At 40.5% G+C, this 62,895-nt stretch overlaps 5 protein-coding genes and 1 long non-coding RNA gene across 12 annotated transcripts in view; 3 read left to right on the top strand and 3 right to left on the bottom strand.

Moving 5' to 3' along the window:
* The window catches only part of LOC121708793 (fMet-Leu-Phe receptor-like), a 7,662-nt gene extending 1,211 nt beyond the window's left edge, over positions 1–6,451 (bottom strand). Inside the window, exons 1-3 of one of the 4 annotated variants that reach the window (XM_042091696.1) lie at positions 6,230–6,451; positions 1,628–1,746; positions 1–463 (exon numbers count right to left, since the gene is read on the bottom strand). The exon at positions 1–463 is cut by the window's left edge and continues 81 nt beyond it. In XM_042091696.1, coding sequence (XP_041947630.1) covers positions 1–462 — 462 coding nt within the window. In that variant the 5' untranslated portion in view covers position 463; positions 1,628–1,746; positions 6,230–6,451. The other 3 variants (XM_042091695.1, XM_042091698.1, XM_042091697.1) reach the window with 3 other exon arrangements.
* A 4,780-nt stretch (positions 6,452–11,231) lies between these two features.
* abhd11 (abhydrolase domain containing 11) lies at positions 11,232–18,139 on the top strand. 3 transcript variants are annotated; one of them, XR_006031759.1, is made up of 7 exons: positions 11,232–11,484; positions 12,059–12,194; positions 12,659–12,832; positions 14,516–14,686; positions 15,132–15,313; positions 16,508–16,703; positions 16,849–18,139. XR_006031759.1 is itself a non-coding variant. In XM_042091700.1 (6 exons), exons 1-6 carry the CDS (start codon positions 11,327–11,329, stop codon positions 16,638–16,640), a joined length of 954 nt encoding a protein of 317 aa, XP_041947634.1. In that variant the 5' UTR covers positions 11,232–11,326; the 3' UTR covers positions 16,641–18,139. The 3 variants fall into 3 exon arrangements, 2 of the variants coding, with proteins under 2 accessions (XP_041947634.1, XP_041947635.1); XM_042091700.1 differs by having other exon boundaries at positions 16,508–18,139; XM_042091701.1 differs by having other exon boundaries at positions 11,233–11,484; positions 12,655–12,832; positions 16,508–18,139.
* A 681-nt stretch (positions 18,140–18,820) lies between these two features.
* bicdl2l (bicaudal-D-related protein 2-like) lies at positions 18,821–26,210 on the bottom strand. Of its 2 annotated transcripts, XM_042091683.1 has the most exons (7): positions 25,947–26,210; positions 25,382–25,857; positions 24,146–24,262; positions 21,787–21,939; positions 21,121–21,191; positions 20,435–20,555; positions 18,821–19,711 (listed from the first exon to the last, which is right to left on the bottom strand). In XM_042091683.1, exons 2-7 carry the CDS (start codon positions 25,847–25,849, stop codon positions 19,340–19,342), a joined length of 1,302 nt encoding a protein of 433 aa, XP_041947617.1. In that variant the 5' UTR covers positions 25,850–25,857; positions 25,947–26,210; the 3' UTR covers positions 18,821–19,339. The 2 variants fall into 2 exon arrangements, with proteins under 2 accessions (XP_041947617.1, XP_041947616.1); XM_042091682.1 differs by lacking the exon at positions 25,947–26,210 and having other exon boundaries at positions 25,382–25,929.
* A 478-nt stretch (positions 26,211–26,688) lies between these two features.
* On the top strand, positions 26,689–27,876 carry LOC121708817. The gene is made up of 2 exons (XR_006031769.1): positions 26,689–26,944; positions 27,654–27,876. It is a non-coding gene; the product is annotated as an uncharacterized LOC121708817 (long non-coding RNA).
* Positions 27,877–31,086: 3,210 nt separating this feature from the next.
* On the bottom strand, positions 31,087–38,691 carry LOC121708796 (protein NipSnap homolog 2-like). The gene is made up of 10 exons (XM_042091703.1): positions 38,535–38,691; positions 37,412–37,551; positions 37,188–37,233; positions 36,670–36,764; positions 36,372–36,442; positions 35,861–36,001; positions 35,282–35,313; positions 33,923–34,017; positions 33,386–33,469; positions 31,087–32,594 (listed from the first exon to the last, which is right to left on the bottom strand). Exons 1-10 carry the CDS (start codon positions 38,624–38,626, stop codon positions 32,530–32,532), a joined length of 861 nt encoding a protein of 286 aa, XP_041947637.1. The 5' UTR covers positions 38,627–38,691; the 3' UTR covers positions 31,087–32,529.
* A 5,064-nt stretch (positions 38,692–43,755) lies between these two features.
* On the top strand, positions 43,756–60,294 carry nexmifa (neurite extension and migration factor a). Its single transcript, XM_042091672.1, has 3 exons — positions 43,756–44,040; positions 52,940–53,028; positions 53,881–60,294. Exons 2-3 carry the CDS (start codon positions 52,986–52,988, stop codon positions 57,777–57,779), a joined length of 3,942 nt encoding a protein of 1,313 aa, XP_041947606.1. The 5' UTR covers positions 43,756–44,040; positions 52,940–52,985; the 3' UTR covers positions 57,780–60,294.
* The last annotated feature ends 2,601 nt before the right edge of the window (positions 60,295–62,895 follow it).

The following is a 62,895-nucleotide window of genomic DNA, read 5'->3' on the forward strand; positions in this document are numbered from 1 at the left end:
TACCCACACCACAACACTGACCAGCCGCGCAGCACAGACGGTACGGTGCTGTTTAATGAAGACGGGCTGCAACACGCACAGCGCCCGGTCCAAACTAATGACTGCCAGCAGGAAGACGCTGCAGAACATGTTGGTGTACTTGAAGAAGCCGTTGAACTTGCAGAGGAAGACGCCGAATGACCATTTGCCTTGGTACTTCTGGGCCAGTGAGAAGGCGCGGGTCAGGCAGAAGATGAAGTCGGCAGTGGCCAGATTCACTAGCCAGACATAAGTGACTTTGGCCCGTAGGCTGATGCCAGCCACCCAAATGACCAGGGCGTTGCCAACGGTTCCCAGGATGACAGTGATGAAGCAGAACAGGATTTCGATGTTAACTATAAAGTCATAGATATCCACTGTTGTCTGATCATTTTCAAAGGAGGAATTGATCTGAGGCTGTAGGAGTGAAATGTTGGGGGCCATTCTGCAGGGATAAATAATATTATTAATGGTAATAATAATAGTAATACAATTATTTTCTTGAGTCTTGTTTTGCTTTCAAGGTCGTGAGTGCTAGATTAGACTTCAGTGGTTTGTGTGTGCATGTAAATTTCCCCTTTCTAGTGAAAAGCAAATTTCTTTATCCGACTCATCTCCGTCTTAGTTTATGCAAGCTATGGCCAGATGAGTTGAGATAAGGCTCTAAAATAGAGTAGTCTCATTTCCTGTAGCTCCAGCAGAGCTGCCAAACACACTGAGCAGGACATGCCTGTGCTGTTGATACAGATCTCACACCAAATGCTACTCTTCTCAGGCTTTCACCTCTTCCCCGTCTCATTATCAAATCTATGATTTTTATAGTAGAATTGAGTTGACGCTTTTAAAGTTAACGCTTTTTTACTTTAAAGAACTTTGGTAAAGCTATGTGTTTCATGGTGTGCCTTCATTGTACGTGTTTTTTGGGTGTTTGACATGCATTTTTTTCTCTGTTCATGCCTGGACTGGGGAATTTGCTTCCACTGTTCTCCTTGTTGTGTTTTGATGATGGACCCAATGCACTTTAAAGGGGAAATCCGGTGTAAAATGGATTTTGGATATGCTTAGCATGATAATGAGTTCGAACATTCGTTGGGGAGCAAAAAAAACCGCTAATCCGATGCATTCTCTAGACATACACGTTGAAAAGATTTCACATGCATGTCTCAGTGTCTGAACAATGCACTGGCCAATGTATCTAAACATCAGCTAGTTAAAAACCTTAAATAATTGCCTGGGGCACAGCAGTTCAATAGTGGTAAAAGGGGTCTAGTGACACGCATGCTTAACATCCATCTTCACCGATCTTGTATATTCTTGCCAACCTCATTTCCCCTGCTTTTATACCTTTACTTTCTTACTTTCAAAAAGCTTCCTCAATTGCATTTTCAAAGGCAATCCTTTACTAAAGTAGACTGCACACTTTCACACTCAGAATACAATGATGATAATGAGGGTTTACCTAGTAAATGAAATAGTGGTACAATATATGACTAAAACATTTGTGATACATTAATTATTTCAGCGGTTCTCTCCAACACGTCATGTTGCAAGAGACACTCTGAGGTTGCAATCGCTCATTGTTGTGTATGTTATGTAAAATGATGCTTACCTGCTTGTTATCTGCTGTAGGCTACTCCTGTGTGCTGCTGATTCAATTTTTTTTCAGTATGTTCATTTGTGGTGTTTAACTGACAACAGCACAGGGGTGCCCCCTCCCTCTCTCTCTCTCTCTGTGTTGCATACATAAAGAAGAGGTAGTGAGGAGAGGGCTAGAAGACAACTTACAGTGTACACTCTCACACTCACACACAAAAAAAACACACACAAGAGTGTGAAAAAAACCTTTAAAAGACATTTATATTTTCAGCCTATTGTTTAATATGTGAACAGGCAATAATGAGACACAAGATCAGATCAGATTGCTTTCATGAAAATCAAACTACCCTGTAAGTTGAAAACTGTGAGTGAGAATGTAGGCTAACATATGAATTCATGTTCCTATGACCTTTTAACTTGTCCTTTTTCTGTCTTTCACATAGGCCTAGACAACATCCCCAACAACTGCATGATAGAGATCACATCAATACCGAATACATTTCTTCCATGAATGGTCTGCAAAATAATGCAAATATAGTCTCACAAAATAGACCTGGAGTTTCCTCAATTTGACCATAGTGGCAAGTACAAGCCTTCATGCTCGATATGGCTTATCTCGACATGAGAATAGTTACTGTGGTTAAACATCTCGGTTGGGTGGTTTGATGCTTCGGCTATATCACATGGTTGGCATTTTCTGTGTGAAAATGAGACTGAGGTGAGAAGCTGAGTATACCAGATGTAGTGATGCTACATTAGGTTACAGCGCGTCACATTTAATTTCAGCTGCTTAATGATTCTGATGGTAGAAAAAGAAAGGGGAACACTTCCCAGGGTCAAAATTTTTAATAAAACTACAGGGTGCTCATCAAAATGGGCCTATAAACTGTTTATATCCATGACACACTGTACTTTGCATTGGCCTATTGGATGAATAGAATTCGTAGAATTGAGAATACATCTGGTTAGGGATGTACCGGTATGAAAATTTAACCTCAAGGTTACAGTGCCCAAAATGATCACGGTTTTCGGTATTATCGCGGTATAAGTGTGTTCAATACATTCAGAAGGCACTGATAGGCCTACACAAGCTGAAATGGTTTCAAGAAAGTGTGACAGTGTTTACTATATTACAAAAATCTAGACAAAACCTTATCAAAAGTGCAACATTTAACCAGGGACGATGAAACTCATTTTTACGTGGTGCTCATAGATCGAGGGGGTGCTGAGGGAAGGGGAAAAAAATGTCACTGAGTAGATGTGATTCCTTTATTCTGGAAGCTGGGAAGGATTAAACACGCGGTTTCCACACCATGGTAATCAACCGTGATAATTATGTTGTTATCGTCAACATTTTTATCGCGGTTTACCATTTTACCAGTAATCGTTACATCCCTACATCTGGTCATGATGGACGTTGAAGCACTTTATACAACTGCTGATCATGATGAATACCAGGAGGCTCTAAGGCAAGCCCTGGAGAAAAGACCTGCGAGGTGTAATACGAATCTCGATTAGTGGGTTAGCGAGGTATATTGCGCGCAAAGCCATGCTATGCTGTGACGCGAAAGTGGATCTGTTTTAGTGTCGCTATATCACCATGGTATCTTATGCTGTCAACCAAACCTGGTCGGGAGGAGGTTATGTGCTAAGTTATAGCTCAAATCGTGTAATCTACCGCACACTGACCATTCAATTGTCTTAAAAACTAAGTTCTCACACGTGTAGGATTTTGTCATATATCTTACAGGTGGAGCTCCGCCTCTACTAACATTTTGGGTCTCGAATGCGCTTTAATAGTGCTGTGCATGCAAATATCCAACTATGGACATGCATACCATACAACAACTGATGACAATTGATTTATTTGATGTTATAGGTTAGACACAAAAAATGACCGCAGTGTAGATTAAGCTATCGCTCATGAATGCGGAAGTAATTGTTTTTAAATAGAGGCAGTCTTGTGCGTCTCCATGTTACACGATTGGCCAAAGTCATCCCAACACCGAGAACGTGCACAGATCTGAGCTGAAAGACTAGTTTGACAAATATACCACATAACTGCAATCGTAGTATCACTTAACGTATACCCCTGAGTCAAGGCTTTGTCAAGCCTCGATACCCATACAAAAATGTGATATATGGCAATATATGTAAATCACATATATTATGTATATGTCAATGTATGCTTCACACATATAAGTCACATATATACACATACATGTCAAATATATTTCAAAATATAGCAAAATTGGCCGTTTTTATATATGTCACATATATTTTCCCAGATATACAAATATATTACAAATATATGTTAGTTGCATATATGTTAATATATGATAAGTTATGTATTTGTACGCATACTAGGGATACCAATATATTGCAAATATATGTCTATGGACATATATTTGCACTCATATAAGGTAAATATATTGCAAAATGTATGTAATGTTCTGCTATGTCACATTTATAGAAATATGTCACAATATCTGTATCAGAAATATAACATTGTTGATGTTCCAAAGAAAACACACAAAATATTTGTTTAACCTTTTATTAAAGTTTAGTTTTTCCACACAAACAGTGAGTACACTCTCCAGGTAGAAACTTTTTTCCCCTTTATGGAAGTGGCACACATTGATTTGGCATATGCAGAATGTACTCTGTGTTCTCAGGGCAGCAGTCCTCACAAATCACCACCTGCAAACAGGGAACAGAGAAGATTAATATGCTGTAAAACACACATAACATGAAAAGACCATCACTGAAGCACTACTACCTTCACATGCATCTTTAATAAACACACACCTTGGCACAAGTAAGCTTAAATAAGGGCTATGAGATGAAGAACATGTAGCCTAGTGATCCATACATCAGAATACTTTGACAAGATTTGGGAAAGATTCTTGAAAGATTGGAGTCTTTTAACTAATGCCCCCCATTCAAGCTTTATTCAAAAGACTATCTTTCAAGAATCTTTCCCAAATCTTCAAAGTCTTCTGTTTTAAGGATGGCTTAACACTACCCTTCACAAACTAAAGATCCGTTTAGGCCTACTAACATTCACGTTAGCCTGCATGGTTTTTAGCAGCCACTTTAAATATAAGTTAGCTGCTATAGCTAGGTTAGCTAACTTACTCACACCTGATATTTCATTCAAACTAAAACTTATATTCATAACGACATCTCAGACAGGCTTGTTGTTGGATATGATGTTAACTACCATTTTAGATATTCCACATAATGGTAAAGTTAGTTAATGGAAAAGTTAACATTAACAGCTAACATCGCTAACGTTAGCAATATTAGCTCGCTAACATTATCGATAGCTAATTGATAACATTAACATTAGCTAATTGTAACATGATGGTTAGACTGTTAACAAACGGATTTGGTTAACATTACATTATAAAAACAATATTTTATAACTGATTCCCGTTTACTAAAGGCTTTCTTACCTTGGATATGATGACAGCAGAGTTTGTACAGCTTAGGCTACACAGTCGGATGCATGACAAAAAGTGCAAATAAGCATCCGTTATATTTAAAGTAGCTTTGGCCTCACACATTTTTCATGCACATAGTGCAACCCAAAGCGCTCCACACAAAACATTGACACATAAGGCAGCATAGTCGACACCTTATCTGTGACGCCAAGACATAAACAAATATATTCACACTGTTCTCCATTTGGAAAATAAGTAATGTAATCTAGTGTATGGATATGTATGCCACCATATATGGAGACTACAAATATGTCTGCCACATATTCACACATAAAGTTCTCCATATATTTAGAAAATAAGTAGTGGAATCTAGTGTATGGATATGAATGCCACCATACATAGAGACTACATATAAGTCTGTCACATATTCACACATAAACTTCTCCATATATTTGGAAAACAAATAATTGGATCTAGTATATGAAGATATATAGCATCTTATATGGGAAATTAAAATATTTTGTATGCATGTATGGACATATAGCTTTGAATATATGTTTGACATAAATATTTGAATCACATATATGTCCATACAAGTAAAATTATAAGTCCCTGTTATTTGACATATATGTTCATATATTGCCATATATCACATTTTTGTATGGGTATGTCTACATAGCCTAGATATGTCTAACGTCCTTCGTAGTATACCCCAGAGCACAGGGTCTGGGTGTGTTTGTGTGTGCTCCTAGTGTGGGTGTGCTCCTAGTGAGCTCACTGCTCTGAGTGTGTGTGAATGTGTAAGTAGGCCTACACTACCCCGGGATGGGTAAAATGCAGAGAACAAATTTTCTACAGGACTATACAGTAGGCCTATAACTTTACTTAACATGTGATCAAATCCAGAGCCAGCCTACTTTTGTCGCAATATGTATGGGCCGTTACAGATATGAAAGCGGTCAAATTGCAAACACCTAAACATCAGTCAGTGAGAGAATGTGTGACCTGTAAATCCAGAGGCAACTGACATCTGGTAACTTGTTAATGAGAAAGACATGCTATTTATGCCTGCAACCACAGCAGAGAAATGTCTTTTCTCTCCTAACTCTCTGGGTAGCTTTCAGACTGGCTTCACAGAGGACATCGAAGTCTGAAAGCATCTATTTCACCTAGTATTTCTTAGATATGCAATTGTAGCAGGGAGACCTCTGCCTGCTATTTCCAATAGCACCTGCCAGTGCTAATGAAGGGGGGCATAGGCATTTAATCAATCTGGCACCAGTGGAATGCTACTTAAGAGGGGCAGCAGCCAGTAGCAATGTAGGCTCTACTGGTGTAGCCCCTGTCTGTGCTACCGTCAGGTATGCGGTCTCCCCATAGACATTTGTGGTTTTCTGTTATATATATTGTGGTGTTTTCATTGTTTAATCTTCTGTGTTCTGTTCTTTTAGGCAGCACAGTCATGATGGTGGGGTATCATGGGTTGTGCTGCTGCAATACACAAAACCACACCACACGTATGCTTAGACTAGCCCCCCTCAGAGCCACCTCCCTACTAAATAAACATAAGTTACACAAACAAAAGGACAAGACAGGCAACAGAAAAAAACAAACATAAAATAACCAAAGACAAGACAGCAGCACGACCCATGTTACCCCACCAGCATGACTGTGCTGCCTAAAAGAACAGAACACAGAAGATTAAACAATGAAAACACCACAATACATAACAAAACAAAAAAACTAATGCTCTACAAAATTAAATTCTCCCATACAGCCCAGTATCAGATAAAAACTTAAAGAAGTGGCGCTTTCCTTTTACACTTGTGCCCACATCAAGCACACTTTTTAGGGACACTTCCTTCAGCCCACACCGCTTTAGGCATCTGAACAAGTCTTGCCTATGTGATTCATACTTCCTGCAAAATAGCAATACGTGTTCAACAGTCTCCCTCTGCTGGCAAGAACAGTCTGTCCTGATGCTTTCCTAAAATACACAGTGTGCTATTCAGACATGTATGGCCTATTCTCAGTCTTGCAATGATAACATCCTCCTTACGCTTACCACTAGTGCAGGCCGTATAACTGAGTCAGAAACACTACCAATAATGGAATAGAGATGTCTGCCCTTTGTGTCTTGATCCCAAAGCTGTTGCCATTTAATACTCTTTCCTGCCACACAATACTCTTTCCTTCAGACGACAGTGTCAGAGGAACATCTACGGCTTCTTTTTGAGTCGCCTCCTTGGCCAACGCATCCACCTTCTCATTCCATCTGATTCGCACATGTGCAGGTACCCATAAAAATGACACCTTCACTTCCTTTTTGCCTACATTGAGTGCCAATAGTAGGCCGCTCATAAACAATATCCTGCCGCCCCTTTGACATTCCCTTCCCAAGGCTTTTGACTGCAGACACGGAGTCATTGCATATTAACACCTTTCTATCTCGCAGAGGTGGAAAGTAACAAAATACATTTACTCACGTTACTGTATTGAGTAGTTTTTCTGTGTATTTTGTATTTTTTAAGTAGTTTATAAAATCGGTATTTTAAATTGTACTTGATTACATTTTGAGTGAAGTATTGTACTTCGCTACATCAAAAATCCCATCAGTTACTTGAGTAAAAAAAAAAGTTAAGACTAACGAAAACGGAAAGGGAGAGAAAAAAATCGCGCCCTAAACCACTAGCCTAGTGATAATGATCAGCATGTAGCCTACAACAGGACATGAATCAAGCTGGCGCCATGCAGTCTTCCTGAAAGTGATGGAGACTGGATCACGAAATGTATCAGATTAGCCTAACCTATGAAAGTGTATTTTCCGCTATTCCAATTTCCGGTTGTCTCAGTTTGTTTTAGCACTAATGATTGCGGAGATATTTAAGCAAACACCATGGGATTTCGTGTTTTGACGTTTGTGCTCACCGTTCTTTGGAAAGAAGTTTATTAGCAGTTGTTTCCCCATATTTTGATGTCTCTTTTTTTCCTGTTTTGGCCTTTGTTTTTAGTAACCTGACTTGGCTTTCTTGGAGAAAGACATTGCACCAGCAGCGAAACAATTAGCGGTCCACTACTAGCGATGCTCAACTAAATAACCAAAAGATAGGCCTAGACTACCTTATGAATCGTGCAGGCGGACTAAACCATTAGCTCTTAAGCAAGGGAGAGTGAGAGTGACCTTACACAGTTTTCACTATGATTTGTATACAAAATCCAGTCAGTCAAACTTTAAATTTCGTCTGACATTCATTTTGACATTTAATTTGGAAGTTAAAATATTCAGGTAAAATAAATATATGGTGAAAATAAGCATTGAACGCTTTTTTTTTCAGTAATTAGCCTAAACTTCCAGTGAGTCCATTCGAAATTTTCACCACACATTATATTAACACACATATAAAAAATCCAAACAGAAGAGTTTTGTGTATTAAAGTGGAATGACACAGGAAAAAAGTATTGAACGTGCCTACTGAAATTTCTTCAAGACATTTCCTGTATGACAAAACTTATTGGTCGCCGTATCAGGTCTGATTTTGGCCCATTGTTCTAAACAGATTCCAGGGGTCCCTCTTGTGAATCCTGATCTTTAGTTACTTCCAGAACTATTTAATTGAATTGGCTGCCTTCAAGTCTTTCTGGAGCTTTCTCCGAGTGGTCCTTGGCTCTTGGAATTGACTATCCTTCTGACTCCCTGGTCAGAAATATTACGAGGAGATCCTGTGCATGGCTGGTTGATGATGCAGTGATGTTTCTTCCACTTGCAGATAATGGCTCCCATGCTGCTTACTGGAAGATTCTGATGTTTTGAAATGCATCTGTAACCAGTTTCATTGATATGTTTTGCAACAATAAGGTTGCAAAGGTCTTGGGAGAGATTTTTGCTTTTATCCATCATGAAATGTTTCTTGTGTGACACCTTGGTAATGAAAAACCTTTTTATAGCCCATCAATATGTAGGCTACTAACCAAGCTTATATTAATTTGCACAGATAGAAAGGATAACTACTCTCTATACAGATTCCAGCTCGTTCCTTCCCTTTCCTTGCCTTAGTGCTTTTTCTTAGCGTGTTCAAATACTTTTCCCCTGTGTTATTCCACTTCATTACATGACTCTACTTATGGAGTTGTTTGGATTTTTTATGTGTGGATTACCTGAGTTATTACTAATGCCTGGTGAAAATGTTGTGCCCCTTGTATTCCACTTTTCACGGGCCCTCTCCTCCATTGGGGCCCTATACTTCCCCCTTTCCCCCCCAGTACGATGCCCTTTAATCTGCTGAACCTTCTGCTCGTTTCCAAATATAAAAAAAACTCTCTGCAACTCAATATTGGCCTGCCTGCCTCAGCTGCCTGTGAGGGGCTTTTCAGTTGTGCTGGATTACAGTTCACTGCAAAGCAACCCAAGGATGAGTGCAACTAACTTTGAAAATCAACTACTGCTCAAACTTAAAGGAGAACTCCGGTGATTTTTCACATAGATCTCCATTTCTCAACGTCCTTTTCTGGCAAGTACCTCCACTCGGCGGCCATATTGCAACAATTTTGGGCACTTATCGTGCATCTATTTCAGCAGAAATGCGTGTGCGTAAGGCTTCACGACACCAATCTTGCTCCAGCAGCGAGATCACAACAGATGATTGGCACGATGTCTTCACAGCACACCACATGATTGGCTCAATGTATTTTACAACACACCACATGATTGGCTCAATGTATTCACATGTCGACGTTTTGCCGCGGAAGGGTTGTGATATGTGTAGACATATGATGTGTAGACAACTGCCATATTGGCGTTACAAACTAACCCCATGCATTACTATGGAGGATTTTTTGAGTGCTGTATCTCCTCATTAGAAAGTCTTTGGTAAAACTGGCTGTTCTGGTACCCCCCCCCCCCCAAAAAAAAAGTAACTAAGTAACTTTTACTTAAAGTACATTTTAAATGAACTACTTTTTACTTTTACTTGAGTACATTTTCAGATCGGTATTTTAACTTGTACTTGAGTAATATTTCATCAAGGTATTGGTACTTTTACTTGAGTACAATATTTTGGTACTTTTTCCACCTCTGCTATCTCGTAGTTGATCCGCCCACTGCACAGCCATCAAGATGGCATATAGCTAAACTGTGAACACATGTAATGAATCAGACGTTCTCTTTGAGCCATGAACCTTCATTTTCGGAACAAAAAAGGCTGCTCCAGTAACCCCGGACTCCTGATCCTTCGACCCATCAGTGAATATTAAAACACAGTCATGGTATCTTTCTTCTATATGACAGTGAAAACTATACACTAACTCCATTTCAGGATCTTTTTCCTTAAGTTCAAGTAGTGTCAGGTCAATTTCTGGAACATGTAGCTGCCACACAGGAATCACAGGCCATATTACTGTTGAGCAAAAGGAACAATGTAGAACATTCATTTCTCGCGCCACAGATTCTCCAGTCCACCTAAAACTCGGCAAATCTGCCACCACACTCTCCCAGCTTGGCTCAATAACATTTCTCACAGGATGATCGGGTCTCTGACCCATCAGATTCACCCAATAGTTGGCCTGCAACTGTATTCTCCTCACCCCCAGAGGCATTTCAGTCTATATTGCTACTGGCTGCTGCCGCTCTTAAGTAGCACTCCACTGGTGCCAGATTGATTAATTGCCTAAGCCCATGCCCCGCCCCCTTCATTAGCACTGGCAGGTGCTATTGGAAATAGCAGGCAGAGAAGGTCTACCTGCTACACATGCATGGTATCAGTGTGAACTTCCATAGTTGCCACCCTCAGATCTCCACTTCCCAACCTTTGTGTCTTAATAAATCTTTAGCTTTGCTGGAATTCATGTCTCCGCCGTGTAATTTTCGAACCTGTGAGCACTGTCTCAGTTTAGAGGTACAATCTCAAGATTCCCTGATGCATTAGGCCTCAGGGTGGCGTAGTCTGGCTACTGTGATTGGCCCCTTGGCCCTTCATGTATCACCCTGTTACACTAGTAAGCCAGGATAATCAATTAGGTGATTTTAAAGACAGTCTTCTCCATAATTTACTATCTACTGAGCTCTGTAAAGATGAAGCACGAAACGCTTATTGCTTATCTGTGAACACGTCAAAGCACTGGACTTCTTGATTGGTAGAGAGCAGACTAGTCAGACGAACGTCGCCGCCCCCTTTTTCCTCGACTAGTCGCTAGCTCCATGAGTTAGCCTTGTCGAGAGTGTGCCAGGTGTTGTGCTGTTTGGCCCTCTTGTAGAAATATTCTATGTTATCATGAGTGTCGCTTGTCGCTTTCTTTCAAGTGGTCTCTTGCATAAAGCAACATCACATATTTCTATTACTGGATGTCGTAATTCCTGCTTTAATAATGCACGGATGCACTGGATTCGTCAAATCGGAACTAAAGCCAACTCTACTGCTGATTCTGCAAGGTACATTTGCTTGCTTGCTAGCTAGTTAGCGAATTAAATGACTCATATTAGTTAAACAAATGTCAGTCTGTTTGTATATGCATCTAACATCATCCCAAACATGACTATGATGGGGGGGGGAAAAAACTAAAATGACAATTGACGCTGTATTTGTCCTTCTGAAATGAAGTATACCCTGTCGTGATTTGAATGGCTGGCTAGCTATTAATGCAGCTAGTGTTAGCCAGCTAGCGGTAAATATGTCACAAGAGCCACAATAAACGCAATATGACTGGGGATTAATGTTAACATTACTCCTTTGGTAGTAATGTATATTGGTTGAATTGATATTCGAACTTCTTTTGCGGATATGTTGGCAAACTGTCTTTCGAATAAACCTCTTCCAAGACCACTCCGGCAGCCCTGCAGAAAGTCATTCAAGGTGGCAAAAGCAAGTCCTTTCCATGGGTGCTGTCCCATCTAGCTAGCAAGTTATGGTAACCGTAGTTAACGTGACCGCTTTCATCGTTTGTAATGTGATTGATGTTTAATATTCTCATAAGCGACTAATGCTCAGTCTTCTATCCCTGATTAGACCCGTGACTTTAACATATGATGTCTTCGACGGAAAAGGGGACAGTACGCCGCTGGTTTTTCTCCATGGTCTTTTCGGCAGTAAATCCAACTTCCACTCCATAGCGAGGTCTTTAGTTCAGCGGACCGGCAGAAAGGTATTGCACAACATGCTATGTGGTGTAGTGCTAGATCCACAAATCACCCTCAGTGATTAAAGATGGAACATCTTAATTTAGTTGTTACTTATTAATATTATATCATTGCCCCAACAAAACTCTAGCGCTCTCCAGTGTCATTCTGCTTTGGGAATTCAAATCTTATTTAGGCCTGTAAACCATTCTTGCCTAAATGTTTTGACTGTCGTTGTTAATCCTTTGAAGCCATGTAGACACACGAGTGCTTTATCTTATTGTTTTCATGTTGTCATTCTTATAGTATGATCATTCTCATATAGTGTAGTCATAAATTATGGAAGGAAAATATATAAGCTCCTGGTGTGACTTTTTTAAATTTTATTATGAGTGACTTATTTAGACAAACTGATGTTGCCTGATATTTTTTTTACTGACATTTAAACTTGTGTCCTAGTTAGTGTCTTAACTGTCCTTTGTCCAGTCAGGTGGTGACAGTAGATGCACGTAACCATGGCACAAGCACACACAGCCCCATAATCACCTACGAGGCAATGACCAATGACCTCACGCAACTACTCTCTCAGCTGCGAATCGGGAAGTGCATTCTGATTGGCCACAGCATGGGAGGCAAGGTGGCCATGACAACGGCACTCACGCAGGTAATGGACACAGGAATTTTGTTTTCTGGAATAACATATCTGTTTGGGAATATACACTGTCCATTTGAGTAGCTACGTCAGATAAATATAATGTGGAAGATATAGCCTAATAGGAGAGCATCTTAAACAACAAAACAACCTCTAGTGAATGTCGACTTCATGGGAGCAGTGTTCATTTCATTTTGTTGACTTTAGTTTAAAGTAACTGCAAGTAATACAAGTAGACATTTTCATTAGTATGTGTACTCTGTGAGTACCAAAAGAATGGTCTTGTTTAGGGTTGGGGTGATGGTTACAGACATCACGATGGGTAGCAACCCCCCCACATGCCAGGCACCAATTCCTGCTGTAACATAGGCTAAAACATACCTTTCCCAGGAGATTAAATTGAGCCTAGAACTGATGCATATTCAGGCCATTTTAAAGGCTGTCAGCCAAAGAATGCAAAAATAAAAGACTTATTTGTCTATCCCTGATTGTGACATGTGAATGTGTTATTGTCTTTTTTTATATATGTCTCGCACTATAGCCTACATTGAAAATAGTCTTAATGAACTATTATCATTGTTACGACAAGGACATTCTTGCTAATTGTCATATATAGCTCTAATATTTTTCCAAGGCTACAGCACTGAAGCACCAAATGTGCTCTTCTCCACCGTTTATTCCGTTATAGTTATAGGATCAGAAGACCTCCGTCTTTCACTGTAAGGCTTGTATATTGTGCATTCATCCAATTAAGGGGACACCGCCCAACCCTAGTATTGGTTGAGGATATAAGAAAACATTAATACACATTTCATATCTTGTTGCTATCTTTTACGATACTGTGTCTTGTCAAAATGGGTATTTTTAACGTGGTAGTGTTTTTATTTAGTATAAAACTCGACCGCTAGATTGTGGTGACCCATTTTTGGCAATGTTTTTGTCCCTGTCCAACGTAACAACATATACTGAGACAGGAAGTAGCAAAGGGGCTCACCATCATGACAGTTTCCTAAAATTAAATAAAAAAAATCACAACTTATTGCCTTGCTTACAGTAATAGATCATATATATGTATTAAATCGTAACCCCTATATCATGATGCATATTGTATCGCCAGATTCTTGTCAATATACAGCCATAATCTTGGTGTCCTCTATAATATATAACAGCTGAGATGTATGAATGCTGTGTTGGCAAAATCCTTGCGATGATCTACTTTAACCTCTACTTTGATATTTGCCTTTCCCCCCTTCCCTCCTCCCTCCTGTCTTCTCTCCTTCCTCCATTCCTCCTTTCTCCTCCTCCATTCTCCCCGTCCTCCTGTACTTTGATATTTGCCTTTCCCTCCTTTTCCCTCCGTCCTCTTCCTCCTTCATTCCCCCTTCCCCTCCCTCTTTCTCCCTCCTTCCCTCCTTTCCCTTTCTACCTCCTTCCTTCCTTCCTCCCTTTCTCCCTCCTTCTCCTTCCTCCCTCCTTCCTTCCTCCCTTTCTCTTTCCTTTCTCATTCCCTCCTTTCTCTTCCTCCCTCCATCCTTCCCTCTCTCCTTCCTTCCCTCTCTCCCTTCCCTCTCTCCATCCTTCCCTCTCTCCATCCTTCCCTCTCTCCTTCCTTCCCTCTCTCCTTCCTTCCCTCTCTCCATCCTTCCCTCTCTCCTTCCTTCCCTCTCTCCTTCCTTCCTTGTGTTTTCCTTCCAGCCGACTCTAGTGGAGCGCCTGGTGGTGGTGGACATAAGCCCCGCCCAGTCTGGGTCAGTCACAAATTTCCCCATCTACATCCAGGCGATGAAGGACGTGAGCGTGCCCAGAGATGTGCCCCGCTCCACGGCACGCAGGCTGGCGGAGGACCAGCTCCGCAAGCATGTCAAAGTGAGTCCATCAAGCAAAAGGCAGTTGTCCAGTATTATATAATTTGTTGTGTGGCGCCATACATTCAGTTTAAGGAGGCTACAGCGTGCAGTATTTTCACCATTTTTTTAAGGTGTTTTTGATTTTGAAGATAATGAAGTTTTTGTGCCATATTCAAATTCCTTTTTGATGGTATATGAGCATAGTGAAGGACTGATAACCACATCTGCCATTATCGCTACCTGCCTCAGCCTATCATTATGTGGGTCGAACTTCCCGCTTAAATGAAAAGGTTATGGCTAGGCTAGCTTTCATCACTGACACTCGTGATACATTTGGAGTTTGCAAGGCCAGTCCTCTGGTTTTGGCTAGTTAGCTCACTAGTTTTGGACAAAAATGTTGTAAAATGTACTGTGCTCTTAACACCCACTGATTTTCATGCTCTTTCCCATGCTGGTTTTCATAGGAGCGCTCACTGCGGCAGTTCCTCCTGACAAACCTGGTTGAGGAGGATGGTCAGTATTCTTGGAGGATCAATTTGGAGGCCATCTCCAATCACCTGGATGACATCATGAATTTCCCAGAATTCAACACCAGCTATGAGGGACCAACCCTCTTCCTTGGTGGGACCAACTCTGCCTATATCAGGTGAAAAGAAAGTGGGACGTGGGAGGCATAATTGGCAGCAGTCATACCACATTCAGCTCTAAGTGGCCACAGGGGCTTGGATTCGATTCCAACCCGTGGTCACTTCCTGATCCTACTCCCATATCTCCCACTCACTTCCTGTACATTTCTACTGTCCAATCACAATTAAAGGCAACAAGCCCCAAAATAGAAAACAAAGAATTAGTTTATACTATACTGTTTTCATTAGGAAGTTATGCACAAGCAAACAATATTTCCATTCAAAATATAGTGCATTGCACTATAATAAGTATGATTTTACTCCTGTTATAATCCTTGGTGTATAATGCGATGGGGAAAGTAGGGGTTCGGCCCCTTCAGTTGAAAACTGCGCAGTGAGCAAATACAATGGGGAACACTGCACAACACAAAGCACATCACAGAACTGGCAGGCAGCCGAATCCACTTTTGCACAGTCCTGTTCACAATGCAATGGCAGAGCTAAACTTTTACCTATTGACACCGGCACTACAGTAAATGACATTGTAACACATTACACCAGGATAATTAGTCATATCTGGCTTTTGTACTGTCCTGTGATGATATTAGTTTTAAAACCTGTCTGTTCTCATTAGTGTCATCGCTGCTGTTTTGTATGTTCCAATCTGAGCAGCAGTGCTAGATTCATACGAGAATGTTCGCCATCAGTCTTTTTTCTTAAAGACACAGAACTGACCAGAAAATTTGGGACACGTCCAGTTTAACTCCATAAATGAATATGGTGATACAGTTTAAATCTCACGTCATATAGCTCATTGTGCTCAAAATCGTTTGTAATAAGTTTCTCCATCGCTACAATCTCCACTTCTGCTGGTTATAAATTACTCATTACTCGGCTTGTAATTGGACGCTGTCAGCTTTGTTGAGGTTTGTATGTTTATAGTTATTGTGGCGGGTTGTAAATGTTTATAGTTATTGTCATTATTCTGTTAAATTCTATGTAGTCGAATTATAATATTGGTACTCTTTAGGCTATTTAATTTTTACTATAAACTGTTCATTTTAATGTTCATGTAGTGTTTATTGATTTCATTGTAAGTAGCTTTGTCTGCTACATACCATAAACCTAAATATAATTATGTACGTTATTGAAAAACTTTCATGTTTACATTGGTGAGGTGTCAACCTAACCCATGTGTGTATCTGCCACCCCAGCTCTGAAGACTACCCAGAGATCCAGCGTCTTTTCCCGTGTGCAGATATTCAGTACATCCCAGACGCCAGCCACTGGATCCACGCAGACAAGCCACTGGACTTCATCAGCACAGTCATATCCTTCCTCCAGTAGCCCCGGCCAAGCCAGACGCAGGGAACAGAGGACTGGACCTTACAGTTGTCAGCAAGGAGAAATGTATGAACAAGCATCTTTTTTATTTAGTTTTTGTGTCTTTCTTTTTTAGTCTCATTTGATTTTGCCTTTCTTTTTTTTTTGGAGTGTTTGTTTATATTAGGCTATGTTGTTTATGGCCATTTCTTTTTGTTGTTGTTGTTTTTAGGTCATCATCAAGTAATAGCAGTGTATGCAGATGCCTATGGTTCCGCAGAGTTGAATACTATAGAATTCTTACATAGGCAATTATTAACTTACCCAAAGGACATATTATGATCATTACTCTGATTAATTGCTGGATTGTAGTATAAAGGTATAAGGTGGGTTTCCATGGGCACTTCTAATCAGATTAGAATCGGAACAATGACTCAATCAGAATAAAAATGAGACACATAAATACCTTGATGGGAATAAAACTGCCGATCCGATTCTAATTTTTCATTCGGAATAGTTTAATTGGAATGACAAAAAAAAAAACTGTCCATGTAAATCCACCTATAGTTTGGAGTGAAAAGCACAAGGTTTGAATAATGTAATAACAGAGTAATGGACTTTAGTGGGGCCTAGAGAAGATCAGCCAGGGTTTTTTTTTAGTCTTACAGACAGCACAGATCACTAAAAGCTTTAACACATCTCTTCTTTCATTTTAAGATATATTTTTTAATATGCGGACAGTATGGTGAAAATCCGCAAGTTGTGTTTTTTTCATTCTTTTTTTTTTTTACTACATGTAAGGGAACAGTATTAAATATACCGGTAGTTAATTAGATGAGAATATATAATTTAACAAGGTGAGAGAGTTAGGGTCATCTAAAAGAATCTGCCATTGATAAGGCAGTTGGCTTTGACTCCAGTGTGAAGGCTTCACACAACTGTTGACAACCTGCTACATTGGATACTGGTCACTAAATAAGATGCATGCAACATCAGCATAGTTCACACAAATATTGCGATTGTGCCTTCACAAAATTGAGAAATGAAAGCCACATTAATAGATGATAAATAAATAGCATACATTAAAGGTTAATTATTTAAGATAAATATAAATTGATATGCATACATTCACAGATCTCAACAATACTTGAATATGTTAGCACTATTCAGGTTCCAGTTTATAGAAAAACGTTATCGATATTTGGCTGTACAGTTTATTATGACCATCCCAATGTGACCAATATGGCAGGTTATAAGACAGTATTCTAACACAGGAGTGCCATTTACAGTGCCGTTGGCTTTCTCAGGGGGCACGTATACATATTACATACGTATACATACATATATTACCTGTGCCCTAATACTTGAATTGCCACCTTTTAGTGTACAGTTTGTACATAGAAAGCTCTTGTCTTTTATTCTAATTTGTGTTCTTTGTTAACATGTAAGGATTATATATGCGTAAATATAATATTTACACTACATAATGAATAAAGGGACACAATATGCACTGCTAACCTCAACAGCTCTTATGTCATTTATAAATAAGTGAATATTCTACTGTTGATGTAATATTTGTCCAAGTCAGGTATAGTAAATGGTGTAATATTATTGTGCTGGACATTTCTTGTTTTGTTTGTTCTTAGGTAATACTTGATCATCGTCAGAATGACTGGTGACAGACATAACTCTTCCAGTATCGCAGATGTTAATCATAACATTCGTAGCTAAATGTTAATAGTCATTAACAGCATGAGTTTGTATTCTGTTTTATCTATTTCCAGTTGACTGTGGCATAACTGTGCACCAGACCGGGCCAAGTCTCATATTAGAGTGAACTGCATTGTGGGTAGTTACATGATTCTTTGATCCATTTTCATATTTTTTCTTTCTGGCTTTGGGTAGCAGCTAAGAGGAGTAGGATGATGCAGTTCGATCAGAATGTAAAAGTGGTGGTTTTCAGTGTGTAACTGTCATGAATGAATTGTTGTTTAACCATCAAGATTGTCAGTGTCTGAATGAGGTTTTTAATTTTGCAGATTTTATTGAACTTAGTGATTTTCTCTATCAATATTTTTTGACAGAAGACAAAGTAACCTATATTTGTTGGAAAAAAGCTTATATTTGTGTGTATGTGTGTGTGTATGTTGAGACTGACAAGTGATGTCCATTTGTATTGCGATGTTGTAGTTATTTATTATATACAAAAAAAAAATAGAAATGTCTTCCATTGTCAATGTCTGATTCTTTCATCATGTTAAAGTATTGTAAATTGTTGTGATAAAATCAACAAAAAAAGCACGGACATCCAACGCTGGTAAACTTTACCGTAGGCTCTGGACAGAGGAAGACAATTGGCAGTACAAATCAGACTTTTTTTTTTTTTTTACTAATTCTTGTAGAAAGAACAGCATCAGAAGAACAATGCTTAGCATCTGTTCACATAAAAAAAATAGAGTGCAACAGGAATTTATATATTTATACATCATTACATCAAACACATTAGCATTAACTGGACAAGAAAATGCACATAGAACTGCATTCTCAACCAAGAATAAAGTAAGTTTGGTCCCACTGATTTTCCAATTGTAGTTTGACAACACAGGGCCTGTATTTGCTGAGTTATCACCTCAACATAATAGTGCAAAGCTTTTAAGCCCACAGTCAATGTGTACATGCTGGGCACAGATAAAGCTCTTCAATCATATCCTAGTTTTTTTTACTCATTCAAGGGAGATGGTTTGAAATTGCCCATCTCTCCTGCCCCTTAGTGGGGGTGAGGTGTATGGGCTTTGAGTGCTTCCCTCTGGCATTTCGGTGTTGTTGGACCCTTTGGTGGTGCGACCTCTTCTGATGATTTTCCAGCGGTACGGGGCTTCTCTCTTCTCAGGCTCTTTGGGCGTGCTCGCAGGTTCTATTGGCGTGCTCGTGTTAGGGGTCGCGGGAGCTGACTGGCGAGAGGGGGATGGGGAGGGATTGCGAAAGGTCTTGCCGGCCTTTCTCCCAAAAGACGCCAGAAGGCCCTTCTTCTGGGACTGTTCGGCCTGCTTCTGCTGACTCATCACATTCTGTTGAAGGAGCAGCTGGAAGTCCTCCTGATGCAGAGAGAGACAGAGAGACATTTCATTTCACAGCTCAAATCTCAAAGCATTCACTCTCTAAGAATAGGACCATGTTTAAGACCATCTGAAAAGGCATTTGTTTTCACCAAAATATTTTTAGACTCCCAGCCCCCTGCTGAGTTGAAGCTGAACTGTGTACCAGTGCTGACCTGACATCATTTTCTTTCCAGCCTGTAAGGTCATATCATACCATTATCTCATACAGATGCACACCTGTATTGTGTGTGTGTGTGTGTACACTGTAAAGCACACTGAGCTGCCCTGTGTATGAAATACACTAAAGAAATAAAAAAAGCCTTGCCTTGTATGTATACTATAGTATAAGTATATATACTCTTGATCCCGTGAGGGAAATTTGGTCTCTGCATTTATCCCAATTCGTGTGTGTGTGTGTGTGTGTTTTTACAAAAACATTCCATATTTTTCAGAAATTAGCTTATTTGCCAGTACCCCAGAGTTTGATAAGAGGATATACATACCCTTCTCTTTGTGCTTGCAATAACCTAGTCTGACATTGTTAGCCTAGCTTAGCATAATTAACTGGAAATAAATTAGACCAGTTAGCCTATAGCTCCCTTTTACACCAGTTTGCCTGCAGCTCCTCATTTCCCCCAAAAAGTTGGCGTGTTCCTTTAAGTAAACTACATCTACTACTACAGTATGTCTGATTTCAAATCAGCTGCTCTCTGAGCGCACCTTCCAGGCCTCCAGCTCCAGAGAGAGCTCCAGCCGGTGTTGAACAGCCTCCAGCAGCTGGTTGTTCAGGGTCATCATCTCTGTCTTACTGTTAAGCAGTTCCATCTCCATTGCTTTCTTCCTGCCAGACATATAACACAACACAATTACACAAGACAACACAACACAATTTGTGTTATTCACACATCGGCTACTGTAAACCAAAGTGCTATGGGGTACACTGACTATATCCTACGTGTTCTCGCCACCTACTGGCGAATGCATAGAACACAACAATAGGGTAGCCTACACTGGTTTGTGTACCCCTCCTAGTCCCTACTCCCATAGTATAGGCTGCTGTGTGAATAAGGCGAATTCAGCACAGCACAATTCAATTCAGAAATTCAATATTAGTCCTGAAACGGGCTTTCTGTGACCTGATCTCTAGTCATCTCTCCCTACTGAAACTGTTGATCGGTCTGCTGCGTTCATGTCTTCGGCCACACATCAGCCTTATTTGGTGTTGTTGGAGATGTGTCCCCCTTGCAGAGGACAGTGTGGTTACATTTTGTTTACAAAATGAAATCTAACGTGTTTGAGGAAAACACTTTATGAAGTTAAAAAAGGGTTAAATTGTTCAATTCCTTGCTGTTGGAAGGGTGGTTTTCCTGTCAGAGAGAAATGCCCTTCTGCGGTGTGGAACTCACTTGGCAACAGCTTCGTCTCTGTCTCGTAAGGCCTGTTGTAGGACAGCATTGTCCCCATCTTCAGTCCTTCCCTGTGGATCATGGGAAATGGAGTCTTTAAATGAGGAATCAATCACTATGTCTCAGGAGTAACTGTATTATTAAAATCAGGGCTGCAACAAGATAAGGCTGTTCTTCAGCGACTGTTCCATTGAAGTCTATGGCCATAGCTCAGAATTTCACCACATATGCTTAGGTCTTGGTTCTATAGAGTTAGGAATGTGAATTTTGGGCACGTTTTCATGATCCCCAAACCCTTCTGACCATTTCAGGTACATTTTTGAGCATTGCAGTCTGTAGAAAATCAACCTTATATCCTGTTATTTATTCTGCTGATGTTGACCGGTTGCTATGTACGCTCATCAATACGTCAATATACGACACACCTCTTTATGCAGACAGGACTCGATCCCCATTTCGCACTCATAGACATGAACTACGACAAACTATCTTGCACCGCCATATACAATCTTTGTCTTAAGCCAGGTAGATCAGCCAATACATGACAGGACTTTTACTTTCTGAAGCCGGACTTTTTACACCTCTGGAGGTTTTTGATTCCCACCCACCACCTGAAATCACCCCACCCCACACACACAACCCCCCCCCCCCCACACACACACTCACCTTGTTGTTCATGGCCAGTGAGCGTGCCACTTGCTGAAGCTGGCTCAGAGCCACGCCTAGAGGACCCTCAGACCCAAAGCAGTCCGAAACGGCTGGAGTCACGTCTGTTAGAGGCCGCAAAAGGTTCAGAATGGACTCAACCTCTTCAGTCACCTAAAGAGAGAGAAAGCGAGTAAGAGAGAAAGTGAGCAAAATCATTGCAATCCTTTGAAAGTATTTGGAGTGTTTGAAAGCACCCCCCCCCCCCCACACACACACACATACACTACACACACACACACACACACACACACACACACACACACACACACACACACACACACACAGACCACTGCGCATTTTTCAGATGTCATCCTACGGTTGCTGAGTGACATTTCAATGAGTGAATGACATATTCAAAATTAAGAGACCACTGCAAATTTAAATATGACCGTCAACTCATTCGAATGTCACTTAGCAACCGTAGAATGACATCTGAAAAATGTGCAGTGGTCTCTGTGTGTGTGCAGAGGCGGACAGAGTACACAGCTTCATTACTTGAGTAAAAGTACAGATACCCTTTGCTAAATTTTACTCAAGTACAAGTAAAAGTACAACAGTCAGATGTCTACTTAAGTAAAAGTACTGAAGTCCTTGTTTTTAAAAGTACTTGAGTATCAAGAGTACAAGAGTAGCCTACATTTTCTAAATATTGCATTACTACAGCTACAATGCTTACATTTATGTACAGAATCATCCTACATGGAGTTATGAAAAATTGTAATGTTAATACCTTGGAGAATGTAAAAGGAATTGAAAGTAAAATCAAGTCATTTTCATCTTTTTACCATGTTGCCAGGGATGGGCAGTATTTCTAATACATGTATTTAAAATATGTACAGTATTTCAAATACAAAATACTATTTTGTAATTGAAACACTTGAAGCCAAAACTATCATTAACTTGTTCAGAAAATTTAGTCTGGTGAGGTGGGGCCACAGGTTGGCACATTCCCGGGATGGACCTGCTGCGTCTTCATCCATTGTTTCATCCATGGTTTCGTCTCTTATCTAAATCTGACCATGGAGTTGACTTTGGCGGAAAGCTGAAGGTGATTGCTGATAGGCTGTCCCAATCAGTGGCGCCTGCACAATCCAATCACGTTTGAGAGGGAAACAACAAATTGAGGGTTTCCGAGATTTTTCTTTTTTCCTTTTTTTTTAGAAGTAACGGGTACTCACGGTTATGGATAGAAATGTAGTGGAGTAAAGAGTACAATATTTGCCTCTCAAATGTACTTGAGTAAAGTCATGAGTACTCCCCAGAAATGATACTCGAGTAAAGTACAGATCCCTCAGAATTGTACTCAAGTACTGTACTCAAGTAAATGTACTCCGTTACTGTCCGGCTCTGTGTGTGTGTGAGTGTATGTGTGTGTGTGGGCATTGTTAATGTTTCCAGCCATTCCATACACTCAGGTGATGCACAGAGGGGAAGGTGAATTTCCTATTCATTTAGCGGAGACTTTTATCCAAAGCGACTTTATGTCCGTTATATTGCAAGTGTCATTGTCCCATGAGCAACTCGGAGTTAAGTGCCTTGATCAAGGGCATAACAGTGGAAACTCAGTATTGAACCTGCAACTTCAGCTGCAACTGCAACTTTTCAGGCTAGTGCATGCTAGCCCATCTCCTTAAACACTACACTACTGCATGCTAGCCCAGCTACTTAACCACTACATTGCCCCAAAACCAACAGTATGATTGGCTCTTGGGTTCAATTATCAACAACTTTTCACAAAACTCACAGACTTATATTCACAAACTTAATTTCACCAAAACAAAAATGTGCCTGAGAGAAGTCAAACAGCTGACCCACAGATTCTGCTCATATGCGGGCACATTCATGTGGGAGTTTCACTCCACTGAGAGCATGTTATTGTGAGACATATCACATCAAATCAAATCAACTCTAGGGTTTCATACAAGCTTTGAATTTTAAAGGTTCATTATGAAGTTTTACAGTCTCATTTCCAACTTGTCATATATTTATGCCTGGCCATGACCCCTTTGTTGTCACCCTTAATGTTTTTAAAAAATTTGTTTAGAATTTAATTCAGTGTTTCCACTGACAGCACACAATACAGCCTGTCCTAATGACTATTGGAATGAGTCGATCAAACCACTAAAACAACCTGGTGTTTAACAGTGATGAATAAGCTAAAAGGAATGGACCTAACATGGGGTGAAGCCCAACACGTAGCCCAAGACAGAACCAGATAGAGGCAAATTGCTGATGCCTTATGTGCCTTTAGGCATGATGAGGATTAGTAGTAATATTGCTTTAAGTGAAAGCCAGTGCAAGGCCCATCCTACAGTACCTGTTGTTTCTGCTGAGTCCAGTTTGGGTCATTCTGGTTCTGGAGCTTGTCCACCTGGGCCTTGAGCTTGAGACTCCGACGGCGAGACAGCTCCACCTCACGCCGCACTTCCTTCAGCTGCAGAGGGGCCAGCACACGAGACGAGAGGTGTTAGACAACACAAGCACATGCACAAACACAAGAACAAACGCAAACACAAGCACAAGCACAAACACAAACAAAAACATAAGCACAAACATAAGCACAAACACAAGCACAAACACAAAAATAAGCACAAATGCAAACAAAACCCTAAACACAAGCACAAACATAAGCACAAACACAAACAAAAACATAAGCACAAACATAAGCACAAACACAAGCACAAACACAAAAATAAGCACAAATGCAAACAAAACCCTAAACACAAGCACAAACATAAGCACAAACACAAACAAAAACATAAGCACAAACATAAGCACAAACACAAGCACAAACACAAAAATAAGCACAAACGCAAACAAAACCCTAAACACAAGCACAAACATAAGCACAAACAAACACAAACACAAGCACAAACACAAGGCATGACAAAAGGATGTGACAAACTTAGAGTCAATGTGTCTTCAACCCTAAACTGTTCAGAGACTGACAGTACCCTTAATGCTGATTGTGTGTATATGTGTCTGTATGTGTGTCTGTGAGAGAGAGAGAGAGCGAGAGAGAGAGAGATTGTATGTGTAGGACACATGTAAAAGAGTGAGGGGTGTGGGAAAACAGTGTGAATGTATAACAAAGCTGTAAGTAAGGCCTCCATATGGCCATGGTCCAGTTAAGGACTTTCAGAAATGTTCCTTATCATGAATCCACATAGCCTAGCTGTTGCCATCTCATTGCCATTTAAAACTGCCGACAGCAAGGAATGTTGACTTTCTGGATAAACTAGATTGAATTATGCGAGGTCAGTGAACACAGACACTTCTTTGTTTTTCCCCCTTTTCACTTGTTTAAAACTCTCCACAGTGAATGAAAAGTCCAGTGGGCCCACAACTATTTGAAGACTTTATCTACTTTCTCCCATGCCCTTAAATCAAACAACCCCCCCCCCCCCACACACACACTTCTTTTCTATGTGTTGTACATAGTTCAAGCAGACAACCTCTCTTCCTAGTTCTTAGTGTGATCAGCTGCTGTTGAGTGTTTCTTCCCGACTCACCGTGTTACACACTAGGCTGGACACCCTCCTTCCCCACTCACCGTGTTGGACACTGGGCTGGACACCCTCCTCCTCAACGGGCTCCCACTCCTAAGCAGGTCCGGCAGTGTCCCGTCCACATAGTGTCTCTGTGGGGCAGGCCCAGGGCCCTCCTCTGTCACGGACTGCAGCGCAGGCTCCTCACTCTCCGACAGAACAACCCGGACACTACTCTCTGAGCAACCACTGCTCTCCCGCAGGACATGCCTTGTGTACTTTTCTGTCGACTCGGACATAATCTTCTGTTCCTCCTGATCCTGTGTGGACTTCACTGAGCTCGAGTCATCAGCGTCCGAGACAAAGATCTCCACTCCGTCTCCCGGGACGTCCTCCGGGTCCGGCTGTTCAAAGCTCCTGGGTGTCATCAGCCCCTTCAGTATGCTCAAGGGTGTGCAGGCGTTACGCTCATCAAAGAACGCCGGCAATGGCTTGGCCTCTCTCTCTCTCTCAGGGTGAGCCACCGAATCCATCACGGGCTCTTCAACAACAACAGTCAGCTACCACAGTGGAGATTTCACAGGTACGTGTGAGACACAGACATGTGAAATGCCAACAAACCTGTTTTACCTGTCTGTGGAAATGGGATGAGTGTTTGTCATCATGGAGTGAGTGTGACGTCAGCGAGGGCGTATCATTCATGACGTCAGCATTCTTGAGACTACTAAACAGACACTTAAGAATAGAACATACCCTAATACTGTCTAAAAATAGGACCATGGAACTAATACTGTCTAAAAATAAGACTTTCGAAATGTTACGGCCACAAATGTGTAATGTATCTTTGTTTTCCTTTCAGTCTTTGTGCAACTCCACCCTGGACAGGCTGTGCTACACCTAATTGCCTGATAAAGTGCACCTGGAAAGGTGATGAAGCAGCAGTTAATAGGGCCCTTTTCACTGCAGGAACCTGGGAGTGAGGTTTCAGGGGCTTCACGCCTCTCTAGTGTGTCACCACTGCAGGAACTTCCACTGTATGATCACTTTCACTAGGATGAAATAGGTTTCTGTAGCCTGGGTGAACTCAAGACGAACCTGTTACAAACGGCAGTAGACTCCATTCCAGACTGACCTGCAGAGCAAATGGGTGGTTGACATGACATGGCCTTTTTTTGGTCCAATGTGTCAAAAATATATAAAAAACTATGGTGATATTGTTCAGAAAATGCTGTTTTATATGAACATACAGAGCATTCATGGGATTAATCTTCCATTTTTTCACAATTTTCAGCCAAACCAGAAAAAGCTCATAAGGCGTGACTGTCCCAGTCACATTTCACAAATTTTGATTTTGAATAAAAACAAAAAAATGAATTCATTTTCTGTTTATTCAATCATATATTGATAACCCAGATGCCTACTTGTGAGTCTGCTTGACTAAAAGTTCAGGCATAATATTGTGAAGCCACCCTTAACTAAAACACTTTGTCCCAGAAATGGATATCATATGGTGTGACGCCACATTACTTTTTTTAAACAGGCAATTGTTTGGAGACCTTTGGGGAGTAGGGGTCCTCCTTTATTCAGGAGGAAGAACAACACCTCAGAAGGACACTGAAAGTTACAAGGTGAGTTTTCTCTCTTCATGTTTTCAAAAAAATCAAGTATATCCGGCACTCCTGCTTCAGTTCCCTTTTTGCATTGTCTTTTGGTGTGACGCATTTTACGCAAAAATGGCCAAATAAAATTACTTTTCAGTCAATATTACCTTTAAAACTATATTGTCATATTGCAGTTAGCATGTTTTTAGGATGTTAGCATAAAAGCACATTGCTTAATGTCATGCTAAGTACATGAAACCTCATATGGTGTGACCCCATATCATATAGTGTGACCGGGTTTTCTCGTCACACCATATGATTTATTTGTCACACTGTATGATAGAAACTGCATTTTCCTGCATAAATGTTTTTTCATACATATGTTTAACTCATAATTAAGTGCAATACATATATTTTGACATATTTAACATGATTTAACATTTATTATTTAAGATGTGCAACTATTGCATGTATTGCGAATCACACACACATAAAACACAGAAATCACCCCCACACACACTCACTCACTCACTCTACAGCCTTGGATACAAAAGATACATATTTGACATTCTAAATATCAATAGTAGTCTTGAGAAAATAAATTCTGGTGTTAAAGAAAACAGTAATATTAATGTTGTCTTTAGCACTATAAGTAATTGCAACAATTTAATCTGATTATAATGCAGGAAAACTTTTTAAATTATCTGAATAAATAGTTGAATTTGTCTTTTAACAGATATAAAGAGAATAAACTCAAAGGGGAACTACAAACATTCAGATTGAAGCCCACCATTGAGAAGAGAAAAACTAAGGGAACCCAAGAGCTATACAATATTTGGTGGCATTCTGTTTTGCATAGTTGTGATTTCTGAAAGTGAACCTTTACATGAAATACCTGTCTTAAACTGTCTTTTGTTGCTTGTGAAATACATATAATACACATTTTTGTATTAACAGATTGTTTTGTGGTGTTATTTATCATATGGCGTGACACCATATCATTTGGTGTGACATCAAGAAATTATGAAAATAAAAAGGCTTTTGGGGTCTGTATCATACAAATCTCAGTGGAACAGACGGAAAATACGGTCAGCAAAAGTCACAAGCATTTTCTTTCTTTTATATCAAGGTATGTCAAAATGCATATGACGTTTATTGAAAGATTGAGGACATATGCCTTACTCTGTGTATTGATGAAGTAATATACTGTAAAATGTAATAAATTTGCACAAGGAAATGCTAGATCTTGATGAAGTAATGATAGAAGATTATAATACATTGCTCACATTAAAAACAAAATACCCCATTATAATTTTATAAACAATAACTTTCATGTCACACCATATGACAATTTTAGTCACTACCACAACTAATTAGTGAATAAATATGAATTTCAACACAAAATCTAAAAGACCATACATATTTTTGGGAATGCAAGGGTCAGTACAACAGGACTAAGTGATTTCCATGCCTAATATTTCCATGCCTAATATCTTTTTTTTCAAAACTTTTTTTCGGCCTAAAACGTCAACCACCCAAATTCAATTGGGCTAACAGGTTCATCTGGGCTCAGGTTTCTGCTCAGGAGTAGGTGTCTTTTAGCAGTCCTGAAACTTTCTTTACTCCTGTTCCTGTTGCAGAGGAGAGACTGCTAAGTGTGGAGACTGGAGTTGGTTTTTATGTCCTTACGGTAATATATCACATGGACTGGGTTGATTCAAATGTGTTTTCTGTAGATTATTTACGACAGTGGTGGAGGGTTGTTTGGCCTAATGAGGCCACCCAAGGGTGGGTTGTTCAACACACACATCTTCTTCATGGGGTGAGATCATAATGAGATCTATATAGTTCAGTTTTATGGACCCTTTCAAGAGAGTTCCATTATCAGCATCATAGTTGGCCCCACAAGACTTCCGTTTTAACATTCCATATGTTATCTTAATGCAGAGGAAGTAGATTGGGGCACAAATAGAACTTTCAATCATTGTTTTTGTTTACCTTGTTGAAAGGGTCTATACCCGTTTCCCAAAAGTGCTACTGTTTAATATGTGCGTAGATAGCACTCAGTGTTATCAGATAAGTGCTGGGTGGCAAACGCCTTTGCTAAATACCATAAACATGTACACACATATGTAGTGCTATCAGATACGTGTTAAGTCGCATTGGACAAAATTGTCTGCTAAATACCATAAACATAGCAGATAGCGAAGATGCCGGGGCATTATTATGAGCAGGTCCAAACCTGCTTTGGCTTCTCCACTCTTCTCAGCTCACTGACTACCCCATCAGTCAGTGCCGCTTCTGATTAGCTCAACATATGAGATTTAGTCAATCTTATTTCCCTGAACTCAATTAGGTAAGTATGAAACCAACACCGACTGAAGATATGCAGTGAGTCTCCTTATTCTGCATAAGAAGAGGTCTGAAGAACACATAGACCTATCTTCCCAAGCCTTACTTCTCACAGACGTTTTTAGGAACGGCTGATACTGTAGCCTACGACACCAAACTACTTGCATCTCTGTTTTACATGTACTGTATGTGTCCTGTTGTTTGTCAAAGGGTTACTGGTTTGTTTTGAAGCACCGGAGCCCGCTGTGATCCCACCAACACCCCTTTATGTTATATGGGTCATTCTATAATTCGGGGTACATTTCCTGTAAAGATTTAGTTATTATCAAAAAAATAAATCTTTATGGAATCAATTTTCAACAATTATGCTAATAAAACACCCTTTCACCAATAACAATGTTTTATATTTATTTTAGACCCAATTTATCCACAAAATATTTACTAAATTAATTCTACACCCCATATCATTGACTGTCTCCGACTACAGAGTCATGCTTTCAACTTGACTAAACATGATGTTATCAAGTCTAACAATCTATTTTTTGGAGATTAATTTACTAACCGTCATAACATCAGTTATATACAATGTCTATTTTCTATATTATGCAAGATTTAAGTTTAAAAAAAATATAATTTTGGTCCGTCTCAAAGTTCATGTCAACTTTGTTATAAAACTGCTTAAAATCCAGACAGACTTTGAATATGAAGCATGAAACCTACACAGAGAGATGTCAATTCCTCTGACAGGAAACTTCTGAAAGGCAGTGAGATGTTAAGCTTCTTCTCTCATTAATTTGAACAAAATGTTGAGGATACACCAACAGTAGATTAATTATTTGTCAACTCTGTTATTGCGTTATTGGAGTGAAAGTCTCGCTCAATTTTTAAAAAACAATCATATGATTAAAAGTCATTAAAATTCTGGGTTTATACATATCATGCAGTAACTAGTTTGAGGTTAGGATGTGGAGCTAAGCCACAAAATGATGGGAAATGTCAACTCTGTTAATTCTGCATAGATTAATGGTAACAGAGTTGACAATGATGTGCTGTCAACTCTGTTTTCAATAGCATTTAATGAGTGTCAACTCTGTTAATTTAAGCTTTTGCTTAAATTAACAGAGTTGATGACTAAATGTTTTTTGTTTCAAATGTATATCAGACGATGTGGTACAACTAATATTTTTACCACATGATTTTTTAAAAATGATATATGTAAAAGCTACCCTTAAATATGCACCTCTTGGAAACTTGCCAGTGGAATGTGTTTTTTTTTTTTTTTTTCATTTCAAAAAGTAGCAATCTTATCAAATTCAAAGTTGCTACAGTGACTGTAGAGACAAAAGTTCTCTTAGGGAAAGCATATTAAAATGTATGATATTTGCTAAGTATATATAATGTAATTTAGAGTTTGTCTCTAACAGAGTTGACAGATTTTTTTCAAATAAATACTTGAAGTCCTACAGGTTTAAGCTCAGCAAATACTATCATGTTAACTTTGAAGTGTGTTCTATGACTCTAAAAAAGTTCAATGATTAAAAACTCATTACATTTTTTTTGGTTTATCTCTACAATTGAAATGTACCCTGAATTATAGAATGACCCATATACAGTATATATATATTTTTTTTTCAATATTTTTAAAAGCTCAAAGAAAATTATATAAAAAATAAAAAAAGACACTTTCTTGCAAGTGTCACAATATACATAACAATCCTGCCACACCTGAGAGTTCATTTAAAACTTCATTCTAAGCAGCTAAGACCCTACAGAAACACACTCTCACACACACAGTGAACAACAGGTAAAACACAGACTGTAAACATAATGGATTTAATGGCTTACTTTCAGTGACAAGCTTTCCTTAAATGGAAACAAAAGCATCATCACTGTAGAAAAATATTACAATTCATATGCATGTACTCTATGTTGATAAAATCACAGCACATCAAACATTTCATACCCCACAAAGAAAATACAATTATTTGCTAGTCGTCTTGCAAGGCATTAATCATCTCACAAATCCAAATCCTAACCATTACAAGATTGGACCTACACTATTAAAAGGCCCATGCACTTCCTTCACAGATCAAGCAGCTAACCTGTTTTAGGCATCCAAGGCTGGATTTGTAACAGTGCCTCTGTAGTCAACACTGCCAACGCGTAATAAGTAACAAAAATCCAAGCAACTCTGGAACCTGATAACACCTGATAAATCTGTCTTCAATGTTCTTGACAGGAGAAGATGCAGTAACTGACTCATTAACCGACAGGAAGTTCTCATTTTACTTTATGCAACACAATAATTGTGTTGCGATTGTATTGTGGTTGCCATGATATAAGAATGTTATGTGGCATACTTGCCTATCTTTACGGTTTCAGCAATCTGATCTCAGGGTCTAAAATGTTGTCTCTGGTTAAATGGGGGCCAATTGAATTCAGCTTCTTTGAGCTACAGCATGCTGTCAAACTTTTGCAAACAGTCAGCGGAGACACACTGAGAACACTCTGCCAAATGAATAGAGGCCCTACATACTAGGAGCTGTTGAGTCAGGTATCAGGAATAGCTTCTTTTAATGAATTATTCATTAATTACGACATTTGAGTAGTCATGTGACGACATGTCCATCACACACCCAACAGTAACTGACTTTTTACAGAACCAAAGAATGCCCAAAAATGCAGTGGAAGAACATAATCAATCTCAAAAATTGTATTTTGGGTCCACAGAAAAATAGACAGACAACTGATCAAAGGGGTACAACTACAACAAGGCAACATATACTGCGAGTTGTTAGTATGTTTACTGAGGTCAATTTGCTGTGGTGTCAAATACAATCACTCTTCCCAGACATTTTCATGATCATCTCCATTTGCTGATTCTCAGTTTTGTTTTCAATAAATATTTTTGCTAATTGCACATACAAAGGTAATGGATGCATTTTAAAACCAGCAAAATTCCATCATCATGGCTGTCTAGGAATGGGTCAAAATTCCAAAGGAAACCGTTTCTTTGATTTGAATGGTGTCAGATGCGGCAGCATTTACAGAGATAAGATTTCTTTTCATTTTTGATTCGTCTTTAACGGCGAACAGTCGTAGTGAAGAGAGAAGAGTGAGAGAGAGAGAGACATTAAACAAAGGAAAGCGTGCTAGCGTTTTGAAATCCGATGGCTGTCCAAGGCTGTGGAATCCGTCACAGGTGATTCACTTCCCTAGAAATGAGTTCCATGTTCACCTGCTGGGTGGCTTCCGATTGGCTACTTCAGAGGAGACGCTTTCGTCGGGATCATTATTCTCGACTCCATGTGCTGAATCAGAGGGACTGAGAAGAGAGCAGAATCATGCTTTCAGAACTCTTGCCAGTGGCGTTGTTCATTTGGCAAAATACTAACCGGTTGAAAGATCATACTGTCCAACTCATTAGTAGCATTACACACTCAGTATGCATATTGTGCAAAAGTCTGAAGAACATACATTACATCCTAAATAAAAACAAATTGGATTTTATTGTAATACACTTTCAGCTCCTACTGTGCATGTTTTTTAATCAACTTCATGCATTTCAAATAACAGTGCAACATTTAACAGACTTCTTTAGCAGTTACGGCTCCCACACAGTTGTGTGCGTTGCAGTGCTGGAGACGCATCCCGTCCACTTTACATGGGCTTACGTCATCCGTTGCCGAACTGAATTGTGGGTCCGTTGCATTGCGTTGCTCCCATCGCTCGCGTTGAGAAGTTTAACTTTTGCTGCACCGACGGACGGCACCGGCCAATCAAGCCAATCGACGGACAGCACCAGCCAATCAAATTACGCTTAGCAAATTATGCATAGCTACCGTCTGGAAAACCCACTGGCATGCGTTGATGGAACGCAACTGTGTGTGGGAGCAGTTAGAGAGCTCACCAGCACGACAACCATGTATCTAGCAGCTGCAGGTCAAGTCTCACCTGTGTGATTACCTCATCTCTACCGGTTACAGAACTCACCTGTAACATGACCTTACCCTTACCTGCTACAAGCCTCACCTATAAGGTGACCTTGCCCGTACCTGCTACAGGTCTCACCTCTGTATAGTAGACTGCCTCATCTCTACCTGTTTGCCATCTCACCTGTGTAGTAGACCGCCTCATCCCAGCCTTCGTGCTTCCAGGCAGCGTTTCTAGTTTCCTCTCTGGACTGCAAGTCTTTGTAAGCTGCAAGAGAATGAAATGATTTAAAGCTGGCCAAAGCTACCTTTTAAAAAAAGGTCTATACGCTGAACGTGTCTAAGTTCAAATTTCCATCTACACATATACAGGGTTAACTGTGGGAAAGGCAGCATGCAAAATACATCAGTTTTGTTTGAAATCTTAGTTTCAGTTTTCATGACAGCATTTACATAAAGCTCAAAGCCTTTTCCCTCTAATTATTTACCTGACAGATACAGGCCCATTTATAACTTGTATTTTTAATTTGTACTTATTCATTTAATCCTGGAATATTCCCATAAACTTGTTTCTGTCTCTTGTATCTATCTCTTAAATTCTCTATACACATCACCTGTCATAGTGACTGTGACGCCTAAAAGAATGCATTATTGTTAGTACACAAAAGTGCAGCTTGAAAGAACTGGATGTATGTCAATGTCATGCGTTTAGTTGACTCACCCCAGAGGTGATGCACCAGGTAGAGGTTCCCAATCTGAGAGAAGAAGCCGCCAACAGCCTCATGGTTCTCCTGACGGAGCTCAATGGCCCGCGCCCTGTACAAAACAGTTCCTTCCTCAATCATCATTATTCAAAACACGTCTTTAACGCACCACCTGAAATATGTTTTAGCCTTAGTAGCTGCTTAACTGCTGGAAACAGTACAACTTCATAAGAACCTAGCGGCTGTATCTGGTTTGTATCACAGCAGATTTCCTCCATGATTTTGCAGACATATATTTAGATTGTGTAATAAAATGCATTGTTCTGCGTCCGTGAAAGTTATAGTTATAGCCCTCTTGAACACTGAGGACCCAACAAGCCCATGCGTGCCTATCCTTTCATGGCCAACACCATGAATGATCGTAAACTGAGCTCTGAACATTTGTTTATGAGTTTTATGTCTATGTACTGTACATACCGATAAATCACTTTAAAGGGGTCATCTATGAGAGCAACTTTCTTTGTAAATAAAATAGTCCTCACATTACATTTCTAAACATCGTAAACCAGATCATTTAAATGCCCCCTATGCAACATTTTCTGGCAACTGATCAGTGGGCATTCTCTCTCTGGCATTGACATAAATCTGCTGTTATTTTAACCAACAAAACAAAGAGATATTCTTCAGAGGCCTAGAGTTGCCCACACTGCGTCATCCAGCAGACAGACTAATTACTGATGATAGCCTTAGTGAGATAGATACGTTTACGGAGATTGCATAAGCCTGGTAGCTTTGGCCTTTTCTTAGGATCATCCTGGTGTTGTATAGTATTGGATTTAATCAGCATATTTTATTCAATCACTGTTGACTACAGTCATTACTTCATTGTGCAACATGATTTTCAAATGAAGGATTTTAAAATCATTCATCATTTTGGTCATAGCAGGCAAAATATATAAGTTGAATTATGGCAGGCAATAGAGAGATCTTTACTTAAAATGAATAGATTTTTCATTTGGTCTTAGTATATTAAAAGATAGCTTGAACAAACCGTTCATAAAATTCAGCTACTATAATCTGTAGAGGCAACAATAATAAGTGCATAAACAAGTGCATTAGTAAACACCAATATCATATAGATTTAGATTTTTTTAACATCTGTATAAACAATATGAAAATATCATTGTGTTTCCAAGAATTAAAGTCTTCATATTTGTAAAAAAAAAAAAAATGTACGGTAGTACTTAAATTCAGTATTTTAGACTTAAGTACAAAATAAAAAAAAAGATTTGGTTGAATATTCATTGGGTTATACAGGCCTATTGGGTTACATGTTGACACTTTACTGTTTGACAGGAAAAAAACAGAAGTCTTACCAGTAGTTTCCCCACTCAATCATAGTCCCAGGCTGAGAACAGATAAATCAGAAGTGAGACATGGTCAGTTTCCTCACGCTGCAATGAACCCGCAGCTTTTCTGGTCACTGCATACTAGGCCAGCTCCTTAGGCACTATGAGACCACTGCATTTCCTCACACTACACATGCAGATGACCGTCTTGATTTTAACAACGTCACTGTTTAGCCGTTTGACCACATTCATAGACTTTTAGTTTGTTTATTTTTAGTTTATTTTTCTACTATGGTCACTTAGACAGTATTTCTATGCACAAGCCCAAATATATATTTCGTTTCACATACCACCAATGCAACAGAAATACTAGAATATTTATCTGACCTTGTTATGCCCAAGTACCTAAATTGAAAACTATCAAGAGCAGTCAGGGGACTGCAGACCTTCGCTTGCACACAATATGAACCAAAGTAAAACCAAACTGTATGAACAAACACAAATAAGGTCAGACGGAAGGACCTGATTACTGATACAATAACCTCTTGTCCCCTAAAAATATACTCTGACAAAGTTACGTGCAAAAACATAACAATGCACACATACCCTGAGCTGGTACGATCTCAATTCGTATATGTTCGGCCCATCTCTGGGTACAGGCTCATTCCAGAAGCTGAACTCCAAAAGCAGCTGGTTCCGACGGGACAAAAGCATCTTTGACCGCTCTTTTCTGAAGTCCGAGAATTCCTTAAGACAATAATTAAAAAAGCAGTGAATGAGTTAATTGTCCTGTTAATTATAATAAGACAAGTGCATGGGGTAACTGTACACACTAGTCACCCTATTACTACAGTTAAATTACTCCCAATATTTATTTGTTTTAGGTTTACTGGTGGTTCTATGATGCTTTCCAGTGACTATGAGGTAAACATATTTACATATTATATAAGTCAAAGTTGACTGGTATTTATTTAGCAAATGCTTTTATCCAAAGAGACACGGCCTTGCAACAGTGTATTCGAGAATCGAACCCGGGCCGAGTGATTGTCAGGCAGTGATGTTAGCACAGCTTATATGTACTGCACATGATGAAATGAATTCGTCTGAAATGAGTTACCGGACTCTTCTTGAGTTTGTTCATCACATCAGTCAAGGCTGGATATCCACCTCGATATCTCCACAGATGAACTAGGGAAGGCAGAAACACATCAACAGCAAGCATTGTATCACTGGGGGCTAATTAAATTATACAATTATACACAACGTCATAGAATAATACACATACAGACATGCTACAGTACAATTGATAAATGCGTATTGCTGGCTGTCAAATCAGTTGAAGACTTTGTAGGTTTATGAACTCCATTTTTGTATCTTTGGATGAATTGCTGTGATCTGATCTTCTGAGCTCCTACCTGCCTGATCTTGCTCCCCATACCAAGTGTTCCAGGTTCCCACCAGCTCACACGTGTACTGAGGATCGGTGTGGATGGAGGGAAGCACTTTCTCACTGTGGACAAATAGAGAGAGAAAGAAAGAGAAAGAAAGAGAGAAAGAAAGTGAGAGCAAGAGAGAGAGAGAGAAAGTAAGAAAGAAAGAAAGTAATTGAAAGAAAGAAAGGGAGGGAGGGAAGTAGGGAGGGAGAGAGAGAGCAATTATGTAGATATTTAACAATTCTAAACTTCCATCTCAAACACACTGTAAAAACGACAGACGTTAATAAAACACTAGCAGTATACTAATAAAATCTCCACAGAAATACAATTTACATACATTTGGGTGCATCTTAATGATTCAATCAAAGTTATTATGTTCTATTTTCTATTTAAATGCTATTTAAGAATCAATTATAATATGCACGAAAGCATGCCACATTTTCAGTGCTTTTACCATATGAGCAGACAACATGCACCACTGTAACAGTGGATCTTACCAAAGCTTGTTGTAGGCATCAAGACACTCTGGTTTGACATTGTGAACTACAAAAGAAATACTTGTTTGAAATAATCCCAAGAACAAATTTCAGTTGTACCAGCAGTAAGCCTTATAGTTCTTAAATCCTCCCCCCTTAATTTAAGCAGGTTATTTGGCCACTCCAATCCCAGTTAGTTAACACTGTCAGCACCATAAAATTGTGAAATGCTGTTGTAGGCCTACACTGGATTTTGTAGAGGTTATGCTCTTCTTTCTTGGCTAGCAGATGTGAATGTGCGTCTTTCCTGGGGTCCACTTTGCGCACAAAGAGAGACTTGAACCAGCTGTCCTCGCGGTTTTTACTTGGTGATGCAGAGAGAGACCTGCAGATGGACAGGAGAAAAAAGTGTTTTCTCAACATGCCCATAGTTATTTTTACCGACTCCAAAAAGGTCAAAGGTATTTAGGCTACTCAACACAGTTGTTCAAGAACTGCTTCTATGCAGTGCATCAACTTGGATCCACCTGTTGCATGAATACATTAATCACACTTACATGTAATGGATAACTGCATTGAAGGTCAGGTTTTACTTAAAGACTTTGGCTGCACTTACAGTGATATTTTCCTCTTTAACCTAGAAGGTAAGCAAGCATGGTGCTGTGGAATTAAACACTTGTATACAAAATGTACCATCGTTTCCTAAAATGACCGAAATTCTTGTTTAAATAGGTCAAGGGAACAAGTTCATGCTCAAAATAGCTGAGATTTTTGGGAAAAGTCATTCAGGGACGAGCTAACAAAGTCCTAACAAAGGTTGTAACGCCGCTGGTGCGAGTTACGTTTGATGACATGAGTTTATTTGAAATAAATCATGTAACAATCCAAGTGGTAACTGTAACAAGAGAATAGACTCTACAAATGCAACAACTCCGTAGTCACATGTTATGTCATGTCTAATGACCTTGAGCGACAATTCAGTGGCGATATCACGTTAGCCTAAGATTGCCAAAGCTTTCCAGCCGTACGGGTCAAAACAGCTCTGACGTCCCCATTGTTTTGTTCGGAAAACTACTACTTCGACCTTCAAAAGAAATGCTGAAACATACATACATACCAAAGGGGAGAGAAAAAGTTCCTGCTTTTCGGCGCTACCGATTTTTATAACTTGTGAATCAAATGGCTAGCCGATTAGCTTGTTCTACCAAAAGAGCCTAATGTTAAGAGTCCCTTGCTGTGTAGGCTACGAACTACTTGCACCTAAATCACAGGTAGCTAGCTGTGCAAGTTAGCAAACAACTTCGAACACTTTGCAGAAGTGCATTAACAATTTCTGCTGAAATTATCTCTCTGAAATGTAGGTTTCACCTTATCGTGAGAGAAACTTGCTGGTTCCCTCTGACACTCTTTTTAGCATGGTTGAGGCCGTTTCCCACACTTTGGAGGACTCGAGTCGCCATCTTTCCCTGAATGAGCTCTGTGACTGTGTGTTGTTGTGGCCACACGGTCCCAGGCAAGAAAAAATATGAACTTCTAACCTCTCGCCGCCAGAGGGCAATGTATCGAAGTTACTTTGTAATTGACCCTCAGTTTGAACCTTGAACCAAGCTTGTGCACCTCCCCTATGGCACCTCCCCATAGACAAAATCGTTCATGTTCCTTTTTGCAGTATGCTGTGTTACAGTTCTTACATGTAAAACTACCATGAATATGTTTTGGGGTCTTATCCTGATTAACTACAAAACAGTCCTCTGTCATGGGTACTCAGTCATCACGTTTGTTAAAGGCAGGGACGTCGGACTGGGGGGGGGGGGGGGGGGTAGTGGGACTGATTTCTAGGGCCCCAAGGGGGAAGAGGGCCCTTGAAAAGTCTGGAATATATTTGATTTTTCTTGAATATTTTCATTTCTAAATAAAATTCTATAATGAATGTAAGGTGGTGAGGATTATATATACTGTATATATACTGTATATAACAGTGTGGAAAGATTCCAATGACCTATTTCCACACAAATAGGAAGGCTGTGGTTCTATGTCTACTTTCGTTTGAATTTGTGCATGCAGTCACATAGTCTCTGCATGTTGTAACATAGCCGTACGTTAGAGGAGTTAGAGGAATAGTGACAAGATGTACAGTCTCTTTTTTACACACACACACACACACACACACACACACACACACACACACACAGCTTTGTATTTCATTTTTTCTACCATTAGTAAATGTCATGCTGAGGTAAATTTAACTGGTGTCACCTTTACATTATTAAGCTGCTAGGATATAGCTGCTCAGGAGCTACTCTATTGATGTTGTCTATGTGAGGAGGTCAAACTCCCAATAGACTTGCTTAAAACTGTGTTAGGAAAAAAACAAATTGAATACCAGTGTAGGTTTTTATGTGTTGTATTTTAATATGCTGTAATCAAAGAATGTAATTTAAGTTTCAATTCATCAATTGCCCCGGGACCCCCTAGCATATTTGGGGGCCCACAATTATTTTCTGTCATAGAGCCCACATTTTATAGCAGTGCCCCTGGTCAAAGATGAAGGTCATAGTACACAATGAACAGAACTGTGACATTGGTACGATCACAATGAAGAAGAAAACCCAACGTCAGAGACTCTGCTGGACGAAATTACTGCAATTCCACTTGAAGAGAGCTGAAGTTTGCTTTCCTGTACCACATGCTTGGAATAAGCTGCAAGTGAATTTTCTAAAAGAATATTTTGAAGATTTTCAAAAGCTATTAACACATCTTTGTTAAATGTAGCTTTGGCTATCTAACCATGTTTTGGTTCAACCTCCCAGTTGTACATTTTTTTTAATAAATTACATGTTTGCTGCTCACACTCGATTTTTGTCAACACCATCAGACACATAGAAATGTTTATAAAATTATTTTTTGAATAACTTCCCACGAATAGTTTGACTTATCAGTCTCTTGATTCTCTTAACAATGCACACATTTTTGGTTGTACAGGTTTTAAAGTTTTGTTTTTAACCTTCATAATGAACAGTGCTATTTAGAAGCATAAAAATTATACATGACCTTTGGAAATACAAATATCCTTGAGGGAACAGATTAGCTATTTTTAAAAAAAAAAAAAACAATGTAAAGTCCATCTGACAGAGTTGACAATATCAACAGAGGGACATTTTACATTCAAAATGACTATTGAACCCTCACAAATACCAAGAATAGGTAACAGACGACTTATATGTTCCTCTTCACCATCCATCCATTACCTTGGCAGATATACAGTGCCTATACAAAAGTGTTCACCCCCTTGGATATTTCCCCATTTTCTCCTTTTATAAATAAAATCTTGATCAATTTAATTTAAATGGAATTGTCTCTGCGAGACACTCTGGCAATGAGCAATGATGCACGTTACTTTTACCCCAACATTCCGGGGAACAAGCTAAACTGAGGAAGACAGCTTAATACATGAGATATGAAAAACTTACCAGAACTAGAAAGGTATCATGACATGAGGAAGAACTAACTAGGAAGTGCTAAAGGGGTCCTCTGTGTTTTAGCTGCGCACAATTATTCCTGATTTTTTTCATTATAAAAAGTACATTTAAAACATATAGTACAATTTCTAACTTTTGATACTGATTAAATTATTTTCTTCAATATATAAATTATAATTATTATGATACATTTTGCAATACTTTTAGATATTTATGGTATGTTGAAATGAGGAAATCTGCTTCCAGACATGGGGTTTTCCAGGCACTGACTACATTCTATATCATTTAGAACAAAAACTATTTATGAGGCAACATGAAATCATGCCTTGTTGTGCAACCCTTGCCCTGATTAAGGACATGTTTTGTCCCTAATCTCAAGAATCACTGGCTGCACTTGGAATAAACTGGAATCTGCACCCTCTCTTCACAAAGCCTTCACAATCTTGACAATGTCAACAATGGCATGCCTTTTATTTTCCATACCAAGGCAAGGCAAGGCCGTTTTATTTGTAGCACATTCAAGGCAGTTCAATGTGCTCAGACAGCATGTACAGTAGTTGAGTTATGTTCTTCTCATCTATCATATTATTGGTATTTTATTTTGCTGACTATACTTATTTGTTTGAATTATACATGCTGAATGGGCAGAAGTTCATTGTGCACATATGTTGTGAACTAAGATGACATAACAAAAGGACTCTTAATTTGAATAAATAAAGAGGAACTTCTGTAGGAGCCTATACGTTATCATGCCTCAGGTACTGATGCTGCCCCAGTGCTGTGGGATGGAAAACCTGTGATGTATGGTAATTGTGTGTAACACTCCTTACCAGGTGGCGTCCTCCATAGTGTGGGCCTGGAATATTACCTGTATAACAAGAGATACGGAGTTCAGTATCAGTTGGATAAAGTGATGGTCATGCCTGACATAGTCTCCGTGATTTATTATAAACAACCCAGTTAGACAAGTAACACACTTATCAACCTATTAATAAATACCTGTTAAATAAAGAAGAAGTGATAATGTCTTACTTGAGTGATCATTAATGGATGGATAACGAATTCATGCTGAACATAAACTTGGACACAGATGAAATCTTAACAAGCAGAAATCAGACAATTTTACTGAATAAAACAAACCAGTAATTTATTTTGCCTTTATGTTTCTGTGTCTATTGTATTTTAGTATATTTTTCTTTTAAACTGTCCTTTTTTTATTACATGAAACTGTCTTGACAAGGCCTCCCTGGCCGAAATTATTGTATCTCTATGACCTTCATGGCTAAATAAACTATAAATAAAAATTAAACTGATATAATGATATATGACTGGAGTGAATAATATAATGTCTTGGAAGTGTAAGTCTGATTGTAATTTAACATGGACAGGGCCACAACTGTGAGTGAACTATAGTTAACAGCTACTATACTGGCAATGACAGAAATCAAATCAGACCGTCAGCCTCTATCTGATCAGATGTGTCATCATGACTCGACTATGTCCAAGGCCAGTCTGACTTCTGAATGCTGTGAATAGCTGATGTCTCATTCAACCTGTAGCAGTGAGAGAAAGTGTAGGATGCACTCCATGTCTTGAACTGTCTGTCCACTAGCCACTTTACCATTGTCTTCTGCCTCACTGTTTGCGTGCTTTATTAGCACATATGCACAACCCCTCCCTCCATGCCACAGCTGAACTGTGACCACACTTATACCTTTCTTAATATAGTTATTTATACATAGATATATAGACTTTATTCTTGCACTGTTGCACTGTTTGACTTACTCATTTGCACCATCACAAAGAGCACCTTACCTTACCTTATGCTCAGAGGACCACATGCTCAGTCCCTGCAAGCGCATCTGATTGATTAATCACCCACTATGTGGATACTGTTTTTTTAGAATTGATTTAGATTAAGTTTTATTTAGTATAATTTGTATTTTAGTATATTTAGTATATTCTGTGTTTTTTATATACTTTTAATTACTTTTTCTGCTGTGAATGTGTGTGTATATATTGTCTGTATGCTACTGTGACCTTGAATTTCCCCTAGGGATCAATAAAGTATCTATCTATCTATCTATCTATCTATCTATCTATCATGTTGTTAGAGTTGTGCATTATACGCACATGCATTGGCCAGAGTAGCCTACACATGAGTACTGTCAGTTGTAGTCATCAGTAGTCACTGCAGGGCTTTGTCACATGACTTAGTCTGGTTAACAAGCAATCACATGGAAACTGCACAAATAGGCCTACCTATACACAACGAGGAGGGGGATTGGTTTTAGGATGACTCAAAGGGCCCTGCACCGACAGGGGGCCCTTATAGAATAAGATTATTGGCAAAGATTGGTATGGGGGAGGGTTAGTATTCTTATCTGGGACCAACATTTCTCCCAGCGCTCCAACACAGCAACAGGACAAAAGCAAGGATCCTATCTGGTCCCTTATCTATAAACTGCATCACCTCTACTCCTCTGCTCTTACCCCCCAGCGACAGATGCAAGAGGAGGGACTGATGGCCAGAGGCTATAGCCTTCCTCATCCACATCATGGTCAAACAGTGACAACTTCTCTGATCAGCCTTCAGCAAGAGAGAGGTACCAGAAACCAGGGCGTGCCGTCACGGTAATGGGCATAGGACAACGACTAAAAACGTCTAAAACATACTGAAATTAATAATTAAAATAATAGCAGTAGTAGGCTATACCATACCTTTCTTGGGGAATCAATGGGATACGAGAGTTTAATGTTTGTATTTTCTTTCTTTTTTTATTTTTATTTAAACTTCACTTTTTACAGAGCCATGTAGCCTACATAAATGTACAAAAGAATGTAGGCCTATCGCTGTGACTGAGAATAACCATTCCAGCCTATTTTGCGCCAGGCTTATACGAGTAGCTGGTTAGAGTCTACTAAGGCTAATTCTTCTTCAAAGTTTATGAGTTTGGAAGAATTGTTTAGTAGTCTTAGCAGACTGTCTCTCAAGTCTAGCTACTCCCGAGAGCGCTGCACCTGTTTAGCCGGGCACGCTAAGCGCGATCACGCGATGTGTGGGCGCGCTCTTTATGGCAGGTCTCAAAAGGGGGGGGTAGCAGCGCATGAGTGCGTCGTCGTTACAAGGGACGGGGTGTAGCTGTGGGTAGAAAAACATCCACAGAAAAAAACAGCTTGAGTAGCCCACGCAGTTGTTGACTGTATGACAGCGGCCACCGCGCTCATGTCAACCACAAGGATGAGAAAGCAATCGGGACAGGGCAGAGCTTTGATTGTTTCCTAGGAACCGAACAGCACCGGGAAATAAAAATGGAGTGGTAGGCAATCCACGGCGCGAGAGGCGCGTCCACCTGCTGCTACAGAAGAGTCCTGGCTCGTGGGTTAAAAACAAGGTGAGCTTGCAGCAAAATGCAGCGTGGGAATCACACGCATAGCCTACTAATATTTTTCTTTAATCGCATGAAACGCGGGTAATGTTGACGGGGGTACGGCGGCCCTGGTGTCTAGGGTGGTTAGACTGATAGGCTACGGTGCGGATCAACCCCAAGATGCTCGGTGTGAGCATGCAACAGCGAGGGGGTAGACGAATCCGTGTTACTACTCCTGTGAGATTGCTAGAGTTGAATGCGTAACCTTGTAAGCCGTGTAGGCCTATATGTCAATTGTTTGTCATAACATTAGCCCTTACACTTGCTGAACAGCCCTTTGAATGAATGCAAATACGAAAGCCCGGCCATCGATTTTGGCTAGTTCTGCTCTGTGCAGGCAATAATAATGCCCTGCCCCCCAGTACCCGTCCTCTCTCTTTCACACACACACACACACACACACACACGTATACACCATTCCCTTCCCGTAAAAATAAAAGGTTAGAATTCAACATGCTCCTCAAACCAGCCCTGTGCGATGTTGCGCATGCTGCAGTAATCTGTATATTGTTTTTGTGGTTTATTATGTTGGCAGTTTGAAGAAGTGATGTTGGCTATAATATGCAGGTCTGTTATCATGACATGCGGCACTTGCTGGTTGGAACATGCCTGCTATAGGCTGTCCTATAGTGACGGAAGTGATACAGATTTCCCCTGTAAATGTTTATTATCATCATTATTATTAGCATTATTATTATTATTGAGTATTTAGTATTTAAGTAAGCAAAACTGGGATAGGCATGACAGGCCTCTCCTGATTCCCATATGCTTCTAAAACAGATGCATGAATAATAGCTGCGCCGTTAGTTTTGTATTTGTCTGTCTTGGGGATGACCTTCACGTTAATTTATCATTCGATCAGGCACTGAAGGATCATTTGCATGTCTACGTGTGTTGTAAGTTCAAGTGGGAAAGCTCAGATATTTTATATTCAGTATCCCAATAACGTTGACTGATAAAGATAAAAAATGGCATTTTTATCGAGCTAGAACACAACTTCCTTCCATGTGGTAGGCTATATCTGTGTTCAAAAGTAGTAGACCATGAAAGTCACAGAATCAAAATGCTTGAAGGCCTGTGTATAGTTGTGATATAAAATGTGTTTGGACGGGACAGGTATAACATCGACGTGTGTCTGTGCTATCAGCTTTTGTATGTGTGACCAACAAGTAGGTGCACTTGACAGATTGTGATAGCAAAACTGTTCCTCCAGTTCAGCTTTAGGAGATTTGTGTCTATGATTTAGTTTTTTCACAAAAATAATGCAATACTTAAAACTACACCAGTATGTGTCAATAATCACATGCCCGTTTTGGCCTTTTATTGCAGTCTGTGATTAGATTAAACTTTATTATCATTGTGCAGAGTAGGCTACAAGTAAAGTCAATGAAATGCAGTTTGCGTCTAACCAGAAGTGCAAAAAAGTGCATTGTGATATACAGTATAGTATAGACAGGTGGTGCCTAGACAATACAAGATATATAGTGCAGTGTAGACAGTAGTATACAGTTGGTTTACAGTAATATAATTTAAATATAAATATGTGAAGTGTATTAGCAGGAACCTTATAAGAGCAGAATAAATATGGCTATGTAGTATGAACAATGAACAACATGTACAGATATGTGCAATGTATAGCAGTATAACATTATAAGAGTAGTAAGAATAATATATGCAGTGTATTAACAGAATATATTATAAGAAATACGGAATAAATATGGATATTCAATATGAACCATATAGACAGATATGTACAGCTATGTGCAGTGAGGTAACAGTACCATTGCAGTGCAGAAACAACATTATAAGAGTAGTAAGAATAAGTGTGCAGTTTGTGATGTTTCTCTTGCTCTGCGCAATTGCATGCATAAAACAAATCTGAGCAGAGTATCAAAATACCCTGAATGTGTAGGACCTCTGGGAAACATGATGTTCACTCTGTTCTTAGAATTAGAATCTAGAATATAGTCAGGTAGAACTTTGTGGAATTTGGGCTTAAGTGTGACATAAGGGACTAATGCAATTTTTTTGCATAAATTGATAGGTAAGGGGGTGTCCTTTCAGAATCTAACTAATAAACCCATCATGTATGGTATCAAATTAAAGCTCTTTTCATACAGAAATCAGCTTAGACCATAAAAAAGTAGAAAAAATAGTTTAGGTCCCTCCAGAGAACAAAATACCTTTTGCAAAGTGACCTTTAAGGTCAAATTAGGTTCCTTTTTGCGGCATAATAGCTTATACCTCTAAATCGTGTCATGTTTGGTATTAAATTAAATAAATTATTGAACTGCCATGTAGCTTAATACATACAGGAATACAATCATTCAATAGTAATTCATTTTAATATGAATATTATAGCAAGTCTGATGTACCCTAGTTCACCAACTTGCGGGTTAGTTAGCACCTTAGCTTTAATTTCCCTTGAATCAGTTGCTAAATTTCAGACAGCAATGTTGTGAGGTACTTCCCAGGTAGTAAGCACAATAATTATAACTGTCCTTGGATTTCCCCCCAGAATTAAAGACAACACTATTTTTCATCCTAATATTTTTTAATGCTTTAAAAACAGACACCACAGTCCAGGATTGATACAAACTAGTCTGAGTTATGAGGTACTTGCCAGTTAATCAGCACATTACATAACTATAACAGTCCTTGAATTTGCCCCCTTAATTACAGAGTAAACTGCAAAGTTGATTACAGGAGGAGAGGACAGAATCAAGAAAATGATTTCTTCCAGTATTCCATATATTCCAGCAAGGAATGAGACGTATCATTTGGAATTACAACAACAAATATAATTTATGTAAATCAGTTTTATAGCCCAAGTATACTTGCATATACAATGTGGATTGTATGTGGATTGAATGTCTCTGCATTTATCTCATCCATGAATTAGTGAACACACAGTGAGGTGAAGCACACAATGAGCACACATGAGGTGAAGCACAAACTAGTGTTCACTTACTACAGTGGCGCTCGGGGAGCAGTGAGGGGTCAGGTGCCTTGCTCAAGGGCACTTCAACCATGGTTGTGGGCATGAGAGAGCAGTGCTCTTCAACCACATCCTACTGGTCAGGGATCGAACTGACAACCCTTTGGTTTCAAGCCGGAAGCCCTAACCAGTAGGCCAAGGTTACCAAAGTATACTTACATATACCAGTACGGGAGCATGCCTATGTTCCCACAGCCCTATGTCCCCTTACCCTAACCCAGACCTCAGGCCTAACCTTAACCCTAATCCAATAAATGTGGGACACGGATACAAGGAATTTGTGCTGTGCATTTTACCCATTCGGGGGTAGTGTACAAGGGGGGATTGGGGGAGTGTACAACATACCCACACAAACAGTGAACACCCATTCAAACACACACACCCTAGAGCAGTGAGCATACTAGGAGTACACATCTGGCGCTCAAGGGCACCTCATCCATGGATATGGATGTGGGAGAGCGCTGTTAAGTCACTCCCCCTACCTTCATTTTTCCTACCAGTCGGGGATCGAACTGGCCACCCTTCAGTCACAAGTCCGATTCCCTAACCAGTAGGCCATGGATGCCCAGAGTAATTGACATTAATGCTATGGCTGACAAATTAGGAGACAAATGTTATGATTTGTTGGCTGTTCATGTATTGTTTGGTTGTGACGGTGTGTCATATCCATATGGCAAAGGAAAAAACTCCGCAATCAATTTGATGCGCGAGAGGAATCTTGATTGGAAGAATTTTACAGATGTACTGTAGAAGCTGATGAGCATGAAGGCAGGAATGGATTTCCTTTCTTGCCTCTACTATGGAAAGACTTTTGAAAGCCTCAGTAACTTGAGATAAATGTTATTCACCAAGAAAAGAGACCATCCTAAAATAAAGAGTCTTCTTCTAACAAGAGAATATGCAGTGGAACACATCAAAAGTCTTTCTGTGGAGAGCAGCTGACAAAAAAAACACCTCCTGTGCCTGTTCATGGCAACACTGACATTGCACCCAAAACAGTTCTACAGCTTGTTGCTTGTGGATGCAAGGCAGTGCCAGCATGCTCCAGGGCCTCTTTGCTGCTGTCAGTCAGATGGACTACCATGCACCACCTACTGCCATGGCAAAGGTGGTGAACAGTGTGCAAATAAAAATTTGAAGATGGCTACACTTTCAGTGGAGGATACTGATGACAGCGAGGGAGAAATGTCTGATTGAATGAATGTTTTTTGGAGACATTTGATGTTTGTGATGTGTACAAGGCCAGCCTGGCAACATGTTCTGTATATAGTTGCTTTCAGAATCTGTGAGAAAGCTCTACTTTGTTCCTTATAACTTTGTCTATTTGACTAATTGTTGAGGGTTGATACAATTTGTTGCCTACCATTTTAGCGGTGTGACCTTACCAGGCTTTAGAGTTATTATGTTCTCTGGGGGGACTTGAAATCATTTTTAGCTTGTTTTATTGACATAATTGATTTCTGTTTGAGAAGAGCTTTCATTTGATACCATACATGATGGGTTTATACAGTAATGTGCATCTAGTTATTTTTTATGGTAAAAAAAAAAGGGGGCGTGGTCATAAAAAAAATGCTCAAGGGTGCCGGAGCGGCACCCGTCAGATTCTGAGTCTACACCCCCTAAACTATCAATTTATGCAAAAAAATTGCATTAGTACCTTATATCACACCTATCCTGGGGTTCTACCTGACTAATAGAAGCATCTTTCTATTTGACAACCAAACTATGTGTTGCACCTTTTAAGGTTAGTAAGGAGCCGGCTCCTGCTTAATGTTTCCCTTACCAGTGCATTATCACAGGATAACTTTTAGTATAGGTTCTTGTCTCACCCTACGTGCCCTAATTGAAATGCTGGGCAAAGTGCAAATTTTTAAGTCTAACTAAAGATTGCTCAATACCTATGCAAAATCTATTTGCAAATTTGATACCATGAGAAAGATCCTAGCACAAACAGCAGTCAAACAACTAAAAGCTGTCTGCCACATGATGCTGTACATTTATGCACAATAACTTTGCTCATAGATTGACTTTATACTTTTACCCAGCTTTTAAATAAGGGCCCCATGGTATGTATTCAGCCTGAAGGAGATGGGCCACATGCTCACATGCTCCTCATCTTCCTGAAGTTCATCCCATGTCAGTTCTAGTTTCATCATCTGACACTGGAGAGCCTCATGCATGCGTTATGGGTGCCTGCCATGTATGTCTTAGTGCTGTGTGTGCTGTGTATGCTATCATCTCTAAACTGAAGACTTGAGGCAGAATGAGAAGTTAACAGATTATAAATCGTCTTGAGTACTACTGCAGTACTGCTCTCAGGTTAGATTTGTGGCTTTGAGTTTGCACTGATTGATAAAATATGCAGCACTTTGGGATCACATGTTTTTGGGAGAAAAATATGAAAATGTCAAGACTTCAAAATGTCAAACTATCTCAAAGGCACCTGACTAGTTAGGTAGGCTACCTGACAAGATAACAGATTATGCAGCTGAACCAAAAAGAATTTCATTGTATCCTGTACAATGACAATACATATTCTATTCTATTCTATTACCAACTACTACAGTATAGTATACTGCAAACAGACATGTGCTAGCAGGCTTGCAGTTGTTTCATCAGGGCCTTCTGTGTTGTTGATGGTGTTTGTATGATTTTGGGCATGCCTCCTGGGTAGTCTGACCAATACTCCACATTGTTGTTTTAATTGTGGATATGTGTAAATTTGTTGATTCTTCTGAACATTTTCTTGCTTTACTGCAGTCTTTTAAGAATCCGTATAGGTTCAAGAATCCTTCACATTTCCAAAGTAAAAGCACTAGTTTTCTACTGGCTATAAATTGGCCATAATGATCTACTGTAATGTTGTATTAATGTTAGTAGTCAGTTAACGTGTTGGCAGCACATGTGTACGAGCTGTTCTCACAATTGTATAATTGTAGAGAGTGCTTGAATGGCTGAACTATGAAAAGGTATCCTGAATATTATAGTTATTTCTCATCATCATAGTAAGTATGTATACTGTCATAGTGTGTGTACACACCAGGGGACAAAAGACATCTGACCCAGTCCCAGACATCTGCATGGTGGCATAAACTGTGATGCGCCTGACTAGTCACTCCACTCTCACCCAATCAGCAGTCAGGAGAATTGCTATTTACCCTGACTTATCCTAATCACACACTGACATATGAACAAGAGCCTGTGAGCAAATAAATTGGTAAGCTTACTGGGGCATCTTATTTTTGAATGTCTCTGATCCAATCAATATCGTTGCTGTTGTTAGTTTTTGAGGAGGCAGAGCATTGAAGCCTGTATGTGTGCATTAAAGCCTTGACTCCTTTTTCAGCTGGGGGTTGTTTAAGACAATGAAGAGACCGATCAGGAACTGTTTTCAGCATGAAATGGGATCATGGACAAGTGCAGAGCAGGGGCGAGTGCAGACAGCACATTAGATTGTGTAGATAGCAGATTGCGAATAGCAGATTGTTTCAGGACAGATCTAGCCATCACCCAGTGCCAGAGCAGAGCCAGATCTGTTTCCAGATTTCCAGGATTGGGTGCAGATTGGGTGATGACGATTTATGATGGATGTCTGCAACATGTCGCCCACTGTGTCCGTTTCTGTAAACAGTTGCAGAGTTACATGGAAGACAACTCAAGACAGGGAAGGGTGAACCACTTTGACCGGTTGTGACAGCTGTCTGACTTAAACAAGATTGATTATATTCAGTCAGTGTTCAGTTCTCTCTTATTTTATGCATTACTGCATAGATCAACTTTTGTGCCGGAAAAAAATCATTAGCCTTATTTTGTACAAAGGACACAAGACCACAGACTATTCAGTGGGATTCTTGTCAGTTAAACACATTTGTAATTAAAGATTTTTATAAAGTAGACTACACACACTCACATTTGTTGTTATAGGTATTTATCATTTCTACTTGGCATACAGACTGGAATAACTACTTCAAAACATATCTTTAGTTTATCACATGCTAATAAAACCTAATAAGACACAGCATATGAGGTTACCTAGACAGCGCTATTTTGAAACTGGAAGGCTTGCTAATGTGTGCACTGCCTTCAGGTCATAATCAGAGTTGTTTAACCCAGCTGATGCGTAACAGTGATGCATCTGCTTACTGCCATTAATGCTTGCAGCACTGACCGCTTAGGGTTGAAGTTGTAAGTGTAAGTGTACCCACAGCAAAAAATCAAAAACAAAACAAAAAAACAAGGGTCTTGGTCCATGCCTGGAAACCCTGTAAAAGTAATGGTGGCATCAGTTGACTGATCTAGTATGAACCAGTAATGTATTAAGTGATAATAGGATTTCATTTTGAGGCTACTAATAATAATGCTCGTGGTCATAGATTATTATACTTTTATAGTGGCATGCAAGTAACCTCTATATAAAACACATAAGAGCCTATAATAGGAAAACATCAGACAGTACATGGGTATAAGCACAAAATATGCCATATGTTCAAAACTGTACATTATACAATACTCTACAATACATGTAGATTGCTGGCTCTGAACATTTAACACTAAGAAGTAATGCTGTCTAACAGTGTTGCTGTTCACCTTTAAATAGCACACAGCTATGAGAAGTTTTACCTGTTCGTAACATGCAGAATTCTACATGCATTTTGACATGTAATTGACATGTTTACAGGGAGTAATGACATTTAGAATAGATATTTTAATTCGTACTCTTATAGCTTCCCACACAGCTGTGCCTCCTCACTCATCAGTGTTTTTTTTTCTCTTCACCTGAACGCTGTCATTAAGGTGTAGGCAGAATTCAGAACGCAAGGTTTACTTTACTTTGTTTCTTTTCAAAATCTCTCATTTATCTTACGTAGACATGTTGCCTCAGTTTAAAAGGAGAACTGAGGTAACGGATTTAGAACGAGCATGGCCCGCATAAGGGCCAGATTTGGTCTGGAGTAACTGCTAGGTTTGGGACCCTATTAAGAGAACTAGAGAATGACGAGAGCAGGAAAGCATGATGTAATGAAGAGTTAATATATGTAAGACTGGAACAGAATGGGGCAAAATGATGAAAACGGTAGAGAATATGGGGTATTAGAAATCTGAGCATAGGTTCACTGCAGTGGATAATGCTGCAACGCTCTAATATTTTATAATGTTGTTTGTGTTTACAGTGGCTTGCACTTGTACAGAATCAGAAATGTTGACGTTTAGGCTAATCAGTACTAGATCTGAACACTCAGAAAGACAAAACAGTGCTTGACACCATCTCTGAATGAAACGTCTGACATAAGAGGGTCCTTTAAGACTCAAGAGAGAGGAAAATGGAACGATCTAATAAAATAAACAAAGTTCTAAGCCATGTTTTATTGAAGGAATGCATTATTGACCGAAGTGTTCACTTCCCATGTGGGTTCTCATTAGTAATCTGCTCTGATTTCCTCTCCTGTTTTGCGTTCCCTGCTGCATGGCATGACATGAATATGGCCTTCATTTTATTCTGTTTCTCTGAGACATTCATATTTTGACCTAGAGGCTATTGGTTACTGCATACACTATGTGTATGAAAGATGAATGCTGGTTATTTATACCACTGTCATCAGACAATTGGTTCAATTAAAGCTTGTGCTTTCTCGGACCTGTAAGGTGGGTTTTACCAATTTGGGAGCTTACCATTTGGCAATTCCTCACAGTTTAGTGGCACATGTTTATACCAGAATGTTGTATATGCACAGTATATCTAACACACTGTATATCTATATCTAGTCCCACTGTTTAAAATATGGTCACTAGCATCGCACCTGATGATGTGTGTTATATTATACTGTATGTGTATTTACATTATACCTTTTTAATGTGTTACTCTAGGTTGGACACAAGGCAGAGCATGCCTGATAGAAACTATCAGTGATTAATGGATCTTCTTCAGAAATCCAAGAGCAGCCTTCAACAAAGAGGTAAGTTGATTAAGTACATATGTATTACATACATTGTTGAACATATAGACCTTGTGTATAGTTCAACATATACACTTGTGAGTAGTTCAACGTATAGACCTTAAGATGCAACAGGCTGCCTTGCGGTGAAAACAACTTGTGGGTAGAAAATGAATTGAAGGCTGTAAAAGTACTGAACAATCTTTACAAAGTTTCCTTTTTTTATTTATCAGCTGATTTAAAGATGTTTATACCTGATGTTTTTTTCTCATGAAAATGATGTGCTGTAAGGGAAACATTACCTTTGATATCTAGATATTAAACACAGCATGTGTCTGCTGAATAACAGCTCAACAACAGTTCTGCTTGCAAAACGAGACAGTCAGTCAGTCATCTGCACACATCCAGTATAAAGAATGGCACATACTAATTCTTAGCCTACCTGCTGTTACTCACGCAGAGAGAAAGTAGTCTGTAAACTGTAAAAGAGAAGGAATAAAATTGGAGACAGACATGGAAGCAAATGGAGAATTCAAGGTGCTGATGTAGTGATGAGACTCTGGGAGCTCTGGCGAGAATATTATTGCAGACATGAAAACTCCGCCAGGACAGTGATCATTGTCAGTGTGTATTTAGAGCCTTAAATTACTGCCAAAATGAAATGCAGTAATGGCTGTGTTGCTGTTGCTGTCAACAACCAATTTGCAGTCACCAGCTAGCTAAAATGAGTAATTTCTGTCTCAGACAAGTTTTACCTTTTGAATGTCTTTTCTTGTTTTTGTTCAATTGTTGCGCTTTCTGTCTCTTTCTCTCCTCCTTCCTTCTCTTTCTCTCTCGCTCTCTCTCTCCCCCTACCTCGCCCTCTATCTTTAGCCCCAGAGTCAACAACAGAGCAGCTCCACAATCTGAAAGTGTGCACCTCTGCTGTTTGCCCGCCCTCGACGACGCTTCACCCAGTCCGTGCCCAAGTCCCCAGCTCGGTGGTCCTGTCTCCCTCCCCCTCCCCAGGCCTGCCAGACTTCCCAGATGAGACCGCAGCCCCGCCAGCTTCTCTCTCCTCCCTCTCTTCCCTCTCCTCGTTTGCTTTGCTCTCTCCTCTCTCCTCCTCCTCTTCCTCCTTATCTTCCCTCTCCTCCATCTCCTGTGCCACATCAGTAGCACCTTGGCCTGCTCAGAGCTCTGCAGATAAGACCCCTCTCTCTACCATGGAGTTGGGTAGCGCTGGTGGAGGTAGTGGTGTGGATGGTGGCGGTGGCAGCAGTGAGGGGAGAGGTGACTGTTTGAGTTCTCACACCAAAAGCCCGGCAGAGTCTGAATCTTGTGAGTCCGTCCTCGGCCTCCCTCAGGAGTTCCAACCTTGTTCAGCCTCAACCATTCCGTGCCTCGGCTCCGACTCCGACGAGCAGGTCCTGTCCGATCAGCTCCTCAGCGACTCGGCGGCCCACGGCGCGGCAGCAGCGGTCGTGCCGTCCGTGGAGGAGGAGGAAGAAGCAGCAGAGCGGGCGCTGCGGGGGGCGGGGAGCGAGTCGGACGGGGACCCGACGGCGGTGGAGGCGACCCAGAGCATCTACGAGGGCCTAGGGGAGGAGGAGACGCAGGACTGGAGCTGCCTGGAGTCGCTGATCAGCGAGAGCCGCATGGAGTTGCTGGACTTGTGCTCCCGCAGCGAGCTGGCCGTCAATCTCTTCTGCGAGGAGGACGTGGACAACTACATGTTCCAGGAGGAGGACACCGCACTGGCCGGCGACGTCTGCTCACTCAAAATCCGCTACGAGTCCTTCTCAGAAAGCGTCCACGAGCGCAGCAGTGATGCAGACGCCGACGCCTTACAGGAGGCACAGCAGCACCTTGGCTTCTTCCCAGCATGCCCCAGACGGGAGACGTCTGCTGAGAAGCCAGAATCGTGGGATACAGACAAAGCTGACGCCCTCACGCCGACCCCCATCATCAGCCCCACCAGCCAGTCACTGTTTGACTTCAGCAGCTCGCCCGGCGAGTCGGCCGAGTTCAGCGACGACTCCAGCTCCTGCACGGGCTCGTCTCCAGACACGTGGCTAGCACGGCGAGAGCACGGCAACCTGTCGCGGGAGAACTCCAGCTCCTCGTCCAGCCAGCTGAGCTACCGGCTCCGTGCCAAGAGGAAGGTGGCCTTCCGCGAGGACTACCTCTACGACGTCGACTCCATCGAGAGCGAGCGGAACGCCGAGAGCCGCACCGAGAAGAAGCCCAAGCCGAAAGTCGGGCTGAAGAAGGAAAAGGATGACGACTGGTGCCCCAAGAAGAGACGGAAGTCTCACCGGAAAGACCCGCCGGTCATCATCAAGTACATCATTATCAACCGGTTCAAAGGAGTCAAGCACATGACAGTGAAACTAGGAAGAGTGGATGCGTCGACCACGCCTGTTAGCTTGAGCGCAGACTCCCTTAACCAGTACGAGAAGCTGGCCCCTCTGAAGGCCTTCTGGCAGAGCCAATCGGAGAAGGAGCAGCTGGCACTTGGCAACAAGGTCAAGCACCTCAATGGCTGCAAACTATCACCCGGTGCTGGTCTAAAGAAACGCAGACACAGGATGGCCAACCGGCTGAGGATCCAACGGATTCACACCACGGAAAAAACGCCCGTGGACAGCAGGCAGGAAGTGATGTCATCCCAGATGAACGCAGCTGAAGCGGAGAAGTTGAGGGATAAAATGTCCCGAGTGCGCGAGGACGGGGTGTCAGGGGGTGTTACGTCTGCCTGCCTGGGTGGTCCGGGACCCAGAAGAAGGAAGATGAGGCAAGAGAGCGAAGAGAGGGGCGAGGACAACAAACCCATCCGAGTGAGGAAGTTCAGAAGTGAGGCTCGACTAAGGGCTAAGAAACTGGCAGACGCACAGGCCAGCATGAGCGCGGAGAGTGAACCAGCCCAGGCGTATGAGTCTAGCACAAGAAACCCCCAAGACACGAAAGTGAGCACCAGCAGTAATGCACCAGACAAATGCACTTTGACCTTGAACTCCTCGGGGGGCGCAGCTCCTGCCAACATGCCCCCTCTCCCCGGAGGCTACCTTCAGACCTTGCTGGAGGCATCTGAATCATCAAACAATGCTTGCACGTCCTATTTTCCATTGTCACAGGAGCAGCAGCAGCAGTCCCAGCCCTTTGTTCTCGGGGTGCCGTTTCAGCCTCCACAAAGCTGCGTTCTCTCGCCCCCGTCTGAGTCGGAGCTCCCTCAGTCCCCCCATGGCCACGGCAGCTACCCTGGAGAGAAACAGCAAGGCCAAGGATACGCCAGCGAGGGCGCACACCACGCAGACACTAGCTATCCCGCAGCATGGCCGTCTCAGCCTGGGGAGACACACCAGCTTCCTTTTCCGTCCGCCATCCCCGCCCAGTCTCCCATGATGCACTCTGGCTTTCCCAAACAGGCCTTGCTGACTCCGGACGGGAAAGCCACCGCAGTAGGCTACCTTCCTGCGTCATCCGTCGGAGACAGCAGAGTTGTGTCAAGCGAGGAGATGCTGCAACCCGAGCAGCAGCAGCAGCTTCTGGACCTGGAGTATAGGCTAAGCCCGAACGGAGCTCAGGGGGACGGTGGCGGTGTCGGGCGGCTGGTCAGCTTCGACTCCCTCGGCTCGCTCTCTGTGGCGTCCAGCAACTACAGCTCGCTGAGCCTGCACGAGGGGGAGGGAGGGGACGGAGATGAGGGCGAGATGAGCGACAACTTCCTGTCCCACTGCAGCCCGCAGCTGGTGCTGCAGCAAAGCCTGGAGGAGATGACGCCGCTGCGAGAGTCCACCGACCTGCTCGACATCTCCAACTTCACGCCGGACAAGTTCCGCCACGCCTCCCTGTCGGAGATGTCCCCACCCGTGACCCCCAGCCCGTCCCCGCACCTAATCCGGCAAGGTGCGGGTTTCCCCACCGAGGCCGTAGCCTCCGAGCTGCACTGGGACTGCGGAGTGGTGAGCTCGTCTGAGCTCGAGGACGTGAATGGGTCGAGGCACACCCACCTGCTCCAGATACATTCCTTCGGTCCCAACGAGGAAGATGAGGAGGAGAGCAACAGTCTCGGCAAGGATGAGGAAGGCGGTTTCAAAGGGAAGAAGGGTCTTAAACGGAAAGGCGCCAAGTCGGGACCCAAAAAGACGAAAAGCCCCAAAGCTGCCAAAGGCGAGCAGAGCAAGTCCCCCAGGCAGGAGTCCAAATCCGCGCGGAAGATCAAAGCCATACTGGAGGGGAAGGCCAACAAAGGAATGGGGGGTTCCCACAGTGGCACTGACTCGCCCTCGGCTGCCATGTTAGGCGTAGCAGGGGAGTGGCCCGGCGGCGGTCTGTCCGACGACGACCAACAGGAGTTCAAGGAGCCGTCCAACATCCTATCCAACATTGTGTCCGGTATGGCGGAGGTTCAGCGCTTCATGAGGGCGTCTGTCGAGCCACTGTGGGGGCCATGCCCGCCGCCAGGGGAGCAGTCGCTGCAAAGCCAGACGCTGAGGATTCTGGGAGGGCCGTTCGAGTCTGGGAAGAAGCGGGGTGGTGGTGGTGGCACCAGCGGGGCGGGCCGCGGGAAGAAAGGGGCGGGGCGCGGTGCGAAAAACCCACCCAAGCTCATCCCCGCGGACTTCTTCCCGGCGCTAGGTCTGGACTGCTTCCCCGTCCCGCACCGGCCAGCCCACAAGAAGATGTACCGCCACAAGAGCAGCGCCAAGTTTTCACGTGAGGAGCTGGCGCTCAGCAAAGGGAACGCTAAAGTTTCAGCATTGACAGCGACACTTGAGAAACAGAGGTAACGTTCAGTCACCGGATTCCGTTAAATGCCCCCGTGCCCCAACTCTCCCCCCCACCCCTCTAATGTACACATTACCCCTCCGAACCTTTTTTGAGCACTCCAGCATCCCACGGGAATCTGCATGATGTTAATCTAACCCTAACAACCCAACCTTGCCACATCCCAGACCTAGCCTACAGACAAGCTGGGCTATCCTGCATGACACAAACACGTTTGTCACAAAGGCCACAGACTCCTGCTCACCTTTCCTGGAACTGAACCACCACATGGCTGCATTTTCTTAGGACATTACTGCTTATGTCTTTCGATTACATGATTTTAATTTAAAGATATGTTTTGATTTCATTGCATTTTTTTTAATATGTTGGTATGAACAGAAAATGCCTTGGTATACTGTATCTTTGTGTGTTGGTTAATGTTTTCGTTGTTTTGTTTTTCTGTTACAGCTCTCAGTGTGTGTCTGTTTTTTCAGTGGACATCTACATCAATGCTTTAAAAACAAACAAACAAAAAAACATCCCATCTCTTTGCCAAATCAGCAAGTGGTTGCCTTCAGTTGTTCAAAAGTCAGGGACACTTGAGAGGTTTCCTGTACTACGAGATATTTCCGTCTTTATCGTGCCAACAGTAAACCTGTTTGGGTTTCTGCAGGGAGTAAGCTGTCTCTCCAAGAGATTTGCTGGTCTGTTGACTTACATCAGCCTGTTGATGCTGGTGTTTGTACAGTTTTTTAACGTGGCATTATGTATCTCTTTCCCCAGTCCAGTTAACAGGGTCCACTGGTGATGTTTGATGAGCAGATCTGGCAAGTTCTAGCATAGAGAATGTGTCCTGTGTTTGTGTGTGTGTGTGTGTGTGTGTGTATGGATGGATGTGTGCATGTGTTAACTTGTTTATTTGTTTATTATTTATTTATATAAAGAATGATTTATCGTTGTTGTATAGGAAAGTATGCACTATTTACCAGTTACTGACTATGAAAATATTGTTTAAAATATTGTGCCAAACAGTGAACAACTCACTTCAGACATTTTTTATCTACATACATTTGCTTAGGTCTTTGTTTTTTGTTTGTTTATTTGATTGTTTGTTTTGATTGGGCAGGGGAAGTTCAAGGGTGCATGTTTTGATATACCTTTTGTCTCTATGGCGTCACCAGCCTACCGCAGTCAACCTATGAGGAAAAATAAATAGATTGGAGACATTATCATGAATATGTTGTGTAGGAAGAAATGAACCAGAAACCGATATATTGCATATATATATAGGACTGTGATGTTTTGAAATGGAATAGGTGTTAAGTGCCGGATGGGAAAGCTAACTGCTGTCATAATTCCAAGTATGCGGAATGGTGTAAAAAAATTACTAATTCCTCTCATTTCTTTTTTTAATAAAAACTTTTTTTTTAGGAGCAAGTATACATATCAGGGTTTGTTGCAGGAGAATCTGTTGTGGCGAGAACAGCATTTTCACATGTTTGGTGATGCATTAATCTTAATGTAGGGTGATTTACGTGCCAATTTTTCAGGCATAACTTGCATACTCACATATGTTTTTTCTCTTCTATATTCTTTGTTTACTGGGGTCTCTGATGCATGTTTCTGCTATCCTAGCAGGTCCAAGTGGGGCTCGGTTTTCCGTTCACATCTTAATTTTCTAACTGTAACTGCATTTTTGAATGTACTATTTTTCTTTCTCCCATGTGTCAGAGTATGAATTCAGTTTTTCACTTCGACTATGAGCTTCGTCAAAAGGTGCCAGTGTCAAACCGCCTTTGAATGGTGCTGGTAGCATAGACACAAACTGGAACATTTTAAAAAATGGTATATGATTCGAAAAAGAAAAAAACTCTGTGAAAAAAAACTCTGAATTCTTATTGTGCCCATAATTATGAATGTATGATATACTGTTATGTTTGATGTACTGCCATAATTTTAAAACATTGATTAGAAAAGACTCCTTGCCTTTTGTTTCAAGTTAAAGAATACGGAGCTTTATCTACATAGTCTTGAGTTGTTGCCACAATGATTCTCAATGAACTCTTGACATTAAAAGACTTGTATATTTTTCCGTGTGCCAATTTGTAACATATTTTCTAAGTGTATATTTTTCTTAGAAAGTGCTGTGAAGTCTCTCTTGCTGTGGCTAAGCGTCCTGCCTTTTCATGCTGTGAAAAGGATATCAAATGCCAAGATTATGGTTTCAAAAACCAAAAGCATTACAAAAAGACAGAGATGAAGGCGAGGGGAAATATGACCTATGAGCTGAAGCTGTGAAACTTTGTTGAGAATTTTGTAACTGGACCAATTTTGTCGTTAGAGTGTTGTGCTATAGTGTAAAAATATTGTTGGAAACAGTCAGAAAAAAATATTGACAATTTGTGATTTCATTGCTGTTTTATAGATTTTCATGTAAATTATTCTAGTATTACTTTTTTGTTGTAACTGGTACAAAAGTTTCCATATTTGTGATCAAGCCTGTATGGTGAAAACTGTAATATTGGTAACTTGATAAGTTTTGTAATCATGTTTATGGTATAAATATACAATAAAAAGAGCTTTTGATCACTGTTTAAAGAGATATCCTGTCTTTCAGCAGACTTTCTACACACATAATTGCATTCTGATGTTCTACCGTTGGATGTGTTTGTGTGAAATTGCATCATGTGGGTGTTGTTCAGCATTAATTTAGACCTATGTGATTTAAATGGAAAGAATATCTGTGCATGTATGAGTATATGTATGGACATTTAATAGAAGTTAGCTGTACTTGCTAAGCAGTGGCGATGCTGAGATTGCAGTAAAATTGTATCCTATAGCCTACTTTAGCTTTCTGAGTGATGTGAAGCTAGTATGAGTGGTGCCAGACATGGGCAGTATTTTAATTATATGTATTTAAAATACGTATTTAATTACTTTAGCGTATTTTGTCATTTGTATTTGCAGGATTGGAAAAACTTAGATGTAGTTTGTAACAAAATACTTTGAGGGATTGTATTTGAGTATTTCAACTACTTAAATACTTCTCAAATAAGCCAAAATGTCATCATTAAATATACCCGCTATAACCATGACAATAGGCAATGATTATCATAAAGCCAAAGGCTAGAATCTTGGTGAATCTGGTTTTAAGAATACAGTAGGCTGGGTGCCTGAGATATCCCTTGGGCAATTCTCTATATTCAACTGTAAAGTTGACCTAAACATTTCATTACCTTTTTGGAAGAAAAGCATGAAATGTTTACCCATTTTTCTTGCTGTGGTATGCCACATTAGCTAATGCCACATTGTGACCAACTTAAAAGTGTTAGATCCAACTTTCTTCTATTATGATCCCCTCTGAACATGTGTAAAGTTGAAAAAAATTAAAAGATAAGTCAATTGAGGGAGCCAAAATGGTCAACTTTATCACCCTTCTGTAAGGACAACATGGGGTGTAAACCCAATTTGTTTGTTTATGTCAATTTTTGTCACCCTGTAGACAACTTAAAGGCCCTTAGAACATGTCAGAAAGTTGAAAGAAATTAAAAAGTAACTAGGAGCTTGAATTGTCAGGTGTGTTAAGTGCTACAAGACTAAAATTTGAAAACAATACAGATAAGATGAGGGAGAATATTAGGACCACGGCCTTTGACCCCATGACCTTGAGTACCTAATAGCTGATGTTCATTCTCACTACAGGACAGTATTAAAACTTGGATTTGACATGAGGATTTATGTAAGGAGTAACAACAGGTGTCCTGATATGCATAAATAATGGAGGAGACGGAGAGTCAAAGACCTCCCGGAGTGGAATTCTCTCCCAAGTTAATTAATTCTGTATATTGGGACACCTTATAGGTTGTTATTCTGTTTATCCCCCATGTTGCCAGTAGGCATGCATTTATAGCACAACAAGGGAAATGTAGTTCAGTTTAAAAAGAGGCCAACCTGTTCAATTTGTTGTACTACTTACATTGGTTATGGAAAATGATGGTGGGTAGTTTGCTTTGTTACAGTTGATTCCACTGTTAGCCTGCTTGTCAGTTCAATCATTGTTTACATGGTTGATATGGGATGGTGATTACATTTTTTACCAGATCTACTTCATAGGTGCCCCTATGTACAGAATTAATAACCCCCTGCCAGCCAATCAAAAATAGTATTTCTTGTCTCTTGAGGATACATTTCAATAATATGCCTTGTTAGTACCATGATTATTGTGTGGGTATTTTTGTATTTCCAAATGACTAATTACTTGTATTTTTATTAAATACATTTTTCACATCAGTATTTTGTATTTTATTACAGTGCATGAAAATGCACTGTTCTGTTATCCAAAGTCTTCTTCTTATTATTATTATTCTTCCCACCAAATTTCTGCGTCTAATTCAGCTTCAACCGTTTAATGTAGAAACTTCGTTCAAACTTTGAAACGTAGGTCTTAAAAAGGAGACTTTCACTTTTGTAAACTTTATACTTTTTGAGATATTAATAAAAAACAAGCTTATTTTTCCCCATAGACTTTGTATGGGGACATAATGGGCTAATTAACTTGATTTGCACCTGTATCAACTTCCAGCTGCTCAACTAGGTCCCATCAAAAAGCTAGTTAAACTGATTGCACCTGTATCAACTGCTTTCTGCTCAATTAGGCCAACTCTCTCTGTGTATCTCCATTCTACATAAGGCACATTCCATCCAACTTTCTATCCATTCATCCTCTTCAAACCATTCACTCATCTACCCATTAAACTATCCCAACAACATCCATTAAACAATCTGCCTATCAACATCCATTCAACTTTCTGTCTATCAACATCCATTACACTATCTATATTTAACTTTTAAACTATATACTCTGTCTCAGGCTTTAAACATACAATCTGGCTCTACAGATCCTGTTCAACTATTTTCTCTGCCCACAACTGTTTCAAAATAAATGTCATCACTACAATAATTCACTATTAAATAATTTAACTATTTAAACTACTCAACTATTTAACTGTTCAGCCATTTCAACTGTCAGTTGTTATCAACTATGACTTCTGCCAACTGTTATCAAATAAAAGTTTGTTTTGCATTTTATGTCAATATACAGTATGTTTATATTTTCATGCACTGGTCGTTTCCTCGAAA

Source organism: Alosa sapidissima, chromosome 5 (assembly GCF_018492685.1).
Source record: "Alosa sapidissima isolate fAloSap1 chromosome 5, fAloSap1.pri, whole genome shotgun sequence".
In the NCBI taxonomy this organism is placed as follows: domain Eukaryota; kingdom Metazoa; phylum Chordata; class Actinopteri; order Clupeiformes; family Clupeidae; genus Alosa; species Alosa sapidissima.

Excerpts from the sequence above, each read along its gene's own strand:
- abhd11 (XM_042091700.1), top strand. The coding sequence starts at position 11,327 with ATGAGTGTCGCTTGTCGCTTTCTTTCAAGTGGTCTCTTGCATAAAGCA. Across the intron at positions 11,485-12,058 it reads TCTACTGCTGATTCTGCAAG|ACCCGTGACTTTAACATATG; the intron begins GTACATTTGCTT and ends ATCCCTGATTAG. Across the intron at positions 12,195-12,658 it reads TTCAGCGGACCGGCAGAAAG|GTGGTGACAGTAGATGCACG; the intron begins GTATTGCACAAC and ends TTGTCCAGTCAG.
- bicdl2l (XM_042091683.1), bottom strand. The coding sequence starts at position 25,849 with ATGGATTCGGTGGCTCACCCTGAGAGAGAGAGAGAGGCCAAGCCATTG. Across the intron at positions 21,192-21,786 it reads CACTGGCCATGAACAACAAG|GGAAGGACTGAAGATGGGGA; the intron begins GTGAGTGTGTGT and ends CATGATCCACAG. Across the intron at positions 20,556-21,120 it reads AGAGACGAAGCTGTTGCCAA|GAAGAAAGCAATGGAGATGG; the intron begins GTGAGTTCCACA and ends TATGTCTGGCAG.
- LOC121708796 (XM_042091703.1), bottom strand. The coding sequence starts at position 38,626 with ATGGCGACTCGAGTCCTCCAAAGTGTGGGAAACGGCCTCAACCATGCT. Across the intron at positions 34,018-35,281 it reads ATTGAGTGGGGAAACTACTG|GGCGCGGGCCATTGAGCTCC; the intron begins GTAAGACTTCTG and ends TGTTTTGTACAG. Across the intron at positions 32,595-33,385 it reads TGAGGCGGTCTACTACACAG|TCCCTCTGATTCAGCACATG; the intron begins GTGAGATGGCAA and ends CTCTCTTCTCAG.
- nexmifa (XM_042091672.1), top strand. The coding sequence starts at position 52,986 with ATGGATCTTCTTCAGAAATCCAAGAGCAGCCTTCAACAAAGAG. Across the intron at positions 53,029-53,880 it reads GAGCAGCCTTCAACAAAGAG|CCCCAGAGTCAACAACAGAG; the intron begins GTAAGTTGATTA and ends CTCTATCTTTAG.